The following is a 59,874-nucleotide window of genomic DNA, read 5'->3' on the forward strand; positions in this document are numbered from 1 at the left end:
GTGGTGGAATTCTAACTCTGAGAATGCACTGCTCAGGAACCGAACGTCGGCCCTCCATCATTTGAAAAGTAGTTGAGCAGCTGAAATGAAATTCTGAACAGATTCGTATCAAGTACTCACAGTGAATTCCGCCAATCTTCAAAATCAAAATTGCTATCACTTCAGCTTCAACTCCACGTTCAAAGCAGCTTTAACTATGAGTATTTAAAGTTCACGTTTCAATCAGGAATTATTCGAACTATTTTCCCCACAGAGAGAAACACAGAAATGAAGTTGCTTCTTTTCTGTCTTTTTACGTGTCTTTTCTTTCTACACAGAAAAGAAGTTACTTCGTTTATGTGTTTTTTAAATATCTTCTTTTTTATATTTGATGATCTAAATAAATATTTTTCACGTGAACATGGATAAATTAATGAGAAATAAAAAAAATCGTAATGAACGTAGAATTAATGAGATTCCGACATCTCTGCTTTTCTCATCGGAATTAAACACAGTCGACACTTTTTTATATTTTTAGTAGTGAGATCTGTTTAATTGCCACAGAATTGTATACTTTTTTCAAAAAAATCAACGATTTGAAAAAATTTGAAATATTTTTGTTCTTTTATGACGGCGACCGGCCTTGCAGCCTGGCTCATTGTAGCTCACTATCAGGTAGTAGCTACGTGGCCCATCTAACAGTAAGCTCACAAATCAATTCCTCGAGTGGCGTACATACACGGGATTTCTGACAAAATTATACTTTTCATGTCGTCCCCCCCCCCCTCCCGTTAAGCGTAAAAATCAATAAAAAACCTCAAGAAAATTCATACTAAATTTAAGAATATATTAATCATAAGTTGTTTCAGGAGCACTCACCAGCCAAATCTCCATCTGCAGCTTCTGAGCCAACTGTCGAGACAATCGTCAATGAGAACGGAGAAGAGACCATTGTATCAACAGAAGTTATCGATGATGGAGAGACACGAACTGTGAAGACCACCACGGTTACCAAGCATGCCGATGGATCCGAGTCCACACTGGTGCAAGAGAACACCACCTCAGAGACTATCACAACGTCAGTCTACGAGGATTAAACCATGGAACTCGATTGCTATTCTCTAATCATAATATAATTGTTTTGGGTCTATTCCATCCTGATACAGAACTATTTTTCTCCACGTCCCTCATTCTCTTCTCGTTCCAAAAAAACCTTTTCTCCAAAGAAACCTTGATTATCCCCTATTTCTTTTATTTCGGTACATTTAATTGTCATCCACTCTCCACAACTCAACGAATTGAGTACCCAGTTATACGAAACTCATATAATTTTGACTTCAAATTCTTCCGGTGATTCGTCACCTTGATCATTCTTGCTTTTCATAGTTTATTGTTTTCAACTCTTTCTCATCTCCCCGAAAATTGAAATTTCATCTGAGCACTTTTTCTTTCAAATCTATTTTTTTTTCTTCTAAATGTTCTTCTTCTGTGTTCACATATCTGTAACAAGTGAACTGTCGCAATCAAAATCTTTTTTTTTCTTCCCAAACATTTTCTCTTCAACGATTTTTTCTTCAACTGAATGAACCTGCTTTGCTGAACAACTTGGTTTAAAAATAATCTGAAAGAGCATCTTAGAAAGTTCTTTTGGGAATCTTCTAAAATCTTTTTCAGAGTGTGGGGGTTTTTCTATTTTGGAAAATTGAGAATTGTCAAAAAATGAGTTCTGTACTCAAAACAATCCTGGAAAACGAATTGCATACCTCAAAAAATGTTCCTTTTTGGTTAACATTTAGTAGTGCCCAACACTTCTTTAGCCAATTTCGATTCCTCTATACTTCGGTGATCAGATGCTGCTGAATTTGTTTATAGCATGTTTGAAAGTACCATTTTTAGCTAATTCTCATATGATCTTCTCAAAAACGTTTCTCTGTGAACCATTTCGCTAAAAATTGAACTTTTGGTCCTAAATCAGTTTTCTTGTTTTTTCAATGGGAATTGTTGATCCCCCAAAGTTTCAAAAAGAAGCACTTCAATTTTAGCTCTTTTCTTGGGATTTAGTAGTTTTTGAGACACCCGGATTAGATTTTGCACAAAATATGATGGCAAAAATTGTTCGCCAATTTTTATTGTCCTGTCCACAAATGTAGTTACCGTAATACTCTTCTATAGATACGTGCACTTTGAATTTAATTATCATGGTTCTTTCAGAAGATATTGAAAAATTATCAACTGATAAAATGTTTGTTTTGATATCACCAACATTTTATCAGTTGGCACATGTTTGATAATTTCCGAAGGAACCGAGATAATTAAGCTCAAAGTTCACGCTATTTTTTATATTTCAGAGTTTCCAAATTTTGTTTGCCATTTCCCACCTCTTAACTTTTGACAGACACATTTCTCACGTTCGCTTTCGGCCATCAGATATCATTAGGTGTAAAACTAAAGAAGTTCTAAGCAATCTGTCAATTTTAAGATTGACAACATTCTCTGTCTCTTCTCACCCCCTCAACTTTTCCTCTCATCTGAACCTCTCTATAGTTTTCACCACATTCACTTGACCACATGTCGTTCTTCTATCTCTGTTCATTTTTTTCGTCTCCCCCGCGTCAGTCACAACAGAAAATGTGATACTCTCATAAATCAGAATTATGAGTGTCTATTCCTCCGGATTCTGATACACTGGTGTGCGCCAAATAGTTCAGCAGAAAAAAAAACGTGCAAGACGAAGCCATTCGTCAGAATTTGACGGTGATGATGGGGTTGACTTGGAGGCGGAAGATGATGATGATGAGAAGTGCGGAGCAATGGGTCCTCTGGAGTGGAGACAACCATCAAAAATAGTTGTTTTCGAATCAAATTGCATTGGTCTTTGGATTTGGTTGACTCTGATCAGTGGGACTGGGTAATGTCTGTCGGCATTCTTATCGCAACACTTTGAGAAATACATAGACGATATTGGGAAAACTGTATTAGAAAAACACCCACATTGTTAAGTTTGAGCTAATTTTTCTGATTTTTTATGCAGGTTATCAAAAATGTGTCAACTGACAAAATATCTGTGAATTTGTGACCAGTAGGCGGGTTGTATTTATTTTCAACAGTAACTGAGAGAAACTAGCTTGAAGTAAAATAGAGGGTTCCGTCTATTACGGGATTTAGGCTAGCTTCCACAAAGACCTCCGTCGTGCAGAGAACGGTCCCTATTGCAATGAATAATCTATTTTGGACAAGTTCAAGTTGCAATCCACGTTTTTTGCGCAACTAGGCTATAACAAAATATACAATTCAAAGATTTTATAAGTTTTTTCATCTCAGTTTTCCTACAGAATCTTCGGAAATCTTTCATAATTAAGCTTTTCAGCTATGAAAAGAAATTTCCAAGTCCTTTTTAGCCCAGAATATTGTAATTGCTTTAATAAAAGCCCACCCATACGTACACTTCGAGCTCAATTATCTTGATTTCTATGAGAGATTTCGAAAGTCCGTCAACTGATGAAATGTTGTTGATATTATGATAAACAATTTAACAGTTGGAAGTATGATGATATATATTTTGAAGGAATTGAGATACGCTTTTATTTAAGCTCAAAGTTTCCTTTTGATGGACTGACGGCCGCGGCTTCGTCTGTTCCGAATGCTTATGTTTAAGCTCAATTATCTCGAAACATGAGAGCTATTAGAAATTTGTCAATTAATGAATTAGTCACCATAATATCACCAACATTCCCAGAGTTGACAAATGTATGATATCTTCAGCGGAAATTGAGATGAATGAGCTCGAACTTGGCAGTGTGGGGGTCGTTCTACCACTGGTTTCACTGAAGTCTCTTTAACTATGAAAAATAACCTATAAGTTCATTTTCAGATCAGAATAAAAAAGACATGTTTCAGAGTAAGTGTAAACTTTGAAAAATAAATTTTACAAACAATATCTGGACTTGGGACGATTTATATTACTCCGTACTTTCATGTAATTTGCTTTTCTGCATTAAAGACCGTTCATTACCCACCGAGAAAAAAATTTGGATATTTAAGTAGTGAATAGATAAACGGAACAAATTCTTGCTTTTTTTTTGAAGAAAAGACAAAAAAATTTTGTAAGGATACTTTAAAACATGTAATAAAAGAGCCCCCACAAAGTTAAGCTTGAGCTCGAGTATCTCAATTCCTATGAAAGATAACAAAAGTGCGTCAACCAACGAAACACTCCTGATATTATGATGAATATCATTGTATCAGTTGACAAAGTTTCGGTATCTTTCACAGGAGCCGAAATAAATTATCGCAAAGATTAAAGTCAGAGAGCCCTACTATTACAGGTTTCACGTTATATCAGTGATCAAACGAATATAAAGTTTCATGTTTTTTTTACAGACGAAAGTTTTCGAAATGATTCTATTGTACACGTTTCGCGCGCCTCATGAATTATAGTAAAGTTTAGACAACAAAGTCATAACCATCACCATCACCATCATTGCGGTCCGCATGAATTATTTGATGGTTTCATGCAACAGTTGGCACCAAGTACACACATACACACCAGTGCTTTATCATGTCGTTTTAGACGGCTCATCTCTAGTACCTATCAATTATACATTAAGTCAATTTCTGTCTCTCTTGTTTTGATGATGAAAAGAAAATGGGGGATGAGATCGGGGTAACAAAGAGTGAGTCGGATCCTGTCCGTCCGGGAGGCGATTGCGGAAGAACACAGTGAGATGGAGAAAGCTCCACAGAGCAACAGTGAGAGAAGTCTCCTCCGGCACCTATAATGAATGTACCGGTGTGGGAGAGCCCGTCGGCCGCCGGAATCTTCCACAAGAAAAAGAAGAAGCTTCTTCTTCTTCTTGTTTCATCCACTTCTCATCTCTTTCCTTCTGCTCGAGTTCTCTTGGTGTCTTCCAGTGATATGGCAGCCCAGGGATAGTAAAGAAAGGCGCCCAGCCCAACAGCCACGAAAAAGATTGAAAAGAGAACGATGAGCAATCAGAGGAAGTGTGTGTGTGTGTGTGTGTGTGTGTGTGTTGGACACCCTTCCTGTCTCCAGCGAGCCTTTCTTTTCCGCAACCTTCTTTTTTTCGTGCTTTTTTTTTCTCTCTTTATCAACGATCCTTCTCCCACTGGTTTTTGGGGTCTTTGGAGGCCCGGGAGCTTTCTTATCAATCCATCGGATCAATTGTCGGCAGGTTCGTGCACGCGAAAGTGCACATTCTTGAAAATTGTGTTTCTATAGATAGATTTTGAGATCCTTAGCAATTGAGGTCATAACTAATATTAAATGTTGTTATCTTACTTTTTCATCTTTAAATCTCATTTCCCTTTACAAACATCATAAGCGTGACAGGGAACCGGAAATTATAAATTAAAAATCTTTAATAGGCCCGTATTTGCTTCCTTCTTTCTATTTTTTCCTTAATTCAGATATCACTTGAGCTTTTAAAAATAATCTAGGCTAAGATCTATAATTTTCAACTTGTTCGAACAAAATTTCGTTACAAATTCTCAAGGTGCCACATGTTATTTCAACTCATGAACACCATTGAAAAAAAGTTCGAAAATCACAAAACCTCGAGGTGTTTTTGTTCCAAAAATCATAATTTGATGTTAGTTTTGCTATCTTTTATGAAAATCATTTCTCAAAATTAGTGAGTGTGATATTCATTGATAACGATTTCATAAATACAATACTGGTCAATTTTTGGCCTTTTTGACCATTTTCAATAGTTTGGAGCACAGCTATCAAGTTTCCGATCACTTTGAATATTTTGTAGGCTGTGAAATAGACCTAGATAGAAAACTTTGCATTCACAGAACTTTTTTAAAATTCCAACTTTTTCAGATATATGCCAATTTCTGAAGGACACCTGTTTTTTTTTTCATTTCAGTACAAAACCGGGCCAAAACTTGGTAGCTTTCAGAAATCGACATAATGCTGAAAAACTAGAAAATTTGAAAAATTATATTGATGCAAAAATGTTAATCTAGATCGGTTTCAAACTTTCCAACATTTTCAAAATGCCCGGAAACTTGACGGTCGAGTTCTAGACTACTGAAGATCATCAAAATAGCCAAAAGATAATTAAAAAATTCCTATTTCGTATATTTTATTGACCGGTATTGTTCTGATCGCTATTTTCAAATTTTTACAGTCTATTAAACATTTTTGAATCATTGAAATTATTATAATTGCTCCTGCATTCTGTTCTAATTGCTTTAAAACTTTTTCATTTTTTAAGGAGCTGTTTCATGACGTAAAAGTTTTCTCATGAGCTGAAATGATACTTACATTCTAAAACATCAATAACGGTTTTCTGTAAATCTTTTTTGCCACATTGATTTTCAAAAATACTAGAAACTTCGGTTCTTGCCGCGCTCCTTCCTTACCCAGTCATCCCTCACCGGAAATGTAATTCTGAAAAGAAGGGGATCCTCGAAAAAGAAAATGGAAGAACGACGAAGAAGAAGCAAAAGGAGACAGAGCATAATAAGCGATTATGACCTCGTCAGTTGTTTATGTGGTAGTGGGGGCTCAGTGCCCTCGGACCCACTTCCTTTCCAACTTTTTCCCGCGTTTTAATTCCATCTCCACTCTAACCACGCTGTCACCGTGGTCCTAGTACTCACAAGAACATTATTTTTCCAGCCGTCTTGGTTTTTTTTTGACAATCTTGCTGTTCCGTGTCACTGATGAGCTCAATCGACTTTTTATTGTTTTATTTACAAGGGTGTTATCCTCCGCGTCGTACTCTCATTAGTGATTACGTAAAAGACAGCTCAATTGACGTTTGAACATTTTCTGAACTAGTTGATAAATGATATGATTACCTGTTAGAGAGCTGTTTTCCGTTTCCCATTTCCTGAATACTTCAAGAGTTTTTCCTGAATTAACGTTTCCTGAATTTTTCTCTGAAACAAAAATTTCTATATTCCATGCAAAGAGCAAGAATCAACTCATCATACATCACTAGTCTAATAGATTCTGACATGCTACTAGTCAGTCATTTTTAGTTTCCTGTTGCTCTTTTTAGAGAACTCTGAAAATTGAAGCTTTGAAACCTATCATTCTCTAGTCTTCAACTTTTTTTATGAAAAAAACCTTTTTTTAATTACTTATCATTTTTTGGCTAGAAATACGTGACGCGTTCAATCAATAATCCAGAAAGTGCTTCTCTCCCCGCTGTTCCCTCTGTTTCGACATCAAAATGTTAATGTTATCATTTGCCTTTTTGTTTAACAATAAATCTCCTCTCTATCCCATTGTCTCGAACCTTTTGCTCTAAAATCTCCTCCACTCCATCCCCTTCTCTCTAGTGCAAAGTGTTCCTCATCAATTTGAATAGTGAAATTGATTTTCGGGTGTAAAAATAAGGGGAGGTTTGTAGTAAAAATCAATTGTGCAGTAAAAATTGAAGGACGACAAAAACTAATCATATCCTTCTTTATCTAAGATCACGATCAAGAACTAAAACCCATAAGAGCCAATGAGGTGCAATACACTAAAACTTTGACGGAAAAAAACACAAATCAATTTAGAATGGCGGTTAGGTGGTTTCGGTATACTTCAAACTCGTCAGTTTCACACTATCTCACTTGCTTACATCTACATAGACTCGTTTCTAGTTTTCCGGAAACTAGAAAGGCTAGAAACATTCATACAGTACTCCTAAATTTTCAAATCATCATTAAAGTTGAAAATTGCCAATTTTGAGTGTCTGAAAATTTAGTTAACATTTGTCCGTTTGATTCGAAAAGTTTTGGAATAATAAAACAAAAACAGAGGTCCATTTTTGTGGTTGATAACTTTTTTGTACTTTGCTGAAGAGATCCATCAATTGCTGAAGAGATACAAAATTTTCAAAATTACAACTGAAATCATGAAAAAAGGATGTCATGTTATTTCACGCAGCTTATTCCTTGCTAAGTGACTATACAGAAAAGCTGTTTAGAAAATTAAAGTTTGATATTTGTTTCAAAAGCCTTGAAAATTTTTGTCCAATCGGACAAGTAAAAAACACTTTTCCAAACACCCAAAAGTGTCATTTTTCCTTAGCATGGTAAGTAACATGACTCATTTCATGTTATAGCGACATCTTTAAAGATTTTTAGTTTTAATGTTTTCCTTTTACATTTTTAGGATTTAAGCCAACGGAATTCCTGGATATGACGTTTCAAAAATTTTTGGTAGTGGAATTTTTACTTGGTTCCACTGTCAGAATCTTTCGTTCACTGTTTCATACTTGAACGCCTATGGAAACCGGAAACTAAGAACTTTTTCATTCATAATTAGAAAACTTCTTTGAAAAAGCTCTTGACATGTATGTTCTCTTAAACAATCATTTCTTCATTTTCAACAATTTTTCCCACCTGATTAGTCTCGATTTCTATATTGAAACCCTTCACGTTGCATAGTTTTAACTCTTGTATTTTCCAAACCTCAAAATGCGAGAAGCTCCCAATCAATAGCGCTAATTTCCGTCGAACCTACTCTCAGTCTTTATTTCTATGCCGTCGAGGTGGGAGGAGGTGCCAAATGACGATTGATCGAACTTTTTGATGACGCAACTGGCAGAAATAGACCTTTGACATGTTAGATTTAGACGGGATACATTTGTCTGATAGGAAGTTGAGTCTCTGGAAAAGAATTCACTTATTAGTGTATTGTTACTATTGATTAGAGCCTTCCTGGTCATTGTTTTTAGCCTATCTGAGCTAGTTGTCCGGTGTCTGTTTGCATTTTTGTAATTTTTCTGGTTTGCTGGATAAGAAATGTATTGATGCAACGTTTGCAAACCTACTATTTTTTATTCCACAAGAAAAAAACAAAAATGTTGTAGACAGATAACTTCTCATCATTGAAGGGCACTCGATTTTCTTCTCACATACTCTCACACATACACAATTTCCACGGATTTTTTTCTCACAACTCATCGGGGCGGCATTGGAGCACAAGCCAATGCCGCCGGAGTCCTGCCCGGCCTGTCACTTATGATTTGACAATTTCGCATCTTTCGACGCGTCCTCTTCCGCTATAATTATCGGCTTGGGCACAGGGGGCTCTCGGACGCATGCCCCCAGGGCGCCAGGCGAGGGATGAAGAAGATGGAAAGGGACTGACTTGCTTTCGTCACAATGTCATGTCTTGCGTTGATTATGACGCCGCCACCGCCGCCACCACCGCCGCCACCGCCATGAGTGTACTTGATTCGTATTTAGTTAATTAAATTTCGAATTTTTTGAAATCAACATTTATTAGGTTCAGCTAGCTTCTGTTTTCTTGAAATGTGACAAATTCGATATTTGGTTCTCTACCTTTGTAATATTCTAAAGATTCGGTTGTGAGCCTCATCTTCTCTTAACAGTCAAAAAATGTTGCACGATCTGCCACTTTTGTATGAACCGTGAATTTGCAAGTATTTTTTAAGTATGCAATTTTTAGTTCATTTTTATCCTTATTCATGTTTCACATTCTTGGAAGAATTACGGACAAATTTTTTAGATACTTTCCCAATTTTGTACAAACTTTGATTTCTGATCTACAGATACATTCGATTTTAAACTTATGTTGCCTCTTGAAAGTTCTAATCTGAAAATTTCTGACCAATTCCACGACTATTTCACTTTTTGTTTCTTGAACATCCCTTCTTTCAAAATTTTCATGAATTCAAATTTTTTCGATAAATGCTCTATTGAACAAAATCAATCTCTAGAGCTTCTACATTTTTTCCCGGTCTCCAAAAACTTCTTTCTCAAAATTCTTATGCTCTGATTTTTTTTTCAAAGTCTTAACGCTTTTTATAATCACAAATACGTTATTTTGTTTTCACGTAAACTACCGTATTTCCTCTAATATCTAGAAGACACAGAAACCGTCTACTTTGAACACGATTATTTCTGTTTTCGTAAGAGATTCCAGAAATCAGTCAGCTGATAAAATATTTGTGATATTATGATAAGAAGTTCATCACTTGACAACTTTTTGATATCTTGCACAGGGACCATGATAACTGAGCTCAAATTATGGGAAGCATATATTAGAGGAAATCCGGTTTATTTTCTTTTTTTTGTTGATTTTTTATACTTCCTAATTACGATTTTTGACCGTTCGCAGCTAATTTTTCTGTGATATGATCTTTTTTGATCGATGCAATGAGTGTCCGACACAACCCGACATCGATAGAATGCGAAACACCGCGTACGCGCTTCATTCCTTCCTATCTCTTCTCTTTTTTGATGATGCGACTCGATTTAGGATTTATGAGCATGATCTGACGGACGGCGGAGCACCCCCGACATGAAACAAGTGCCGCGTTGGTTTAGAGCACAAAGCGGTGGTAGGATCAAAAACAGAGATAGGTGGAAGAGTGGGGTATGGAAGAGAAAAGTAAGAGGAGAAGACGGCGGACAACAAAATACCCCCTAATCACTTGTTCTTATGCTGCAAACTTGACATTCTTTCACAATGAAACTGATTCGAATCTTTGAAAAAAAACGAACCTGCCAACTTTAATCCTCTAACCTCTCTGCCCTAAGCTTAAATGCATTTTTCGTCCGATTGTCTGTTTTCAACTATTGTAGCCATATCCCATTCTCCAATTTTCTCAGAATTCATAATCCGGCTATCTTGAAATTCTTCCTCCGAGCATCATAAATGAATTTTTTCGTTTCTGGCGAAAAATGTCATTTTCAGGAAATATTAATTCTTCTTTTGTTATTTCAGAATTATCCATCTTCGTTTTCAATTATTTTTCTAGTCTTTCTCGCTTACTACTCCTCCCGGACCACACCATTTCCGCTCCTCCAGTCATCCATTTGAATTTTCGCGGAACAAACCCTCATTACTCTTTCTTCTCATTTTTCGACGACAATTTTGGTTAGTCTTGACCCAATCTTCGGGAAAACGAGAAGGACCCTCACATGTCTGTCTTGTCTGAAAATGAAAATTCGAATGGACTCTTGAACGTTTTTCAAGTAGCTAATCAACGACGTCTTCCTTGTCGTTTTTCCGTGTGCAGCTAGCTCTTTGTTTCCTTTTTCCATCTATCTTCTTCTTTTTTTTTCTTTTTTTTTGTTGGGGAATCTGGAGACTGAAGAATTTATCCAGCGATTTGTGGATTGAGGTTTTGGAGAATTCAAGAACGCTGTAATCTCGTCAGTTCAGTTATCATTTTGAATTGTTGTAAAAAATCATCAGCAAAGAAATCATCGTCGGATTTTTTATATATTTTTTATTTTCTCTCCCATTTCAGCCGAACCTTCTAAAATAATCAAAAATATCAAATTTTGTGTATTTCAATAAGGTCTTTTCGTCTTCTTGTTCGGCGCCGGTAAACCTTGTAACCCAAAATTCATTTGAAGGCGCATCGTAGGTATTGAACTAAAAACAATTACGGTTTTCTCAACTGAATGTATGTGCTTTTGATACAGTACTTCGGAATGATTTTATTTTTAATAGCAAAAATTAAATTTATTTTTTTAAATTTTTGTCATTTTTCGAAAAAAAATTGCCTGACACAGTTTTATCTAACTACCAAGAATTTCAGGCTCAGGGACGTTTCAGAACTACGACGTTTCAGAACCCGACGTTTCAAAACTTTCCTACTTTCTTGTATAAAGTGGTTTTTGTACATAAAATGAGTATTGCTCATTTCAATTTGTTGTTTTTCTGTTTTTTTTTAATTCGTTCTCATCTACCATACTCCGAATAATGATAGATTCACACTTGGCAACTCTCAAAAAATCGCAAAAAGTTAATATTTTTAAAAACGGTGTCATTGCTGAACGTATGCAAAAATGAAACTCATATTTTCCGGCTAACTATTTATTTCGTACTTTTAGGCATCGTTTTTTGAAATTTTCAATTTTTTGAAATTTTTTGAAAAATTCCGAGTGTGAATCTGTCATTATTTGGAGTACGGTAGACGAGAACGAATAAAAAAAAACAGAAAAACAACAAATTGAAATGAGCAATACCCATTTTATGTACAAAAACCACTATGCAAAAATGCAGAAAAGTTCTGGAACGTCGGGTTCCGAAACGTCGGGTTCTGAAACGTCCCGGAGCCGAATTTCAAACAGTCTCTTGGTGAGATCTAAAAAAATAGCATACTTGTGAAACCAGGGCCTGGTCCGCAAATTTCAAAATTTTCCAATGTTTTTTTTCGAAGCATAATTTATGATTACACTTCGTTTTTGCTTACTTTTTATTTGAAATTTTGCAATTTTGTTTATATTCGCGATAGACACCGAAAGGAACTTGAAAAGACAGAGAAAAATTTACTAAAAGTCCGGGGTTGGCCCGGCTGGTACAAGAAAAATGAGAAAAAAAACTCGACTTGGCCTGTTGCGAATATTAAAAAAAAAATAAGCAACCCCAAGTTTTTTAAATAAGCAACCCCAAGTTTTTTTACCGTCATTTTATTCATGATACTTGTCACAAGCTGCCCTAAGCTTGGAAAACTGTCAAAAGCTTTGAAGTTCCACATTGGCTATACCATTCAACGACCAAATTTTTACCATTTTTACAATTCAGCGGATTAATTTTGACACAATAGGAGTCATTTTATGAAGTTGCTTCAGTTTTCCAAAAGTTCTTCGTCTTCAAAAGTTATGAATTCTCTTAGATTATGGATTTTTTTAAATCCTCGTCAATGTCAGTAAACTTTTATCAGAACCGTTATCATTTGCTAAAATTATTTCATGTTGATAAAACTCCTCAAAATTTGGTTACAGTACGTTTTTTTTTCACAAAACTCATCACCATGTTCCTCCACTGATCCCCCTGTCGACTCATTTGTTCTTGTTCCTCCGTTGTGCCCATTTTTCAACATTCCCCCCATCACCAAAAAGTTAATCCGAGCGAGTTGCCGAAAAACATGCAACTCTACTTCGTTTTCTATTCGGACGCTTTTCTTCCGAAGACGCATAACATCAAAAATGTTGGCAGAAGGCAACGGAAGAGTGGAAGAAGATGTTGTAGATAGAGTAAGATGGGAGTAAGTTTTTGTGGGCCGGACGAAACTCCGAGGAGCTCTCTCTCCTCCCCCCTCAGTCAGTCACAATAAAAAAGAAGATGTCGGAATAGTAGCGGTGACTCCTCCCCCATCAGTTTTACGGAACAAAGTCTTCTGCTCTACTCGGCAATTCCATCAAAGAGTGGAGATGCGCATAAGTCAATCAGCTACAAGTGCACACACACACACACACACACACGCACACGCTTCCTTAAAATCACAACTAATTGTGCAAGACAAGAAGATGAGGGAGTTTACGCACGCAACCGCTTCTGTTTCTCCTTTCGAGATTCTTTTTTTATTCTAGACGCTTCTTCACGGACTCCAATTTTCTTTTTCTTTCACATCGATTAAAAAATGGATTTGAGAGAAGAAAATTGCTGAAAATTGCCGAGAAATTATTGTGAGTGGCTTGAGGAGCTATATGGTCATGCGCACTATTAAAATGAATCTACCGCTAGCTGCGCTTCTGAAAAATATAGGTGCCTTTTCACGAGTTTTTAATTGGTTAAATAGAAAAAATAGTCCAAAAGAATACGGTAGTTCGTTCTTGCGCCTTTAAAAGAAATTCAACTAATTATCCTATTTCAAAATGCATCAATTTTAGAAAATAATAATACTGTAGATGATTTAATGGAAACCCCTATACATGAACTTCGAGCTGAACAACTCGGTTCTCTCAAAAAATATATAAAGATCTCAACTGATAAAATGTCAACGAATTTATGATTAACATTTTATGCTATCTTTTGAGAGAACCGGGATAATTGAGCTCAAACTGCGATGAACTTCTATTTTATGGCACGTTAATTTTTCCAACTTGTCTTTATAAAACTCTTGATTCTAGTTAACACTAGCGTCTAGACAAACAACAATTACCATATGGGCCATGAAATACTCAATTTTTACTTCATGTCAATTAGGAATCGGGATACCGATGAGAAGATTGCTCCGACTTTCCTCCGTTGGCTTTACTGACTTCAGCATTCTAGGAATTCCATTTAGACATACCTGTGTTTCAGCTGAGAAGGTTTAGGTGGTTCGAAAGTTCAACACCTTATTTTATGATCACTCAAAATTCTATTCTCGTACAATTTTTATCCCAGCTACTTCTTTGTATTTCGTTTTTTCCTCTCTTATTCTCCTCCAAAATCATATTTGTCGACGTGCCTTCCATACTTGAGAAAGCCTTCTTCCAAGCAACTGGCTCGTCATATTTTTTTTCTCCTCCGCTCTCAACACATCTTCAATCTTCATATATTCCGTTTTTCAAAACGTCTCTAGGGAGCGTCGCTCATCGGTCTCCCAACCAACCAATTTCCAGTTTTGTTCGGGAGCTCACGCCCCCCCCCCCGAAACTTCTTCTATTTCTTTCTTCGTCTCCTTAACTTTCTGCCCTAAACTCTTCTTCCTCTTTTTTCCATTCCCATATTCAATTTGCGGGACCGCCGCACTTTTGGTCAGTCCACTTTATCCTAAAGAGTCTCTTTTTACTACCTGTTGCATTCTATGCATACTTTCATTTGTTTTATATTTGATCTACCAAGTTATTTGTGATCCACCTAAGAAGTGGCCCACCTAAGAAGAGCGCCCTTCTCTGGCACTCTTCTTATTAGTTGTTTCATTGGTCATAATTCTTCATTTGACTGACAACCATTCTCAGTCTGTCCTAGTCTCTCCCCAACCTTCTCTACATATCCCCCATCTATTCTTGTACACTTTTAGTACCTGAATAAATCTGTATTCTATAACTACTATTCGTGTTCCTTGAACCGGCCAGAATGCCGGATCCTAAGGACTCAACACTACCTACATTTTTTCCAGATCTTATTCTTACATTTAGTATGACATCTTGCTTTTGCCGCATGAGTTATTCATTTATTCTTTCATTTCCTTTCTTTCATCTTTTGCCCTATTGTTCAGTTTCCCTTCATCCCCTCATTTTTCATCATCACTCAATTATTTTTCATTTCTTGTGCTCATTTTTGCTCTTTCTTCCGCTTTTCTCCTTCCTTTGCAATCCACGTCATTCATTTATTTCAGCGAACCTCTCCTCTTCATCTATTTTTCCAACAACTACCCATTTATTACGATAGCAAAAGATTGTCCAGATTCTCGGACAATTATATCGTGGTATACTGGCTCATGGTAGCTGATATACTCGATATGCAGTTGAAGGTTTGAATCGGGTGAAATTTTGGATCTTAACTCTGTGTTTTTTGAAATTGTACTACAGTACCGTTCGATAAGATTCCTAAAAATGTATTTTTCAGTTCAGGAGTCTGGAGCTCAACTGCCAAGTTTCTGATCATATTGAAAATCTTGGAGAATATAAAACAGATCCAGACTTTGCATTTACAGGATTTTCTGAAAATCCGTCGTTTTTCAGTAAATTGCCAATTTTTGAAAGACACATTTTTGGCCAGTTTTTTTCACTGAAAACGAGAAAATAAGGTATCTTTCAGAAATCGGCAAATAGCTAAAAAACTAGGCATTTTCCAAAAATTTTGTGAACGCAAAATTTTCAATCTAGGTCTGTTTTACCCTCCTCCAATTTTTCAAAGTGATCGGAGACTCGATAGTCGAGCTCCAGACTCCTGGAAATTGTCGAAATGGCCGAAAATCAACATAAAACTATTTTTCTGTATATCTTATTTACCGATACTGTTTAAAGTGATAATGATATTAATTCTAAACAAAAGAAGAACAAAATTTGAATAGCCGAAAAAGATTTTTCGTCGGATAACTAAGAAATGAAAAAAAAGTGTTTTTATTCCCCAGGCAATTCATATCGAATCTTTTTCACGAAATCTAGTGTTTTCATGCTTTACTCGATTTGATACTAAAGTATTTTTGAATTTTTTTTGCTGTTCTCCTAATATTCTTCTTATTAACAAACCGTTTTTCTTGTTTAATGTCTACCGTAAACACTCTAACAGAATTACTCACCTAACTTTCAACTTAAAGCCATTTTATCTTGGTTTCTGTGAAAGATATCAACAAGTGGTCAACTGATAAAAGGTTTTGGAAACTATGATAGACATTTTGTTAGTGAGATATATGGACTCAAAGTGGACGGTTTTCTTTTTAAGTGTTCACGATGCGTCCATTACCTACTCAACCTTTCTTTGTTTCAAATTTTCCTAACTGGTTTTTTTTTGCGTGCTCCAATTCCTCTCCCCAAAAATTCTTCCTAAACTCATTTCTTAGTTTTTTGCAGAGGTGAGGATATAATGCCTGTGCGGAAAAAGCATGGTCCGTACGATATCATCGCTGACGATGTGTACGACTGCCGAATTCCACTTCACAACGAACTCGCTTATCAGCATGGTATTCATTTCGAAGCAAAGGTATTTTTTTTTTTTGGAACCTTAAAAAAAAACTTTTCTGTTCTTCGACTTTCTTCAACTCTTTTTCCCAACAAACCATCAGTGTTTTCGTCTAAACGGGCGGGTTTGCCTGGAGGGCCAGATTAGATTGTCGACGAGAGTCGCCTAAACTTGTTTGCCCGAGTTAAATCAGCATAAGAAAAAAAAACTTTTGGAAACTTGGAAATTTTGAATTTGACTGTCAGGTCGAAATATCGAAATTCTGATGAACTGGAGAACTCAAATCATAAAAGTACAATTTTCTCTTCAAAACTAAAAAGTCGAAAAACCGAAAAGTTGAGGAAATGCTCTCTGATGTTCTAAAAAGAAAGAAAATGTATTTTGCAGTATGTCGGAAGCATGGAAATTCCTAGACCCGGGACGAGAATCGAAATTGTGGCGGCAATGCGGAGAGTTCGGGTAAGAACATTTTGGGGATAAAAAATTGAAAAACTCTTGATATGGCAATTTCATAAAGTAGAAGCGCTAAATCCATAAGCAGCGAACCGTGTTTCTCTAACAGGAGCCCATCCAAACCGTCAACTTTGAGCTGAATTATCTCGATTTTTGTGAAAGTTATCGAAACTTGCCAACTGATAAATTATGAATCAAAACATCACCTAAATTTAATCAGTTAACATTTTTTGATATCTTTCGCATGAATCAAGATAACTGAGCTCAAAGTTGAGTTAGGTGGGCCTCTATTAAAAAAAATACGTTCAAAAAAATTCAGTTTTCCTCAGAACTGTTACCCTTTAGATTTTGAACAGAAAAACAATAAAAAGTTATGTTATCACTATTCAGTACGAATTCAAAGCTCGCGGCATCAAAAAACGGCCCGTCGACATCACCGTTTCGGTCGACGGCGTCAAGGTGGTTCTTCAACGGAAGAAACAAAAAGAGAAGGGTCTTTCATGGGACGAATCCAAGTTGCTCGTCATGTTTCATCCAATTTACCGGTATTTCTTTGCCCTCTTTTTCATGTTTGACAATTTCGAAAAAATTTCAGAATATTCTACGTGTCACATGACTCTCAAGATCTCCAAATTTTCTCATACATTGCTCGAGACGGCGCCAGTAACACATTTAAGTGCAACGTCTTCAAGTGTTCCAAGAAGGTTTGTTTTTGAGTTTGCTGGTTTAGTAGAGCATCTGAAAAAGACATACATATGAACTCAAATATGCAGGGTACATCTCAAGAAACACAAAAAATGTACTAGGTGTCTGAAAAAAGGACATCGGTTTAGTATTCATAGAGAAGCGTTTTTTGAGGGCCATGAATGTAGTTATGAAAAATGACTCTACATCAAAAATGATGAACCGGAAGGAGAAAACGGAAAATCGCGATTCAAAAAGTTTTAGCAAATGAATTAGGGACATAAAAAAGTCAAGATACCGTATTTCCTCTAATAGAAGCCCATGGGCTTCTATTTTTCAAACTCTCTCTCAGGGTGGGCTTCTATTAAAAGTGGGCTTCAATTAGAGGGTGGGCTTCTATTTTTCAATGATAAACTTTCAAAAAAAAATTTGTTAAAAAAAAACAGAAATTTGGCAATTCGGAACTTAAGAATTCTGAACTTCGAGGTTTTTTTTCAATTCGAGGTATTCATGCTGCAATTCTAAACTCCAAAATTCGGAATTTATGAAATTCTGAGATTCCAGAATCTTAAAATTCAAAATTACGGAATTCTGTAGATCAGAAATTTAGAAATTTTCAAGTTCTAAAACACCAGTCCCAAAAAATTCTGAAATTTTTAAACACCGTATTTTTTCTAATAGACGCCCATGGGCTTCTATTAGAGGTGGGCTTCAAATAAAGGTGGGATTTTATTAGAGGAAATACGGTAGTTTGTTCAAAATTGTCAACAGCCATGATTTTTAAATATATCGTGTTCGCTCTAATAGAAGCCCACGTGAACCGTCGACTTTGATTATCTCGATTCTCGGGAAAGCTATCAAAAATTTGTCAACTGATGAAATAAAGGTGATATTATGATGAATAACTTGTTAGTTGGAAAACTTTTGCTATCTTAGAAATGGACAAAATTGAGCTCAAAATTAACGATTTGAATGGACATTGTGATTTATTCATTTTCAAATCAATTTTTCAGAGAAATTCAAAAAATTTTTGAAGAAAAGTTTGAAACAAAGCTCGAAGTTTTCGTTGAAATTGAAATAATACTAAAAAATCACAAAAAAATTATTCAATTGAAAAATACGAGATTATTAAATTGGAATTCAAGCTAACTATTTAGATTACAAGGAAACTTGTTTTGGTGGAAAATGGTGGTTTGGAATGAAAGTACTTATCGTCTGTTTGGTCTCAAAAATTCTGGGATTAACATTAAAATATGGAACTTTATTTTTTTCTGTGAAATTATTTGCCAGAAAGATAGAATGTGTGAAACAAGTACACATTTTTAACCAGTTTCAATGGTCCCTCTGTAATTTTTGAATAGTTTTCAATATGAAATGATGTTTCTGTATTTAACAAGTTCCATGAACTTAGAATCAGAAATTTTAAACTGTTGAGTTTCCAGAGCTAAAGACACGAATAAGTATTGCTATGTTCATAAAATAATTGCTATTTTCATAAAATTGAACAAACTGTTTCAAAACCGTGATCAAAACCTGCCGGACCCAACTATTTTATAACTGATCAAATTAGATCTGACGGAGTTCACAACTAAACTTTGAAACATTATTTATACTTTGATAGAAAAATAACCAGATAATAAATATGTTATTTCAATTTTCGGAGGATGTCAGTTTCAGCACTTCAGCACAATTTGTTCATTTTTCGTATCAAAATGAGCTCTCAAAATAAAAACCAAGAAAGCTGAAGCTAAAACTGAAGTTATGAACAAAATTTTTTCCGTATATTCGCATCACGTCGTATTCGATCAGATATGTCCAGATTCTGGATTCGGAGAACAATTATTTTATTCCCAATCCCGTTCAAAAAGTCATACCTGACATCTCAGGTATTCACTCAAATTTTCCCATTATTAGAATCACCACTCATCCATCATTTTATCTATATCTCTCCGGTGCTTCTCCGGATCTTATCTCGTTTGGTCTAGCCTAACTTTTTCACAGACTACACAATGATCTTCATGTTTTCCTGCAGACACAACTATTCTTTACACATCAACGAAGGTTCATGTTCTATTTCATGTTGTCGGTTGATTGTCGACTGCTCTTCAAATAGCAGTTTGATTTTTCAAAACGTTTTAAACTATTTTGAAATATCTTTTGATCAATTCTGTTATGTTTTGGTGACGTATAGTCCCTAGGATATAGGATATATTTCTTCTCTGATTCAAACATTTCGAGCGTAGAGAGAGTCCGGCCATTAATCAATAGGTGAAGATAAATTTCCTCGGACAAATTCTGATCTTTGTGCGCTAAATGTGAGTTGGATCTATGCCAAGTTCCTTGGAGACCTTCTTCGGCATTGGATGACTCATTTATCATCCTCCATTTGTTCTAGAAAATTGAACTATTCAATTCTGAAAAACACTCTTGAAGATTCTGAAAAACAACTCTTGAAGATTTTATATATTTTTTCAAACCACATTTATATTGATTACGGAGTTCGAATTGTGGAACTTGATATAAACGATAAAAAAGCTGACGTTGAACATTTACTGATAATGAAAACAAGATATTTATATATAGAGTCTGGGTGTCATAGTGATTGGGTGGTCTTTTAGAATATTCCTACTATTTGAAAACTGCAAGCTGAATACCAAATAGCAACCTGTGGCCAGAGATCCCAAGCCTAGGTCATAATTCTCTACTAATAACAACAAATCGATCATTATCTGTCGCTGGAGAAAGAGAACCTTTGGAGCGCTCGTCTTCTCACTCCCGATTATTTTTCGTCTTCCGATCGTAGGCACCCCCGGGGCCACGAAAAGCGAAGCGCACACCGATTGCTCTTTTTCTCGCATTGGCACATTGGCACATTGAGCGTGCGACACACTCGCAAAACGTGCCAATGTGCCATCATTCCGCCAGGATCCTCCTTTGCCTTCTGCTTCATCTTCGTCTTTTCCACTCTTCCTTTCTGCTTTCCCTGTCTCATTCGCAGCTCTTTTGCAGATCAACCCATTTTTCTCTCTCTCTCTCTCTCTCTCGGGGAGTTTTTTTTTCTGTTTAGCAGTCTCTCTGAGATAGAAACACACTGACAACCAGAGTCGTCAATAATAATTAGAAACAGTTGGTTGCAAAATGCGGGAAGAATGACTCCGCCTATTCTCACACCCAATCCAAAACGTGTTTTCCGAAGAGTTTTGGTGTACTTTGTAGTACAAAAAATTTTGGAAAATTTTCAAAGATTAGGTCCTGATACGGTATAATCCGTACCAACTGAAAATTGAAGCTTGAAGTTACCGTAAAACCTGCGATAGACGCACTCCCTGACTTTCAACTTCTAACCAAATTATCTCGATTCCTGTCAAAAATCTGAAAAAATTGTCAACTGATAAATTCTTTATCATAAACAATTGTCATAAACAATTTATCTGTTGGCATCTTTTTCATATCTCTGACAGATAAATTGCCTCAACGTTAAATATTCGAAAACCCTCCTATTACAGGTTCTACCGTATATACTTTTCTCTTGTTGTTGGTTCCATCGTTGAAATTTTTGAATTTTCAAATTTTTAAAATAGAACTGTTTTTCGAACAATTCTGATGCAGAGCATAAGAGTTATTTTTAACTTGGTATAGCTCTGACGTCTCTACCAAAACTTTTTATTATATTTTTTCTTGCAATTTTTATTTCCCATCCCTACCTATCTACCTAGCAATTTTGCTGCTATGAAAACGATGCATTCGGCAGACGTAACACACACACACACAACCAAAAGCCCCGCCTTTTCTTCGTCATCAACCCATCTTTCCCTCCGAAGCTCCCGGAGACGACGCTATTCTCTTTCTACTCCTTCTTATTTCCTTGATCTTATATTTTTGTATCGTTCTCTGCCGCCTCTATGTTCTTCTCTCCCTGGCGGGAAGCTCTCCTGGAGGGCTCCCTGCCGTTGTATTTTCTTCTCCCGCTGTCTTTTTCTCACCACTACTGCAAGCCGGAGAGATAAAGACTTTTTATCGTTTTCAGAGCCTATCCTTCTCTTACCCGTCTCGAAAAAACGTCAGCTGCCAAAACGCGGGCTGGGTAGGAGAGGAAGAAGAAAGAAAAGCAGAAAGAAGGGCCTTTCTTTTTCTTGAGCACTCTGCACACCTGCTGATTACCATTTTTGTCACCTCCTTTACTGTATTCGTAGACAACAATCACCTACTTCTGACTATGATATTACTGAACATCGACTTCGACATTATACTATAGTCGTTATCTGATCAACACATTTTATCATCATGATACGGTTCGACCCTGATGAGAGCTCTGAAATGAGTGAGGAGAAAAGGTTTTACTATCTGAGATTGATGGCGAAACCCGGTGGAAAACCGATCAAGACCAAATTCGTCACTTGGTCCCGTGACGAAGATGTCGCTTCGGCATCCAATATTAGCGATCAACAGCTAGAGGTAAGATTTTAAAAAAAGTGTAGTTTTTTATTGGAAAATTTGTGCTGCTATCACAAAATCGTTTTCGAATGACCCTTATCTTCTAATTTTGAGTCAATCTCGATTCCTGTCAAAGGTATCTAGAAGATGTCAACTAATAAATTGTTAATCATAATATCCCAAAAATTTCAGTAGTTGAGACATTTTCTATATCTTAGATAGAAATCAAGAGAAATTAGATCCTTCTCGACAGCGTGAAGGTTTTTCTTTTCACTGCATTCCCGTTTTTTCAACTTCAAAAAAATTTTTTTGCTGAGAGCTAGGGAAACCGCATTTAAATTATTTTTCGAGGTTGCTGTTAATAGTTGCCTTTCGTTTTTTTTTAACATCGTGATTATAACAGCTTGAACATTGAGAAAAAATTGATAGGATTTTTAGCAACTTTTGTTTACCCCATTTTGTTCAGTTCAACGTACCATTAAACCTGTAATAGAAAGGTTCATTAACTTTTAACTTTGAGCCAATTTATCCCGGCTCCTGCAAAAGATAATGAAAAACTGTCAACTGATAAATTGTTTATCATAATACCGTAAACATTTTATTGGTTTACACATTTTCGATATGTATCATAGGAACCGAGGTAATTGATCTTGGAGGGCACATACTTTGGGTAGGCTTCTATTAGAGCAACAACGTTGTCCGAAAGTTTTTGTCTAAAATTTTGAAAATTGTGTTTTCCCCGTTTTTTTCCACAACGATCTTGATCATATTCTAAAATTTCATATTATACTTAGTGTGTGGTTCAAATTCGATCCAATACCAATCACTACAAACCTGTACCTCAATCTATGATCCGAACACTCAAAATTTTGCAAATGATCTCTCTAGTTCTAAGCTGTCAAGTTTTGACTTCCGGTTGAAAGAGAAAACGCCCGCGTTTTGTTCTATTTCCATCGCCCATTTTTAAATGTCACATTACACTATATCTAGGTTTTTTGCGTCTTGGATTTTGGAATTTTGCTATGAGCAAAATCGCGAATGCCACAGATAATGCGATCCAGATGTGATGACTCTGACCTTCATTGCCAATAAAATTTTGGGGGGGGGGGCTGAATTGAATTCTAATGGAAGCCAATGAAACTGGGTTCTTTCGAAAATTGAAAAGTACATAAATTTACTTTTCAAAGCAAATTTAAAATCTTATCAGTGAATTGATATCAATGATTGTGCTTTGGCTATTTTAGAATATATTTTAATGTCTGTGCATCTCATACAATATGTTGAATCAATCGATTTTCGAAAGAAAAAACATCTGGGGTTCTTTCCAGACTCCCAGCTGTTAAGTCTCGAAATTTTGAGAGAGAACAAAAAAATAAAATTACAATGGAAGATTTTTTCTCTCCCTCGGGGAATTGAAAGGTGCTTAAAATTGAAATCACATTTTTTGAATCACACACTCTAGTGATTTCAATAGGATGCCAACTGATCGAATGATCACAAATTGATGCACAATGAAATAAAATTAAATTGGGTGGACAGAGAGGATAAAAATACTTTGTTCCTGGCCGACTCAATTATTTGTTTTTTCAGAGTCAAGCGATGCGTGTTGTACGAACGATTGGACAAGCATTCGAGGTGAGCTTTTTGAACGATGATGATCGTTGTCATCGTCATAATAAACGACGCTCATTATCCATGTAGTTGTCAGCTGTGGAAAAAGAGCACTAGAGAAGTGTCTCTCACTCTCTTTCTCTTTTTTTTTTCATTTTTCACTTCTGTCAACTAATCAATTTTCTTTGATTTATAGGTTTGCCACAAAGTCGCACAAGATCAGATGCAAGAAAAACACGAGGACGAAGCAGCGAAAAGCAAGAGTAAGGGAGTTATTACTATTATATCAACTAAGAAAAAAAATCTTGCCTCTATGCGAGTTGAGAGCTTGAGACCCTATATTTTGAAATAACCTGCTAACTTTTGACCTTTACAAGAAAACCTCAACACCTTATAAACCAAGATTTTGATGAAATTTATAAGTTTGGTTAAGAATAGCATATCGAGACACATCTGAAAATTTTAGAATCCGCTCGCCAGTTTGAGCCCATGTATTTCATTTTCTGTGAGAGATAACAAAACGTGGTCAACTAAAAAAATGTTGCTGATATTATGATAAACATTTTATTAGTTGATCACGGTTTGATATATTTCAAATGAAGTAATATATACAAGCTTAAAGTGGGCGGTTCGGGTGGCGTTCTACTAGAATGTTTACGGTAAATGAGTTTTGGTACCAAAAATTCGCATTTTCCGTGCAAAAAGGGGATTTTGGAAAACTATTTACTCAACTTCTAGGACGTTACAGAATATGAAATTTGTTTTGTTTCGCTAAACATCAAATTAAATTCCATATTTCAAACATTTTCTTGGAAAAAAATTTTTTTTGGAATTTTTCACGACTTTCCAGAATTATTCGAAAGAATAACTTTTGAGGAAATGTGGTTCCCTTTTTAAAACCATTTGTTGGTTATTTTTTCTTAACTTTTGTTTTTCTCCGATTTCCTAAAAATATGAATTCTGAAAATTGAAACACGATAAGGATCCTCAATTTTAGTATCGATGCAATCCGAAGACGAAGCTGGTCCAAACGCTTTGGATGTCATTGAAGAACGAGGCGGCATGGAAGAAAATAGCAGGAGCTCGTCGCCGATGGAACCGCCACCAGTCGGAGGACCACTTTATGGGAAGCGATTATCTCTGGTAAGTAGTGGTGAGATTGAAACGACTGTCTGTCTCTGCACGAAGAGCAAAAAAAAACGTGTTATCCGACACCTTTCATCCTTCTGACATGCGGATTACATGGCATTGGGAAATTCGAGAAGTAAGGGTTGCCTGAAATTGATCCGTGGGCCTCCTAGTGATTTGCCTTTCTTCTTCTATATCTCTCTTTCTAAATATCATGTTTTTGTTGTGGAAAAGTAGAAAATAAGCTACAAACAAACTACTGAAAGTATCATACACTGAACAATACATTGACGGTTAACAAGATATACAAAAACGTATTTTTCATTCGGTTTCTGGCTATTTTGACTATTTGCAGGAGTCTGGAGCTCGACTGTCATGTTTCCGATCACTTTGAAACAATTGAAAACTGCAAAATAGACCTAGATTGAAAACATTGCATTAAGAGAATTGTTTGAAAATTAATAGTTTTTCATCTAATTGCAGATTTTTGAAAGGCACGCGTTTCCGGACTGGAAAGTAGGTGTCTTTCAAAAATCGGCAAATAGCTGAAAAACGAGGAAGTTTTCAATCTCGGCCTCTTTTAAAGTCTCCAAAGTTATCAAAGTGATCGCAAACTTGAAAGTCGAGTTCCAGGTTCTTGGAAATGGTAAAATGGTCAAAAATCAGCAGGAAAACGTTATTGTATATCTTATTGACCGGTACTGTACATTGCACTTTTTTTAATTGCACATTTTGCACTTTTACCTGCTGATTTAGCTTCTTTTACGCTTTTCTCTTTCCAGTTCCAACCTCGAAAACCATCCACGACGAGTTCATCAGGAGGAACTGCTATTGATACAACTGCAATACCAGAAAACGTGCTAGAAATTCCCAATACATCACATCCGATTCTCCAACCAAAAGCTCCGGAACTGGTACCCCAGCTACAGCCCCAACACGCGCTACCGTACCAACAAAAGCCGTCGCAATCGCTTCTAAATATTCAACCACCCCAATTCAACACGCTTCCTTCTCAAATGCCAAGCACGCAAACGCTTCCCGGCATGGCTGAAAATCCAGGACACTCTCATAACCCGGTATGTTCTCTATCGCTTTATCTTAACTTTTTTTGCACTTTTGTTATTGCTTTCTTACAGAGAATGATGACGGTGCCGCCTAATATGCCGTACCCATCAGCTACGCTACCGCATTCTCGAACGTGGGGTCCGCAAATTCCCTCTTACCCTCAATCTATGCAATCGTTAGAGCAAAATGTTCCTATGTATTATCCAGTGAGTTTTGAACTGAATAGAAAATTATAAATTATTCCGTTTTTAATAGTTTTACAATTGTCGTATTTTCAGCAAATGCCGGGTATGCTTCCTTCCTCTTCCTCGCTTCCATTTGGACTTTCATCACCTGTCATGGTCTCACCGTATGCAACACTTCAATTAAACATGCAAAGTCAACAACTTGATCAACCCGATCATTCGGGCTCACAACTCACTATGGACCAGGTACTTTACTAGTCAATAAGATATATAGAATCGTATTTTTTCGTTAGTTTTAGGCAATTTTGATCATTTTAAGCTCCGCTGTCAAGTGTCCGATCATTTTGAAAAATGTGAGGGTTACAGAACAGACTACTATTGAGAACTTTGTATTCACAGAATTTTTGGAAAATTCCCATTTTTGCGTTCTGCTGATTTCTGAAAAACACTGAAATTTTGCCCATTTTTGTAGTGAAAAAGTTAAAAAAGTGCCTATCAGAAATCGGCAACTAGCTGAAAAGCTTTAAAAAAAATTTTCAAAAATTTTGTGAATTCAAATTTTTGAGCTAGTTCTGTTTTATATCCTCCAAAATTCTTTAAGTTATCGGAAACTGGACAGCTGAGCTCTAGAGTCCTGAAAATGGTTGAAATGACTAACAATCTACTGAAAGCACGTTTTTGATTAATTTATTAGTGGAAACTAACCTTAAAATTTTAAAAACCTAATTTTCCATTTTTAGTACAATCAACAACTAATGAGATCTCAACTTGATCAAGCACAACAATCCGTACAAGTAGCCGGATGTCAAGTACAGCTTCTTCGAGATCAGCTCACATCTGAAACAACGGCAAGGCTAGAAGCGCAGTCGCGAACTCATCAACTTTTGTCCGCGAATCGAGATTTGCTAGAACAAGTGCAAAATTTGGTGTCTCGATTACAAATGTTGGAGACAAAGATTACTAGCGAGATTCATCATAGCTCGAGTCAGGTGAGTCGGATTTTTATTCAGTTGTTACTCTTATTGAACGGTACAGGCGTCAAAAAATTGGAAAATGAAATCACTTCGAAATACGTTTCGTGCTCTCAAAAAATCAATAGTTTTTCAGCCTCCCCAACCCCCACCACCGCCTCCACAAGCTTCTTACCAGCCATCAACCTCTTCCTCGATGGGAGCTCGAATGCCTCTTTCTATAGATCACAATGACCCTCGGATACCGGGAAGCTCCTCCATCCGACCCAACTATCCGTACCAAGTACAACCATTGGCTGATCTCCGCGCCGGATCTCTTCCACCAGTCAAAGAATCGAAAGAACGACGGAAAGAAGAGGGAACACGTACGGAACCGGAGAGTAATGCAGAAGATACGACTGATTACTCATCGAGTGATCAGTATGAGAAAACCTCGAACGTCATGAGACCGTCTCATTTCAATATCTTGATGTCAAATCCATTGGTGGATATTAACGTACCTTCTGGAGCAGCTGTGAGCAGGTTAGATCAGTTGGAGTTGGGAATGGACACACAGGGAACTAGTTCTACACCACCGAAAAAGGAGAAGAAACCGTCTACTGGAATTTTGCGAGGCGAGAACTTTTCAAGGATGTCATTCAATCCAAAGTGAGTAGCGATATTTTTTTCTCATATTAACAAACCATAATTCCAGACTTGGCCGAGATAAAGAAAGAGAACAGCAGTTGATGTTCGAGGACCCGTTGGAAGACGAGACTCCACGATCAATACCGCCCAGTCCTCCAACCAAATCGAAAAATATCACAATCGACTCATTATTCAAACCTCAGGATGATCCACCAACTTTAGCAGATCGAGAACCGCAGCAGCTACCGCCACAGCCAACACAGCCAACACAGTTTGCAAGGAAGAATACGGTAGGAGTCCAGGAACAACAATTTTTACAGTACTTGTCAATAAAACTATTATTCAGTTGGATTTCGGTCATTTCGATAATTAAAAAAAAAAATTCGGAGCTCGACTGTCCAGTTTCCGATAACCTTGAAAATTTGGCATTTGAATAATTTTTTGAAATTCCTGATTTTTCAGTTTTTTGCTTATTTCTGAAAGACACTCTCTTCTGTTTTTGGTACTGAAATCCAAAAAAAAAGCAGGTGCTCTTCAAAAATCGGCACTTATCTGAGTAGCTAAAATTTTTCAAAAAATTCCGCGAATATAAAGTTTTCAAAGTGATCGGACACTTGACAGCCAAGCTCCACGCTCTTGAAAACAGTCAAAATTGCCGAAAATTAACAGAAAAATATTCTTTTGGATATATCTTGTGGACCGATACTCAATATAAAATGAATAACAAATTTTCAGACTGTAAATCTGTTGCTGCCATCGACAACGGCTACAATGCCAGCTAGCTCGTCCCTGGTAACCGCAATGTACCCACCAATGCGACAACCAGCCGTTCCAGTTAATAAGGTATGAGAAATCATCGTTCCCACATGATAAGACTAACCTCGTACTACAATTACACTAAAAAAATTACACAACAAACGTAAATAAAATTACAGATCCAACCCAGGGTAGATGTTTTCCGTAAAAAGACACTGAAAACCTTGTCAATGGATATTGCCGAAGAGCCAGGACCGAGTGATAGTGATGCTAATAGGAACAATATACCAAGCTCCACAAATAGTTCGATGAAACGAAAAGGGTTCTTGCAGCCACCACCAAATGTGGATGTGGAAATTAAAGAGATTGAGGATTATATAAAGTGATTTTAGTGTTGTCTGATCTCTTTTAATTTATTGAATTTTCAGTCGAAATGTGGATCGATCGAAACTACCTGAAACTTCCCTTCTAACACGACTCACTCGTCAAGCACAAGGAGACAATTCACTTGGCAACTTGCCAAATGGATATCCTCAATGAACACAAATCTTTTTAGGGAACTATATCATCAAATTTTGTTTTATACAATCAAACCCGAGTAGAATTTTTCAATTTGTGACGTTTTTATGGACAAGATTTCCTCCTCCTCATTTTTATGTTCTCTCGATCTCGTTCACCGGACCATTGCTTTCGTCATAAAACCGCTTTCCGCCGCCCCTTCGCAACAAAAAACTACATAACATTGCTTCGCTTAAAATAATACTACAGCTGAAAATGATCGAGATCAGTTCTTCTAATTTTTTTTCAAAATTTCTCAACACTACTATGCTTTCCAATCGTGACATAAATCGAAACATTCCTATTTTTTGTTTTGAACACCAGTATTCTAATTCTTGAAATTTTTTTCAAATGTTTTTTTTCTCGAAGAAAACTTCTTATCTCCACTTTTTTGTATTAATTTGAAAAAAGATTTTTGTTCCGGCTGATAATTCCTTTCTCGAACGCTTTTGTTTCATGTCGTTCAGTTGTAAGTGATGAAAATAGACGATATGATTTATAATAAATTGTGCAATATATTAATCTACAAAACTGGCTCGTATAAAAAGTTCACGGAAGAAGAATAAAACTTCAAAAAGTTTAACAAAACTAAAACAAAACATCAAGCCACCTAGGGGACTCGAACCCCTGACCTTAAGATTAAAAGTCTCACGCTCTACCAACTGAGCTAAGGAGGCCCATGAGTGTCAATACGGTTGACAAGTACACATAGCGGGGAGAGACACGACCGGTAGTGTTTGTTTACACCGACCACGAGAGACAGCAGGCCTGAGGCCACCGGACGCTGCGTCTCTTCCACATTGTTTTTTAAGTCTGGTCGGAAAAGAAAAGTTGCATTTTTGAATTATTATTCTGATTTTGAACTGAACAAAAAATTTCTTGAAGTCTGACTGAAAGCAATTTTTTTGCTTTCAAAAGTTTTGGCTGAAGTTCCAAGCTGAAATTAAAATTATTTCAGGCTAGAAACAGAATTTCAAAATTTCCGCAGTTTTTGAAATTTCCTGGAAGGTTCTTGGAACGTTTTTGAATTTCTGAAGTTAATAAAACATAGTTTTTATTTGTTTCTTAAATTATAATTCGCTTAAAATTGTTTGTAGTTTCCCAGCAAATAAGCCAAAATTTAGAAAATTTTTCCGCAAAATTTGAGTATTTGTAAAGTTGAAAGCTGATTTTTTTTTTGTAATTTTTGTAATTTTTTGAAATAGGAAGAGCAGAAGTTTTCAATTCTTCTTAAGCCATGAAAATATGTAAATATTTATGAGAACATTTCAGCTATTATGACAGAAATCTACAAATGAAAGAGACATATCTGATAAAGTGAGTATGCATGAAGTAAATACAGGTTAAAATTGAAAGCAATGATAAATTATGGGCAGTGATAAATCAAAGGCAATATACAATGTACACGAAAATCACAATAGCCGAAATAGCAGCCATGAAAACAGCGTGAGCGGCACGGAACACGTTGTTCCAATCCTTCTGGTACGAAGTTTGAGCTACTTGTTCATCATACTTCTCTAAATTGATATCCTCAATTCCAGTGATATGAAGCACACCAAGGAATCCGTTGATGAAGTTGGCGAATCTCAAATGAAATGTTGAAGGATTTCATGTGATTTGAAAGCTTACTGTGTAACTCTTCCCCATGGTGGAAGTGTACGTTTCACCTGCATACAACAGAATAGAACAATAGAGGTGGTGATGGAAATCAGATTGAAGACAAGTGCAACTTCCAAGTACCGTACTGGCTTTGGAGTAGCAGATGTACTTCCCAAGAATGGAGCCATGCGGATGGAGAAAATGAGAAGTGTCACAAATTGCAATCCCATCACGAACATTTTGATGTAAATCTGAATGATTTCTTGTTAATAAAAAATAACGTATACTGGGAGCAAACTTGAATCTTGACACTTCCAAAAAGTGGGGGAAGGAGGAAGAGAACGGTGGTGATGAAAAGAGGGATGGCAAGCTCAACCTTCAATGAGCTATGAGCTCTCTTCAAGTTCAAGCAGAATCCGAGCTGAGCAATTTCCGATGGGTCGTCGAAAGATTCAGGGACAGTTCCGGAGACTCCCCAACCATAATCACGGAAGTTCTTTGGATCGGTGAAGATTGGAAGGCCAGATGACGTGAATTGGATGACTTCCTTAAAGGTTCTTTGTATATTTTTATTCGAAAATCAAAGCTCACTCTATCTTGTTGTGGCTCAAATGAGAAACAACACTTGTACACATCATTTGGGTAGTTTTCAAAATCAGTGTCATCACAGAACGTTCTCAACGAGAATGCAACTTTGGCGGTGACATTTCCCTGGTTCGTCGTCTCAACTTTGCGAATTTCGAATGCGTCTCCGTTCTTCAAATGATTTTCCGGACTGTAAACAGATAAGTTTTCGGTTTCATGAATATGTACACATGAATGCGTGTTTGACCTAGTTATCATAACCTACACAATGAGATTTGGTTTTTTGGCAGTTAGAAGAGAAAGGAAATCAAAGGTACCGTATTTTTTAATAGAAGCGCAAGCTCAATTATCTTAATTCCTGCGATAGAAATCAAAACTTTGCCGATTGATGAAATATTGCTGATATTATGATAAATAATGTATCAGTTGAAAAATTATTATATCTTTCACAGAAATCGTGATAATTGAGCTTAAAGTTAGGAGAAAATTGAGCGCAAAGGTTTAGCTAAGTTTCTATTAAAGGAAATACGGTATCTTACTTTTGCGATCCGAGAAGTGGCACCCAGACGTGGTGGAAGCTGTGAACAACGAGCTTGTTTTTCTTCCAGGTATCTTGGCTCCAGACCAGGCGGTCATCATGCCAGTTGAGCTCCAAATATCCGTGGATGGAGATGTCTTTCAAGTGCTCGTTCTGGAAATTGCAATTTTTCTCTTGAAAAAGAGTATTTAAACAAACCAATTCAAAGTGTTGAAGTGTGAATTGAGCAAAGTTGATGGTTACTGGTTGTTGGCTCACGTAGTTTGGTGGGATTGAAGCAATTGGGTGTGGGATATTGAGTCTGAATGAAATAAAGTTGCATTGTGTTTCTAATTTTGTAAAAAAAAACTGTATCAATATTTTGGTTTGTGAAACTTTTTGACTTCTTACACTGTTATTTCAAAGCAGAAGTGTTTGAAATGGCCTTTCAGGATTTTTCGGAATGTCTAAAATTCCCCAGCATTCAAATTTCGGAGTTCCGAAACTTTAGATCTTCTTGATTTTCAAGATTTTGAAATACGGAAAACCCCAATATTCAAAATTTTGAAAATTCGGAATATCCCAATTTTCAAAAATTTTGGAATTTCAGAATTTCGGAATAATTCACATTTCAAAACTTTGGAATTTCGTAAAATTCCGATTGCCGGATCTTTGGAATTTCGGAATATCCCAATTTTTGAAGTTTTGGAATTTCGAAGTACCTATTTCAATTTTCAAACTATCGAAATTTTGGATTAATTTGAATTTCAATTATATTAGAAATCACAATCACAGAAGCTCAAAAGCTGGTGCTTTGGATTCAAAGTTTTTGAAATTTTCGAAGTTCCGGAACTTCAAAATATCTCAATTTTCCAAATTTCAGAAGTTTGGAATGATTAATTTTCAAAATTTTGAAAATTTGGAATTTTCCGATTTTCAAAAATTCAAGAATAATCCGTCTTCAAAAATTTCAGATTTAGAAAATTGGTGTTTCGGATTTTCGGAATTTTTGGAACTTGCGAAATCCTATTTCGCACATCCCTGATTTGAATTCCGTTCCGAACATCCCTGATTTGATAGTGCAACTTTTAGCAAAGTTTAAGAATTTCAATAAGAGAAAAATTATACAAAATTCTAATTCACTCTGAATGAAACCAGTCAAATCTTGTATTTCATTGCCTTTCCAAATTCTGATAATCCAAATTTTAAAAATTTAAAATTTTTATTTTTCTATTTTTCCTACCTTGCCAATTTCTTCGCACTTTCTCCGGCAAGGAAATAATACAAACACTGTTCCAGCGTGTTCTCCTCGTGTTGCATCAAATCCTTGTTGGTTTCTAAACAACTTCAATTTCCATACGTCCACTTTCCATATCCCCCAAAAACTTACGATTCAACATTTGAAGCATATACTGGCATGGATCCAGTTGAACAGACCCCGTGGCTCGTGCCTAGAAATTTGTGTTTGTTTATCACTCTACCAGAAATCACTACGCGAAAATAAACTTCCGGATATCATGTTTGTCTATTAGGGATGAACAGGAAAAAAAAGATTATAGATACCTGGAACAGTGCATTCGGAGAGTTGACAATGTGGGGCCCGGCTTGGTTGGCTACTGCTTGGTTTTGCTCTTGGGCCCGAGCAAAAGCCAAAAGAGGTAAAATGAAAAGCCAGAATCTGGTCATCTGAAAATTATTAATTTATAAGTTGGAAATCGACGCAGAGAGAGCAAAATTAGAGTTTCGGTAAACGACTTTTTTCACGTTTTCAGAAACCGGAATGTCAGAGAGTTGCCTTTTTTTCATTTTTAGAGAATTTTCAAGATATTGACAACTGAGAAAACTTTGAAAGTCTGAATAACCTGCACTTCAGATCACTATCCGAAAAAAAATCCGCACAGTTCCAAAAGTGAGGAAATCAAGGCCAGTAGGATTATAACCTTTAGCGTTATATTAGCCTAGACAGGGATTACGGAGAAAACAAAAGACAACAAATATTACGTGCTGAGAGAATGGATAGTAAACGATCCTACTTCGTTTTTTTCATTCCGTCTTCCACCACTACCACATAAAATGGATTTGTATTGAGGGATTGGGGAAAGAAAAAGTGAACGCAAAAAGATTGGAGGAGGGCGTTACGATTGTGTTCTTTTCATTCTAGCAGGTGTTCTCAAGGATAACAAACGAACTGAATGCGGTAAGAATGAATATGGCTTCAAGGGGGTTAGAACGCAACAAAAATGTAATCACCTATGAATGATAAGATAAGAGAGAAAGAACAAAGTGAAGATTTTCTCTTGAGCGATTGGAGGTGGAGTCGAGTGTTTGAAGTATGAGATTTTTTGTCTCTCCTTTCGTCTTATTCACCTTGTCATATGTGTTGAGAGTGACGACGGGTGGACCTAGAAAATACACAGAGGGGCCGGTTTTCTGTCGGACAGCTTCTTCTTCTTTTTCTTCTACTTCTGAATCTCCTTCCTTACTCTAATTCCTCTTATTCTCAATGTGTGACTGATTTGGTTAGTGGTGAACAACTGGTTATTGACGTTTTCCGTTAACCTTTTCGATGTTTTATCTTTTATTCTCCTGTCTTGGGTGTAAAACAGATGTGAACAAGTGCGCACCATTTTACACAATGGTTACACCTGGAATCGTTCCCTTTTTGGGGACGACAAGAGATTAGAGGTCATAAGACTACGAGATAAGTTGTACAGTATTATTTTAGATTAATAATCAATCAAAAAGTTCAGTATTTTTCAGATAATTAGGAAATATCTGATTTTCAGTATTGCTTTTAATAGAAGTCGCTAACTTTAAGCTCAATTATCTTTGATTTCGGTCAAAAAAATGAATAACTTGTCAATTGACAAATTATTTATCATAATATAAGAAATACTTTATCAGTTGACACCTTTTTGATATCTTTCACAGGAATCAAAATGATTGAATGTAAAATTGACGGTTTTGTGGAACTCCATTAGAGAAAATATACTGTAAAGCCTATAATGGAAAGGCACCCTAACTTTTAGTGTTGAGCTATTTCATCTTGATTCCTGTAGACGATATGAAAAAATTGTCAACAGATAAATTGTTTATCACAATATAATAAGCAATTTATCAGTTGAACACTTTTTGATATCCCTTACGAGAATCTAGATACCTGAGCTAAAAAACTTATGGTCACAATGCTTCCAAGTGTTTGGGGTTCATAGCTTAAATTAAACGAATTTTCCTGTTTTTTTAATTTACAGAAATACAATTTTTTTGTAAACACTTGATGCTGAAGTGAATGAATCCTTTCATGTTTGTTTAGTCTTCAATCTTTCTCCCCCACCGTTTTTGTATCTATATTCCGAAAAAGAAGAACTTTGATTCACTGAGAAGCAGGAGAAGGAAACTACTTTACATATGCAACTTTATGCTGATCAGCTGGAGGTGAATTAGAAACGACGACGATTGGAAAAAAGACAAGCGTAACATTCAACCAAGGAAAAAATAGAGAGAAAAAGAAAAACTTGTTGATAATACGATTGCGCAATTCCAATTTAGATGACATTGAGAGATAAACGAAAGCCCATGACTTTCTCTTCAGCTTTCCCTGGTGCCATCGGGTTTTCACTTTTTTTGTTGGCGATGTTTGGGTTAGACAGGTTGGAGAGGTGAAAAATCGTTTTTCGAAGACAGAACGCAACAAGTGAAAATCATTCGAATAGAGAATTTGATTTTAATGGGGAAATTGTTGGGATTTATCGAACTAAAAAAATATCGGATAAAAATTTTCAATTTTTTGAGATTGAACATTTTGTTAGAACCGTTCAGGACCAATTACAGTAAACTAGTTTTCAATTATGACTGACTTTTGTAATAACGAGGGATATATTTTTGTGGTGATCTATGATGTTACAAAAAAGATTCAGAATGGGTTTCTGAACTGTTGGAAAAAGGCGTTAAAAGAATTGGAAGCCGAAGTCACAAATTCATTGTCGCGTGGTTTTTTTTGAGTAATGAATCTGATTTTTTCATGATTCGAAGAAATTGTGTTTTATTGGTATACTGTAATTTCACTAAATTTTGGGAATTCCTACAATCAGAAAAAAAATTATTTTCAAAAAATCAATACATTTTTAAAACCCATTAACTTGAACTTCTGACAAAGTTCAAAGTTATTTTCTTTCGAAATTTCCAAGCTTTTGGTGGTCAACTCAATGCTAGATTTTCGATTAAATTTCTTTCGTTCGAAATTTCTCAATTTTCGTATGGAATGTATTTTTGTGAGTTTTTATTAATTTCTAATGATCTTCTAGCCACTTTTCGACTCAAAATATGTCGAAAAACAGTGAATCAAATAGTCCAACATCGAAAGAAAACAATGAATTATAAGTGATTTTGCATTGTTCTTGGTCAAAAAAGGGTGGATGAATCATGAGAAACTAATATTATGTTTTTCGTTGAAGAACGGAGAAAGAGGCGCGCGAGAGTTAAAGGCGCATAGACTTTCGGCGACTTGTGGTCTCGCAACGACCACGACCGCCGGGCGTGAAAACGGAGTTTTCAAACCATTCTACGTAATTTTAACGAGGTCGTAGCCTGTTTTTCGTGTTTTTTCGTGTTTTTTGAGCGTTTTTTAATTTTTTTTTGTTTAATTGTGTCGAAAACGGTAATAGTGAGATAATTAGGTTTTTTATCTGTCAATTTTCACTAATATATTGTTTAGGCAAAATCCTGAAGAAAAATGGCTGATGATATCAATAAAGCAGCGTTGAAGGAGTTTGGAGAAGAAATTCTTGGCAAGGTAGCAGATCTAATCAATGTAGGAGTGGAAAAGAAGAAGAAAGAGAAAGAAGTGGAAGAGGAGAAGCCGCCAAAAGTTTCGTCAAAAGGGATCCAGAAGAACATCGATTTTAATTTCAAAATAAAGAATGTTTTGAATAAAGCGATGGCAGCCGATGATCTGGAGAATGGAGTGAAAGAGGTTCTGGAGTTAATCAAGTCTCGAAACGGAGAGTTGTTGTTGCTGGACTCGGATCCGAATTTGCTACAAACGAAAGAGAAGCTGGACGCGTTGAAGGCGATTTCTGGAGGAGATTCGGAAGGATCTTCGACTCAAGCCGATATGACGTCGATTTTACACCTGTCTAACCTTACTGGAATCGCTGGAAATAAAAGTGGAGGTTATCACGGAGACGTAAAAAGAAGATGGCAAGATCCATTGCCAAGCAGACAACAGTGGTTTCGATCAGAGAGTGTTTTCCGAGGCCAGGGAAATACTCGGCAAAATGGAGGCCAAGGTTATGGAGGCAGAGATGGCAAGAGAAGCATTCGCTGCTACAAATGCCAAGGATATGGGCACTAAGTCAATGATTGTGAACAACGAAGGTAAGTGTTTTCCGGAGAGACATTCCGATTCCATTGAATTTTGGGAAAGCATTTTAATGTGGAATGGGTGTTGAGTGTAATTGAGGATGGTTATAAAATCCAGCTGAATTCAGAGACAATTTTACCAGAACCACAAGGCCTCAGGCCGTCGGTAAAACGACATGAAGAGTTCTTGATTGCAGAAATTAAGCGGTTGGAGGAAGAAGGTGTCGTCGTCAGAGTTGAAGAAGAGCCGAGATGTGTGTCCCCGCTCCACGTTGTGGAACAAGGTAAGAAAAAGCGGATGATTTTGGACTTGAGCGAGCTTAATGAGAGCCTGGTTCCTCCTCGATTTAAACTAGAGAATTTGAAGACAGCCTGGCTTTTTCTAGAAAATGCGAAATTTGCGGACACTTTTGATTTCAAAGCAGGCTATCACCATATAAAAATTCATCGCGATTAAAGAGATCTTCTCGGTTTTTCGCTGTTGAACCCTCCCGCCGCCCCATTTTTTTTGTTTAAGGGTTTACCTTTTGGTTTGTCAATTGCCCCTTGGCTTTTTACAAAAATTTTTAAAGTCTTAGTTCAAAAATGGCGTGCGGAGGGTATAAAAATCTTTTTATATCTTGATGATGGATTAGTTGTGGGTGAGACGGAGAGAGAAGTCGCGAGAGCAGTGAGAAAGGTGAGAGAAGATCTGCATAATGCTGGTGTGTGTGGCAGAAGAAAAGTCGTTCTGGGTGCCAGACGCTAAGTTTACGTGGCTTGGTTATGAATGCGACCTGGTCGCAAAAGAGGTTCGTGGAACCGAGAAGAGAATGGCCACGTGGTGGTCTGCTCTTGATGAGTTGAGGAGGAGCCTGGCTCCAACGGTTCTGGACCGTATGAAGTTTTTGGGATGCCTGGCATCATTTGAACTTGTTGCAGGTGACATTGGTGTGGCGAAGGCAAAATGGATGATGCAGGTGGTCGGCGAAAACCAGAAGAAGAAGAGCGAGTCGAAGTTGGCAAGGAAGAAGAAGTCTCCAGGTGAGGAAAAAGAGATTGAGTTCTGGAGAGCGAGAGGCGCAGAACTGTTGAGAAGAAATTTATTAGAAGTTGAGTCAAAGCCCGACTTTTTCCTGTATACCGATGCCTCTGCGCGTGGTATTGGAGCCTTGTTAAAGAATGAGAGGCAGGATATTTTGTGGAAAATGAAAGAAATCGGCGACGGAAACTTTGAAAAACAGTCGAGCGCTTGGAAAGAGTTGACCACGATCAAAGTGGCTTCGGCGAGGATAAGTTCAAACCTGAAAGGGAGAGTTCAGGTGTTAGTCGATAGTCAGGCAGCTGTGAGCGTGTTGAGAAGAGGCTCCATGAAGCCAGAGCTGCATTCTTTAGCTGAGAGAGTGTGGCATAACTTGGAGAACGTCGATGATAGCTCGTTTTTGTGGATTCCGAGAGAGAAAAATGTAGAAGCGGACGAAGCGAGTAGAAACTTTGATTTTGATGACTGGGGAATAGCTGAGCGAGTGTTTATTCAAGCGCAGAGAATGTGGGGCGAGATAAAAGTGGACTGGTTCGCAGATGCGAATAATAAGAAGACGGAATTGTATTTTTCTAGATATCCCGAGTTTGGAACGAGCGGAGTCAACGTCTTCGAGCACGTCGAGAGAGCAGAGCGAATGGGACTTCCTTGGTTAGTACCTCCACCAGTTTTGATACCTCAGTTAATAAAAATTATGAGGAGAAGGAGATTGAGAGGCGTGCTAGTTGCCCCGTTGTGGAAAAGTCATATTTCTTATCAGGCGCTTGTAGATTATTCAGGGAGGTTCATAAGGGAAGTAAAAGACTATATTATCTACCAGAAAAACGATTGTATTTTCATTCCCGGGGAGGGATCTAGGCATTGTGAGGCTACTAACTCAAGATTTTGTAGGTCCGATTTTATTCTAGCATTTTTAGATTTCACTCAATAGGTCCCAGGCTTTGCACTTGTTTCTACCTTATTAATTGAACGTAAAACCTATGTATAATAAACTTGTAATATCAAAACCCTCTTTCAAAGTGATGAAACAGAAAAACATATTCTCTTGGAGCGTAGAGGAAAGAGAATATTATGTTTTTCGTTGAAGAACGGAGAAAGAGGCGCGCGAGAGTTAAAGGCGCATAGACTTTCGGCGGCTTGTGGTCTCGCAACGATCACGACCGCCGGGCGTGAAAACGGAGCTTTCAAACCATTCTACGTAATTTTAACGAGGGTCCCAGCCCGTCCGCCCGGGGAAGAGGAATAAAGAAGGGCAAAAGAGTTTATAAACTAATTTTCAGAAGGCCCCAAAAAGGATTACATGATCGAGAGACAAGCAGGGAAAGAATTCCAGACGCACCTGGACAAGCTCAAAGCTCAAGGAATTGGAAGCAGCGCGCTGTCGAAGATATCGGTTGCATATCAGCTGCAAACCAAGGAATTGCGGCCATCGGAGCAACTTTCGTTTCGGACGTAATCAAGTAAAAGAGGAGGGAAGAGGTTCAGTGCAAGAAGACTGTAGTTGAGGTGACCATTCAAGACGTCGAGAAGATCACTAAACTAGCGATGGACGAGATTACTCCGGCCAGAGATCGAGATGCACTGTTGGCAATCTTTTCCTTTCACGTCATGCTGAGAGCTTCGGAAGCCGCCGAGATCAAGTGGGAAGGAGTGACGCAAAAAGATGGGATGATTGAGGTACACGTGGAGAAGGCCAAGAATGACCAGTTGAGACTAGGACGATCATCGTTCTTCAACTATGATCCAGGAAGTGACGCGGATATTCTCATGTGTAGATGGAGGATTCACTCAAGAGGAAAGTGCCCGTACGTTTTCTCGAATCTTGATGGCTCAAAGAAATTGACGAAATCGTCGATCTCTGCACTAGCCACTAAGATGCGGCAATTGGAAAATCTGGAGCCACCCATCACGCTTTCCGGAGAGGAGGAGCGAATCACATGAGGGCGACAGGATATTCAATGGAGGAGATTCAAGCAAGAGGGAGATGGAGATCGCTGGCAGGTCTACAACGATACATCAAGGATGTGCCGAGAGCCCAAGGACGCCTGTATCCCAAAGAAAACGGAATTGGAGTCGAGGAGGACGACGAAGACTTCGAGTAATAATTATTCTTTTAGTTTATTGTTGATTAACTAGTGTTTGTGTTTATACTAATTCATCGATATCGTTTCATACCTTTATCATGTTCCATTTATATCGATTCCTCAAACCTCTTGTTTTTACTAGCAGTTTTTAGTGTTTGTTTAGACTAATCTTTCCATATTCCCGTTTTCGACACTCGGTGGTCATTTGTTGAACACAAAGCATAGCGCTGTCATGTAATTTCACCATCATACGACCTTATTAATTGAACGTAAAACCTATGTATAATGAACTTGTAATATCAAAACCCTCCTTCAAAGTGATGAAACAGAAAAACATATTCTCTTGGAGCGTAGAGGAAAGAGAGTAAAAATTTACAAAAATACATTCCATACAAAAATTGAAAAATTTCGATCGAAAAAATTTTCATCGAAAATCTAGCATGGAGTTGACCACCAAAAACTTGGAAATGTCCGAAAAAAACTAACTTTGAAAAAATTGATATTTTCTGCTTTTCAAAGTTTGAAAATCGGCAAAAACTCAAAACTCTGGCCAAAAACATGTTTTGAGCCCTGAATGTCTAGGAATTTGATCAAAAAAAGCAAAAGATAATTTCAAAAGAGGGAATCGAACCCCGGACATTCAGCTTATAACACGCGCCCACAACCACCAGGCCACCTCACTGCTGGGAACAACAGTGCGTAAGTGTGTTCATGTCAACGGTGTTTCCGGAAGTTCCCGGGAGGCGAAATGACGGAGAAAAATGAGGTTTACAATGGTTAAGAAATTGAAAACTTTCAGACAAACATTTTCAGCATTTTTGGAAAAAGTACATATACAGATTTTTACAGGGACTTTTTGAGCGGGTCAACTAACCCCTGTCAAAAAATAAGAAAATTCTGAAAGCCTTTCTATAACGACCTCCCTTGTGAGAAAAAACTTCCAAAGCTTTTGTCGTTAAAGTTTTCGCGCCTTAAAGGTTTTTAGATTTTTTTAACATAACCATTTTTACCCTTTTATTTTCATTTGTCGAGTTTTCTAGTTGTTCCCTCTATGAACATAGCCGAAAATTTAATGAAAACGATGGAAATTAAGCTAAAGTCTATGAATACTGTAGGAAAAGTATTGAGCAAACTAGGCTAGAAATAATCACTTTCGAAAAATGTAGAAACTTTGAAGGTGCATGAAATTTAACAACACAAGACAACGATTTTGCTTATGCTCCAACGATGCACCTTGAAATAAATTTTGGGTCGCAATGCTAAATCACCGAGGATCAGAGTCATAGTAGACACTGTTTCAATTAGGGCAAAAAAAAGGGATTTTCAAACAATTCTGAGAATGAAATTTTTAAATTTAGGTCTGTTTTACACTATCCAAAATTTTTTGAATGATCGGAAACTTGACAACGGAGCTTTAGACTTTTAAAGGTGTTCAGAATGGTAAACTGAATACAGTTTTTGTATATCTTATTGAACGGTACTGTACAGCTTAAACCCACTTTGCGAAATTCAACAAAAATGTTGTTTTTGTTTTGTTTCATATCCCCAAAAACGGTCAAACAAATGCTTCCATTTTTGTCATTTGGGGACCAGCACAGTTTTTCTGGTCTTTGATCTGTCCAGAGATACGTCGATCACTCCATCAAAACTGGTTCCACCCCAAATTACTCTCTTTGATACAATCTCCCAATTAGCACTGTTACCATCTACAAACTAACAGTGTATGCGCTGCGCTCCATAAATAATGTTCAACATGCGACAATTGGTTTTTGTCTCCCAGGAAGACGCACACCAGCACATACACACACACACACACACACACACACACACACACACACACACACACACACACACACACACATACACACACACACACACACACACACACACACACACAAATATGCATTCATTCCCACAGCCAAAAACTCGTAAACATCAAATGAACAATTAGAGATAAGATCGCGGGGTCAGCACTTGATAACAAACGCCTTCCACGGCTCATTCGCTTTGCCTCCTGCTGCTGTCATTCAGCAGAAGATGCATATGTCGCAATGTGCTCGCCTTTTTTGGCTCTCACTTTTATTATATTCTACGGAAGCATTCAATGATTTGATCGATTTGAGCCTGCAGCCATGGGAGTTCTGGTCAAGCAACAAGACTATCAATGGGACAGGTGAGTTTCATATTACATTTTTGTGGGAGGGTAAAAAAGTGATAACGAGACAAAATTGACAGGGTTTTCGGTTGCAAACGGTGGGCATAGAGTTTTAACTGTAGGTAAAAACGGAAGTCAGTCATACTTCAGACTTGAAAACGGGCTTTACCATAGTCTGTAACTTTGTTCATAGCGAAGATACAGATTTCAAATAATATAATTTTGCAGGGCTTGTTGAGTTTTATCATATCTGGTTTAGTTAGTCAAAAAGCATTAACCCTAAAAGAAACAATGCTGCTTTCAAGTTTGCTATACTTATGCCTATGATTGATGAATTTGAAGGTTTCTAGACCCAAAAAACTACTATAATTTAAATAACGTGTAAAGGTAACAATATTTAGACTGGTGTTTCAATTCTTTGAAATAAAAATGAAAAAAAAGGCTCTAAATTTACAGGAAATGTTCCGGGAGACATCTACTCCGATCTATTCGCATCCGGATACATAGAGAGTCCGTTGTTCGGAGAGAATCACCTCAATCTGAGATGGGTATCCGAAGAAGACTGGACATACCGAACAACAGTGTACCTTGGAAAAGAAACGCAGCAGGTACGACACGAAAGCATCAAAACACATTTCTCCTCCGTACCTTTTTTCTTTGATTCCCAATAAACATATCCCATTACTTATTCGTATTACAGCCAGGTTATTTCCTTGACCTTGCAAGCGTTGACACAATCGCCACCGTTTATTGGAATGGCGAAAAGGTTTTGCATACGCGAAATCAATTTGTGCCTTACCACGTCAACGTAACCGATCTCATCATCGAGAGTGGAGAGAACGAATTGATGATCAAATTCAAAAGTCCCGTTAGGTATTCTAAACGAAGAGCAGATGAATATGTTGTGAGTTGTATCGAAGGGATCTAAAAAGTAAAAATTCCGTTTTTCAGTCAGTTTTTGGTCATAAACTCCCGCCAGACTGTAACCCAGATATTTATCATGGCGAGTGTCATCAAAATTTTATCAGGTAAATTTATGGCTGTAAATTTTTTCAGCTACTCGGCATTTTAATTTCTTTATAAACAAAACAAAACATTGTTCAGAAAAGCGCAATACAGTTATGCATGGGACTGGGGACCGTCGTTTCCAACTGTCGGAATCGCTGGAGACATCTATTTGAACGTTTATCGAGGACAGCTGTTCCACGATTTTACTTTTAAAACTAGATTTAATAACGGTCAGTTTGATTTTGATATGCAATTTTTGAAATTTTGTGTGGTGGTTCAGGTAAATGGCACTTGCAAATGGAATTTGATGTTTTCCACTATGGATCCCGAACTGTGGACTTTGAGGTCCGGATCCCAGAGCTTGGAGTTCGCGAAACCGATTATTATCGTGTGTTATCTTCGAAAAGCATGCAAGGACGATCTAAATTGAGACTCAAGTTCTCGATTCCAATGGAAAAAGAGCCGAAACGCTGGTGGCCCAACGGGATGGGAAAGCAGAAGTTGTACGATATTTACGTCGCAATGGGATATCAAAGTAATTTAAAATTCCCATCCCATATTATTCGATTTTTTTCAGAAAAGCAAAAGAAAATTGGTTTCAAGACTGTGGAGTTGGTGCAAGACTACATTGATCCAAAGAAGCCTGAATACGGAAGAAATTTCTATTTCAAAATCAACGATGTCCCGATTTTCCTCAAAGGAACCAATTGGATTCCAGTTTCCATGTTTCGAAACACCACGGAGAACAAAGCAAGGACCGAATTCCTGCTGGACTCTGCAGCTGAAGTTGGAATGAATGTGATCAGGCTATGGGGAGGAGGATACTATGAGTCGAATGAGTTTTACGACTATACAGCTCAGAAAGGGATTCTCGTTTGGCAAGATTTGATGTTTGCATGTGCTCTTTACCCTACCACTGAAGAATTCATCAAGTTAACCGACGCCGAAGTCTACAATCAAATTGATCGTATTGCGGACCATACGTCTCTCTTAGTCGTAGCCGGCAACAATGAAAACGAGGCAGCGATCAGAGGACACTGGTGGAAAACTTCCAATTACACAGAGAATCAACAAGTCAAGGACTATGTGCTTCTCTATAAAAGATTTGCCAAGATAGCGAAGGAATTGATGCCGAACGTTCCTTTTGTTATGTCCAGTCCATCGAATGGAGTTGAAACTGAAAAGTTGGTTTTGAAATGAAATCACATAACGAATCATGAAGTTTCAGAGAAGGAGGTGTTGCCAAGAACCCGTATGACAACCGATACGGTGACATTCATTACTACAACGAGTTTGTCAATTTGTGGAGAGATGAAACGTATTTGACACCGAGATGCGCGTCTGAATATGGTGTTCAGAGTTATCCATTGAGGTGAGAGTTTTTATAATGTGTTTCTCTACTATAAAACCTGTAATAGGAGGGTCCATATCGTTCAATCAATTCACCTCGGTTCCTGTCAATGATATGAAAAAGTTGTCAACTGATAAAGTATTAACATAGTTGCCAAATCACGGGCCGGCCCACCTTCTGTGCAGACGCTGATTTTTTGAATTTTTTTCCAAATTTTTGAAATTTTTTCAAAAATTTGAGCAAAAACTACCTATTTTTTTGATTAAGTTCCACTCTGTTAATTTTGTTCAAAAATGTAAATTTTTTCTTATTTAATTTTGAAAAATGACTCAATTTTTCATTGAAAATTTTTCCACTGTAAGTGGCGGGCCGGGCCGAGAAAATTTCTCTTCTGGCTCGGCCCGGCCCGTTGCAGCTATGAGTATTTATTATAATATCACGAACATTTTATCAGTTGACAACTTTTTCATATCTTTGAGAGTTACAGAGATGAATCAGCTCAAACGGGACATCCTGGAGACGTTTCTATCACAGTTCTTTTCGTAATTTTATCAAAAAAATTTTTAGAGAAACCATGCTCAACTGGATCAACGAGTCTGATTGGGAGTACACAAGCAAAACGATGTTCCATCGGCAACACCATCCAGGAGGAATCGCCACGAACCTTCTTATGATATTCCAACACTTGCCGGTAAGATACTTTCCTCCTTCTGGAGAACCAATCTCAAATTTCACAGATTCCATCTGAATGCAAATCTATCAAACGAGAAAACATCCATCAATGCAAATATGTCACATCCAGCTCATACATGAGCCGATTGGCCTACTTCTCTCAAATTCATCAAGTCATTGCACTTAAAGTTCAAACGCTACATTATAGAAGGTTCAGAAACATCACAACTGAAGATGGTTTAGGGAACACAATGTGTGCGATGTATTGGCAGTTGAATGATGTATGGGCAGCACCAACATGGTCTACTATTGACTTCGACCAGAATTGGAAGCTGGCTCATTATGAAGCCAGACGTTTCTTTGCTAATTCTGCTATTTATGCTGTAAGTTCCGCTATTTATGCTGACACTAGCGGCAAGTTTAAAGGGAAACTCAATTATTTCAGTACGCTGACGAAGCAGATTTTAATTTGAAAGTATTCCTTCTCAATGATCATATGACACCGCTTCAAAATGTGACAGTCAACATACAACAACTCAGCTGGGGCAACGGACTCGACCCAATTTTGACAGAAGAATTCCACGTGGACAGTGTGCCAGCTGGGACATCTCAAGTTTTGAATACTGAGTGAGGAATTGTTGAAAATTCTAGAAAAAATTTGCAGTTATTGGGGTGCAAAACAATTCAGGGATATAAAATACCTGAAAATTTAGAATTTTGTATCCCTAAATCGTAGTACCCTTCAAATAATGTGCCAAATGATTATCCTAAAATAATTTCTTATTTTCAGAATGAAGTTCTCCAAAATCACGGAACTCTCCGAGTATCTGTATGTGTCCACTCTATATAATTCGACAGGAGGTAAAATTCATGAGGACGTTTTGGTGCCGGATTTCTTGTTCGAGGTAAGAGAAAATATAGATACAATACTGGTCAATAAGCTGTACAAAAGCATAATTTTCGGTAGGTTTTTGGTCATTTTAACTATTTTCAAGAGTCTGGGCCTCAGCTGGTAAGATTTTGATCACTATCAAAATACTGGAGATTATTAAACAGACCTCGATTAAAAACTTTGCATTCACATAACGTTTCTGAGAATTCTAGTTTTTCAGCTATCTGCCGATTTTTAAAAGACACCCTTTGACCCGTTTTTGTACAGAAAAAAAAACAGGTATTCTTCAGAAAAAAATTTGTAGAAAGAAATTTGTCAGCCGATGCTCTAGACTTCTGAAAATGGTCAAAATCAACTGAAAAACGTTATCCTATCTCGAACAAGAATTTTCCTTCAGGTTGACTTCAACACATTTGGAGACGTTCGAATCGGAGATGTCAAGAGAATCGACGAGCTGACCTACGAGGTGAATGTCACCACTGACAAGGTCTCTCCATTCACATGGATCTCATGCAAAAAACCATTCATTGGATGGTTCACCGACAACGGATTCCACATGATTCAAACTCTCCGAACGGTGCGGCTCGTCACAAAAGTTGAAGTTGATCTCCAGAAGTCTGACTTCGAAGTGTGTAATCTGAAGAATTGTTACGTGTGACCATCGATATCTCGATTTTCTTATTTAAATGCTCCGTTTTTATTACGCATGATATCAGTCAATTAATAATAATCATCATCATAATCAGTATCTTCTGAGAACTTCCTCTTCTTTCCATCGTTGTCGATAGCAACAGCAGTAGCATTCACAATACTTTCAGGTTGGATCACCGGATTCTTCGTAGTTGTTGAATCATCAGGGTATGGCGAGGTGCCTGGTGGAATATAACGAATGCCAGATGGCTTGTTGTCACGGTTGAGAAATCCTTGGTGTGGTTTCTTGTCTAAGACTGGAGGAACGGATAATTCAGGTAAAGGAGGAGGAGTAGTTGTAATGGGTGTTGACTCTGTTCGTGAGGGAGTATAGGGAGTATATGGTTGATCATTTGCTGGCGGTGGAGTAGTCTTCTGATTGCCGACCATTGGAATCGGTTCTCCGGTGATGGCATTCTTTCTCAGGAAAATCTTCGGATCATACGTAGGATCTGTATCCTCCCAGGTCGTTGTGGTCTCTTTGGCTGGCCGTGGTGTAGTCTTCTGATTTCCGACAATTGGAATGGGATTTTCTGTGATGGTGTTCTTTCTCATTAACATCTTCGGATCATATGTAGGATCTGTATCCTCCCAAGTAGTTGTGGTCTCTTTGGCTGGCGGTGGAGTAGTCTTCTGATTGCCGACCACTGAAATTGGATCTCGGTTGACGACATTCTTCATAGCGAAAATTGTGGGATCAAACGGAGTATCTATATCTTTCCGAACTACTGTGGTTTCTTTGGCTGGTGGTGGAGTAGTCTTCTGATTTCCGACCATTGGAATTGGATCCTCGTTGCGCTAAAAATTATCAAATTTAGCGCTAAAAATTGTCGATTTCACTAAAAATTACCGCGTTTTTCATCTTTAAATCTGGGAGATCATATGGAAGATAAGTACCCTTCCAGCTCACTGTATTTTCTCTGGCTGGTGATGGAGTAGTCCTATGGCTTCCGACAATTGAAATTGGATCTTCGGTGATGGCGTTTTTTCTTAAGAAAATTCTGGGATCATACGTCGGATCTGTATCCTCCCAGGTCGTTGTGTTCTCTTTGGCTGGTGGTGAAGTAGTTTTCTGACTGTCGACCATTTGAATCGGATCTGCGGTAATGGCGTTCTTCCTCAGGAAAATCTTTGAATCATACGTTGGATCTGTATCCTCCCAGGTCGTTGTGGTCTCTTTGGCTGGTCGTGGAGTAGTCTTCTGACTGCCGACAACTGGATTTTGATCTCGGTTGATGGCATTCTTCATCGCGAAAATTGTGGGATCAAGCGGATCATCTGTATTCTTCCAGGTTGCTGTGGCATCTCTGGCTGGCAGCGGAGTAGTCTTCTGATTGCCGACCTTAAAAATCGAATCTCCGGTGATAGTGTTCTTTCTCAAGAGAATCCTGGGATCATACGTCGGATCTGTAGCCTCCCAGTTTGTTGTGGTCTTTTTGGCTAGCGGTGAAGTAGTTTTCTGGCTTCCGACCATTGGAATTGGATCCTCGTTGAGCTGAAAACCGTCAAACCTAACGCTGAAAATTGTCGATTTCACTAAAAATTACCGCGTTCTTTCTCATGAAAATTCTCGGATCATACGTAGGATCTGTATCCTCCCAGGTCGTTGTGGTCTCTTTGGCTGGCGTCTTCTGATTGCCGACCATTGGAGTTGGATCTCCGGTGATGGCATTTTTTCTCAGGAAAATTCTTGGATCATACGTAGGATCTGTATCCTCCCAAGTAGTTGTGGTCTCTTTGGCTGGTGGTGGAGTATTTTTCTGACTACCGACCATGGAGATTGGATCACTTCTGATAGCGTTCATTCCTATAACATCGGTGGGATCATACGGAGGATAACATGTACAGGTCTTGTCGCTGCCTGGCGGTGGTGTAGTCTTCCGAGGTATCTCCATGTCTATCACATCTGTGTGATCATACGGAGAATAGCATATACAGAAAGCTGTGGTCTCCTCAGCTGGGTAGGGAGTAGTCCTTGGGCTCGTATCAGTTGAATCTTCTGTCACGGCGTTTTTCGTCAAAATTTCTTGGAGTCCATTGGGATTGGAGCGGCGAGTATGCTGATTTTCCGTTGTTGTATCATCATCAGTGTTTATGTCTTCCAAAGTGACTGCAACGGGGGTCACAATAGTCGCCTCAGTTGTGGGAGATCGTGATCCCAAATTATTCGACACGGTTTCATATAAATCCATGAAAGTTAGGTTTTAGTGGCCTCATAATAAACTGTTTACCTTTCATAGTTTTTCCAGAAGGTGGTGATGTGTCGGTCGACATATCAGTGGTGGGGTTTTCAGATTTTTCTGAAATTCTCGTTATTGATTTGAACATAGTCACATCCTAATGTATCTTCACATTTCAATTTTATTATTTTTCTCTTACTCAAAAATACTTTCATGAGAAAGGATCCTACAAATAAGCTCAAAAAGCCATTTTTAAGTAACGGAAGCTAAGTTCATACGATTTCGAATATCTCGAGGCCATGAAATGTGGTTTTTCCAATTTTAGCCAAAAAATTTAAAATTGATAACTAATTATCGTAAAACCTGTTATACAAGGTACCCAAAGCGTCTAGTTTGAACTAATTTTGCTTGATTCCTAGACAAGATTTCGAGAATGTGTCGACTGATAAAAGGTTTGTGATATTAAGATAAACAATTCATCAGTTGACAGCTATTTCCTATCTTTGACAGTAACCGAGATAGGGGCCATTCTATGGAAGGGAATGCAAACTCTCGTTTCAATCATATTAATTTCACCCAACGTTTTTTGATATTGGAAAACTAACCTCCTCCTCCGTCTCTTATCTTGGTAGAATCATCAAAAACCACAATCAGCTTTTCCATCATGTCTCGGAATTCTTTATCATCTTCTCTATCGAAGAACGCAAAATTCTGAAGCTGCTTATTGTACTCGAGCATGTCCCTGGTGGAAAGAGTTCCATTTTGCTGAGCATCCAACAAATGATGACCAAAATCGAGCAACTTCTGTCTCTTGTTGTCGTTCAGCATTGGATCAAAGTACTTTGTATACCAAGCACGAGACGCCAAGATCTTGTGGAAAAGTTGTTGTTTCAGAACTTTCTGCGTCGGAATGCGAATCATTTCTTGGACAGCACCGTACATTTCATCAAAGTCTGGATCGTTCAGAAGACGTACGTACTCATCGCGGCTGTAGATGACATCGAGGATTTCGTGAATCAGATCATCTTCGAGAAGAGGCACAGAGGAATAACGAAGCTGACCAGTTTTGTTGAAAGGACCGCTGGGAAACACCTCCATCACCAGATCCAGCTGTTCGTCATCAGTCGCATGCTCCACAACGTGTCCAGGTGAAAAATCATCTTTTTCATCAGACCTTCCATCTTCGTTTCCATGCAGTAATCCATCAAGTGTTCTAACAAAAGCTAAACAAAGAAAGCTTTAAACGGGATACTGTACTCGGTCATACCTTTTTCTCTGTTCTCAGCATTTGTATCCATGAAAAATTCATCTTCTAGCATCTCCACCTGTCGAATATCCGTTCCATGATCCGAAAGGATCCCCTGAAAATTTAAAAATCCTTTAAAAACATCGAAAGCCAATAAGCTTACGTGGAAGGAGAAAAGCAAGAGAAGGAGCGGGAACACAACCATCAATCGTAATAAGAATGGTTTTTCCACTGGCTCGCTCTTTTTTTTTATATTCCTCTTGCATAATCGAATTATGCATCGCGCCGATTTTATTGTCTTGAGGGGGTGGAGGATGGGAATGTGAACTGTTTGTTGGAAGGTTTTGTGATGTCACGAAATTATGAGGGTTACTGTAACTTTTGTGGAATTTTGTTAGCTTGAGTAAATCAAAAAAAATCACCTGAACAGAGGGCAAACAACAGGGAAACATTGTTAGTCTTTTATTTTCAATTATGAGAGTAGTGTTGTCTGTCCGAAAGCTCTCCCGATGTCTCTCAAAACCCTATCCTCTTGAACGTCCTGGATAGTCCCGTCATTGGCAGCATAGCGGTCCAATTCCGAAATGAACTGCAGCGGAGTACATTTCTTCAAGTTTTTATCAAGATTCTTCAGATTATCGGCAGCTTCCTTGCGGTTCACTGTAAAATAAGCGTGTTACTCTAATAAAAAACTGAACAACTTACTGGTCCCAGTGCGTCTTCTAACAGAAATTTTAGTAATTTTAGTAGCGAATTGACGACAGCCAAACACATTGCAGAGAGCTGATGCAACTGGCCCTGAGACGTACATACAAGCCAATGAGCAATTAAGCTCCTCGACATCCTTGGCAACAGCTTCTTCAATGATGCTTTTGACGGATCGGTTGCGATGCTGAAGCACTGAGCTAGTGAAAATAAACTCGAAGTGTGACTTACCACCCCGTTTCCGTGCTTTCCAGCGGTGTGAAACTCCAATGAGCTCAAGAATGGTGGCTTGTGCTTGCTGAGAGATGGACACTCAGAATCCTTGTCTCTGTGCTGTTCATAGTTTTCATCTCGACAGCTTTTTTAAATTGGCATTGATTGGTTTTCAATACGTGAAGGAGAAGAGCAGCGGCACATCCGGAGCCAGTCTCGGAGTCGGTGTATTATCGCTGTCTGAAAAAATGAAAGTTAGAGAGTATTTTTTGCAGTCTGAATACGGTAGCGATATCGAAGCGGCAAGCCTAAATAGCATATATTAGGTGCAGACTTTTTTTCTCTGCGTCTCAACCTTCATTTTTTCAGACAGCGATAATAGGCAAGAAATTGTTGTCGATCTCTCTTCAAGAACTCCTAGACAATGCTACAAGCATCAATTCCATTGTCAAGTTAATTGGCGAAAATGTTGACCATGTGCATTACCTATCTGTGACCTCTTCTTGAAGATGGAAGCTTCTTCAGTATTCCGACCAATTGAATTGTTGCTGGAGTCCGACGTCACACTAACTGAGGCCAGAGACTTTCGTCCATCTGAAAAAAGGTTTTTTCAAACACGCCACTTTGATCAATTCTTCCAATTTTTCTTGTATTTTGATAATCCTCAAAAATCTCACCATTCCTAGTTGCTCAGTCAGTACTTCGGTGCTAAGCTAAGTCATTCAATTCATATAGCTTTTTATCTAAAATATAGTGCTCGATGAATGTCGAATGACCGTGAAATCTGTAATAGAATGCCCCACACACTGCCAAGTTTGAGCTTGATTATCTCGATTTCTATAGAAGATATGAAAAATGTGTCAAGTGATAAAATGTTTTTGATAATATGATAAACAATTAATCAGTTTACAACTTTTTTAAAACTTTGACAGGTACCGTGAAATATCGGCTCAAAGTAAAAAGTTAGGGGGCCCTTCTATTAAAGATACTACCGAAAAAAAAGCAAACTCACCATCGAACCTCCACTTATGATAGCAGGCTCCAAGCATGTCAAAACAAGTTTGTTTATTATATTCAGTAGATTCTCCCCATAAATACTCGATCGCAGTGTGGCTCATGTCCGGCCAATTTGGCTCGACAAACTGAAATTTTACCAATGAAAAGATATTATCGCAATCATCGTACCTCAATCATCTCGTCGTAAGAATGTGGCCAGTAGGAAGGAGTTTCCTGATCAAGTGTATCAGTGTCGAATGCTTTATCTAACACAAGTCCATATTGAAACTTGTCATATCTGAAAACATGCAAAATGAATTAGGTTATGTCAAAGAAGGCTTACAAAATCTTGCATGGTGTTGTCTCGACTCGTCCATCATTTAGAACATTCCATGTTACCAAATTATGAAATATCCACGATTGGGGGCTTGGTGCTTCATAAACTGTATCCTCAAAGGTTGCACACATGAAACGGTTTATCGGAAAACTGGCTACCGTTTTTCCTTTTTGATAGTTAACATGGCGGACACCTCTGAATCAGTCAAAGATTTGACACATATTTTAGATGAAAAAATTACGTGCAAATCCTTCTGTAGCAAAATCGATTTCTATGTGGTTCAAATACAAAATAGAAGGTCTGATGGGTTGATTTGGTAAAATTAAGAAATTCGATGCGCATCGCCACATATTTTCCATCCTGAATCCCATCACATTGCAGCATAAAATCGATTGCAGGAATATTGCGAACCTCGGAGTATTCCAAAGATATCGTCCTGAATTTTAAAATTCAAAATCTTCTGATTTTGAAATTGCTCACTCTACCGTGTGTAACCACCATGTTCTACTGTAACTGGTGGTTTTAAATGACCTGTTTTAGTGAATAAATTAGTGACAACTGTTGCTTTCATTTGGAAATTCCAATAGAAAATATCAATAAATGAGGAGAAGACTAATAGAGAAAAAGTATTAGGGGAAAGGAGGAACAGAGAAAAAGAACAGAATAGTGGTACAAACGTCGAATGTGTTTGTTTGTGAGGAAGATGGGAACATGATGGGAAGTGTGACCTAGAAATAGGAGCATGGACAAGAAGAATGGAATGCATTTGGATTGATTAGCGTCGTGGGAAGGTAATCCGACCAGATGATGCCGCACTTGAAACGATTCCCATACTTTTTGAAAAAAAAAAACGCTGAACCTTCTGAACGCCAACTAGGACTTTGCCTCTTATCATACCTCGTTCTCTCAGACATCACAGACACAGTTGTGACTAAAGTTCCACTATTTATATTATCGAATTTTTAAAGGTTTGAGTTCATTTTGACCAAATGTTTCTACAATTGTTCAAAGTTTGGATAGGAGTTTTTTCCGTTTCCTTTCTTTTTCTTCCAATTTTGTTGGTGCTGGATTGGAGGAAAAGAGGAACCGCTGAGGGATTCAGTTCCGTCGTCTTGATCATTCCTATGATCATGTGAGTTTTTTAGTGATATCTAGAACATAAGGTTATTATGAAGATATTCTAAATACCTTAAAACCTGTACTAGAATTGCTCCGAACTTTAAATTTTGAGTTGAATCATCTCGATTCCTGTAAAAGAGAAAAGTTTTGTCAACTGATAAAATGTTTTTCATAAAATTATCAACATTTTATCAGTTGAAAAGTTTTTTTTATATCATTTGAAGGAACCGAGATAATTGAGATCCAATTTTACGGGGTTATCTATTAGAGGTATAACGGTAGTCGCTTTAAAATTTTTTAACTTCTATAATATTTTATTGAACTTCCAGTCAAGCTTTCTGGCTCCGCCTCGGTTGGATGACCAACGACACCACTCAGATCCTAATCAACTCCATGAACGTATCGGTTCTCAGTTGTTACATTGCCGCTTACGCTTACTATCAACCTAAAAGAGTAAGCGTCATTATGATTTCTTCTAGACAACATATTATGTGATTTATGTTGTATGAAAACTGATAAGGCGAATTCACTTGACATCATTTTTTATTAATTTTAAAAGTTTCTGATTGGTCAAATAATTTCCGCTCTCTGTGCGTTATGAGTCAGTATATTGGTCGATGCACCATGTTATAATTAATGACGAATCAGATGCTGGAATTTCAGATGCTGGAACTTCAGATGCTGGAACTCTTTACCCGCCAAAGTGTTTCCGGTGAAGCCCTCGTCAGCGGCTTTCAAAAATCGACTATTATCCTGTGATCTAAAACATTTTCTTGTCTTGAATTCAACTAATTACTAACTCGGTTTTTTCCTTCATCTCCCAATTATTACAAATGTATGTCCCTGTTATATCTCCTAGTTTCATAGACATTTCACGTGTTAGTGGTTTTCTCCCCTTCGTTTAAATAAATAAATTAAAAATTAAATTAAATCCCAAATAAGTATAACATGAGAAACTGATAACGATTCTGAAAAACAACAACAACAACCGGCAACCAGATTTGGAAATTAAAAAAAAAACATTATCAAGCATTCAGGTTTCCAGATTGCTCATCAAAAGTGAAATTGTTTTCAAAGACTAGTACTAAGACTACCGCATTTGCTCTAATTGAAGCCCACCATACTTTGAAGATAAGAGTAGTGCTATGCTGACGGCCGGTCGTATAAATATGTAGTTGATCAGGCAGTAGATCTCTTTCTATTTTTGTTGATGTGGTCGGATGGACGGCAGATCTTTCTCTCTAAAATAGCGTGACGATACCTCGACTGAAAATACTTATACTCTCATGTGTTTTCTACTAACTCTCTCATTTAACTCATCGCTCAGATATTCTTTAAAATGAAACCTTACCGTGTTCAAAACCAGACAATTGTCGTTGTAATTTGTCGACTCGGAAACCTCAGTATTTCTCGGCGTATCGATTTTCCTGGTTTACGCCTGCTCATCTGTATCCTCTCCACCGGCTATCTCGTATGTTCCGACCCTCTCCTAATCCCGTCTTGGTCATTCATTGTATTCTTCCTCGTGGCAACGGGTCACCTTTTTTTTGCCTTGCTACTAACGATAAAGAGGAGAAGACACCCACACTATCTTTTTTTGCATCTCTAGCTCATAACACATGTGGTTGGCGAGGTCCATCACACACGAAAGGTCAATCCAAGCGTCTCTGTTCGCAACGCAGTCTGCTCACCACTCCAATATGCCTCCAATACGCCATAAGACAACCAGTACTGACTACGGTGTCCACTCATTTTGGAGTTCGCCAATATATTTAAGGTAAGTAACCAAATCGTTTGTTTCTTAAAAGAAATAACATAAATCAAGAAATAGGATTAAATTCAAGCAAAATTATAGGCGTGTATTGCGATATCGAAAAAAGCGCCAGCAAAAAACAAAGGCGCATTTCTTGTTTTTCTGTTATTTATTTATTTTCTTTTATTCAAGTTGAGAACACTTTACTGTAACGCAATGGTAACAAGGTGAGCGTGAAGTCATGGTTCCTTGAATTTACAACAAGAAAAATGGGAGTTTCTGTTAATTGGATTGGCCAAACAACAAAGATGCTGCAGCAGTAAGGCATCGATGGAAAAACGTGAGTATTTCATTTTACAGGAATGAACAAGAAAACTGCGAAAACCAAAATTTAATGAAAAATTGAATCATCGATTTCCGGAGTCGCTGAACTCTTCTTTCTCTTGTATGCGTTGGTTTCTATAGGTTTTGGACGGCTTCAGCCGACGCATTCGCCTGAAAAATAATTGTTGAGCTTATCAGAGACCTTACGTGACTAAAATTAGCCAAAGCGGGCTTTTGTAGCCAAAAATTCTTGGTCATCAGTTCCTTGAGTGGCTGAAATTCCTCTCTAGTGTAACGGTTGCTCCTCCCTATAGGTTATGTAGCTGCTTCAACTGACGCAGCCGTCTAAAAAATAATGTTGAGCTCGTCAGCGTCCTTAAATGACTGAAATTAGACGTTTAAAACTACTGTAGCAGGAAGTTCTCGATCATTCGTCTCTGAAGTCGCTGAAATTCTCCCTCTCCTGTGAGCTTTGCTCCCTATGGGTTATGTAGCTGCTTTAACTGGCGCATTTCCCTTCAAAATAGACTTCGAACACTTTGGATTCCTTAAATAGCTAGCAAAAGGACGCCTAGGACTACTGTAGCCAGAAATTCTCGATCATCCGTCTCTGGAGTTCCTGAGATTCTCCATCTAATGTGACGGTTGCTGCCAACATGTTCTGTAGCTGCTTTGATCGGAGCATCCGTCTAAAAAATTTTTTGAGATTCTCAGCGTCCTCAAATGACTTAATATAGACGCCAAGGACTACTGTTGACGAACATTATTTATCATCAGTGCATTCGGGTCGCTGAAATGTTATCAACTCAGCATTTTGATCATTATTGTTCGAGTTGAGAACATCTAAACTTCCTAACCGACGAATACAAAGTCGAATGAAAACTTTTTAGTTGGATTTAAATAATTCAGTTTTTTCAGAGACACTTGAAAGCCGCTGGAAACGCGAAGCTGTGGTGTTTCGATTGGACAACAACAAAAAATGACATTTTCTGTTCAATGTAATGACCGAACTACAACGATTTTGCAGCAATAGGGCACCAACAGAAACATGTGAGTATTTCATTTACAAAAATGACAAAAAACTTTGAAAAAAACAAAATTGTATAAAAAATTGAATCATCCGCCTCTGGAATGTCTGAAATTCTCCTTCTCTTTAAAACGTTGCTCTCTATAGTTTCTGCTGCTGCTTCAACTGACTCACTTGCCAAAAAATAGATTTTGAGCTCTTCAGAGTCCTCAAATAACTAAAACAGAAGCCAAGGAAGATCGAATTTCTTGACCATCCGTTACTGGAGTCGCTAAAATTCTCTTACTTTCGTAACCGTTTCTTTAAGCTTTTTTATATACTTTATCTGACGCATTCCCATGAAAAACGGAAGTTGAACTCGTCATTTTTCACAAACGCCCTAAAATAGACTCTAAGAGGTTCTTCAGCCATAAATCCCCAAACCTCCGTCTCTGGTGTCTCTACAGTTCTCCTTCATTTGTAACCGTTTTTCTTTAGCTTATGAAGCTGCATAAACTGACGCACTAGCCTAAAATGTAAATTTTGAGCTCGTCAGAGCCATCAAATCACTGAAAATAGACAGCAAGAATTACTGTAGCCGAACAATTTCGATCTTATGGGCTCTGTAGTCGCTTCAGCTGACGCACTAGCCTAAAATGTAAATTTTGAGCTCGTCAGAGCCATCAAATCACTAAAAATAGACAGCAAGAATTACTGTAGCCAAACAATTTCGATCTTATGGGCTCTGTAGTCGCTTCAGCTGACGCACTAGCCTAAAATGTAAATTTTGAGCTCGTCAGAGCCATCAAATCACTAAAAATAGAGAGAAAGAATTACTGTAGCCAAACAATTTCGATCTTATGGGCTCTGTAGTCGCTTCAGCTGACGCACTAGCCTAAAATGTAAATTTTGAGCTCGTCAGAGCCATCAAATCACTAAAAATAGAGAGAAAGAATTACTGTAGCCGAACAATTTCGATCTTATGGGCTCTGTAGTCGCTTCAGCTGACGCACTAGCCTAAAATGTAAATTTTGAGCTCGTCAGAGCCATCAAATCACTAAAAATAGACAGCAAGAATTACTGTAGCCAAACAATTTCGATCTTATGGGCTCTGTAGTCGCTTCAGCTGACGCACTAGCCTAAAATGTGAATTTTGAGCTCGTCAGAGCCATCAAATCACTAAAAATAGAGAGAAAGAATTACTGTAGCCGAACAATTTCGATCTTATGGGCTCTGTAGTCGCTTCAGCTGACGCACTAGCCTAAAATGTGAATTTTGAGCTCGTCAGAGCCATCAAATCACTAAAAATAGAGAGAAAGAATTACTGTAGCCGAACAATTTCGATCTTATCGGCTCTGTAGTCGCTTCAGCTGACGCACTAGCCTAAAATGTAAATTTTGAGCTCGTCAGAGCCATCAAATCACTAAAAATAGACAGCAAGAATTACTGTAGCCAAACAATTTCGATCTTATGGGCTCTGTAGTCGCTTCAGCTGACGCACTAGCCTAAAATGTGAATTTTGAGCTCGTCAGAGCCATCAAATCACTAAAAATAGAGAGAAAGAATTACTGTAGCCAAACAATTTCGATCTTATGGGCTCTGTAGTCGCTTCAGCTGACGCACTAGCCTAAAATGTGAATTTTGAGCTCGTCAGAGCCATCAAATCACTGAAAATAGACAGCAAGAATTACTGTAGCCGAACAATTTCGATCTTATGGGCTCTGTAGTCGCTTCAGCTGACGCACTAGCCTAAAATGTAAATTTTGAGCTCGTCAGAGCCATCAAATCACTAAAAATAGACAGCAAGAATTACTGTAGCCAAACAATTTCGATCTTATGGGCTCTGTAGTCGCTTCAGCTGACGCACTAGCCTAAAATGTAAATTTTGAGCTCGTCAGAGCCATCAAATCACTAAAAATAGAGAGAAAGAATTACTGTAGCCAAACAATTTCGATCTTATGGGCTCTGTAGTCGCTTCAGCTGACGCACTAGCCTAAAATGTAAATTTTGAGCTCGTCAGAGCCATCAAATCACTAAAAATAGAGAGAAAGAATTACTGTAGCCAAACAATTTCGATCTTATGGGCTCTGTAGTCGCTTCAGCTGACGCACTAGCCTAAAATGTAAATTTTGAGCTCGTCAGAGCCATCAAATCACTAAAAATAGAGAGAAAGAATTACTGTAGCCAAACAATTTCGATCTTATGGGCTCTGTAGTCGCTTCAGCTGACGCACTAGCCTAAAATGTAAATTTTGAGCTCGTCAGAGCCATCAAATCACTAAAAATAGAGAGAAAGAATTACTGTAGCCAAACAATTTCGATCTTATGGGCTCTGTAGTCGCTTCAGCTGACGCACTAGCCTAAAATGTAAATTTTGAGCTCGTCAGAGCCATCAAATCACTAAAAATAGACAGCAAGAATTACTGTAGCCGAACAATTTCGATCTTATCGGCTCTGCAGTCGCTTCAGCTGACGCACTAGCCTAAAATGTGAATTTTGAGCTCGTCAGAGCCATCAAATCACTGAAAATAGACAGCAAGAATTACTGTAGCCGAACAATTTCGATCTTATCGGCTCTGCAGTCGCTTCAGCTGACGCACTAGCCTAAAATGTAAATTTTGAGCTCGTCAGAGCCATCAAATCACTAAAAATAGACAGCAAGAATTACTGTAGCCGAACAATTTCGATCTTATCGGCTCTGCAGTCGCTTCAGCTGACGCACTAGCCTAAAATGTAAATTTTGAGCTCGTCAGAGCCATCAAATCACTAAAAATAGAGAGAAAGAATTACTGTAGCCAAACAATTTCGATCTTATGGGCTCTGTAGTCGCTTCAGCTGACGCACTAGCCTAAAATGTAAATTTTGAGCTCGTCAGAGCCATCAAATCACTAAAAATAGAGAGAAAGAATTACTGTAGCCAAACAATTTCGATCTTATGGGCTCTGTAGTCGCTTCAGCTGACGCACTAGCCTAAAATGTAAATTTTGAGCTCGTCAGAGCCATCAAATCACTAAAAATAGAGAGAAAGAATTACTGTAGCCAAACAATTTCGATCTTATGGGCTCTGTAGTCGCTTCAGCTGACGCACTAGCCTAAAATGTAAATTTTGAGCTCGTCAGAGCCATCAAATCACTAAAAATAGACAGCAAGAATTACTGTAGCCGAACAATTTCGATCTTATCGGCTCTGCAGTCGCTTCAGCTGACGCACTAGCCTAAAATGTAAATTTTGAGCTCGTCAGAGCCATCAAATCACTAAAAATAGG

The 59,874-nt window shown here is 37.7% G+C and overlaps 10 protein-coding genes and 1 non-coding gene across 11 annotated transcripts in view; 6 read left to right on the forward strand and 5 right to left on the reverse strand.

The window, feature by feature from the left end:
• The window catches only part of CBG07317, a gene marked incomplete at both ends in the record, with an annotated part of 5,209 nt that extends 4,133 nt beyond the window's left edge, over positions 1 to 1,076 (forward strand). The window contains one exon of the mRNA XM_002645624.1: positions 849 to 1,076. Coding sequence (XP_002645670.1) covers positions 849 to 1,076 — 228 coding nt within the window. The remainder of the gene's footprint in view (positions 1 to 848) is intronic.
• Positions 1,077 to 16,228: 15,152 nt separating this feature from the next.
• Positions 16,229 to 28,778, forward strand: Cbr-dyc-1 (the record flags this gene model as incomplete). Its single annotated transcript, XM_045240639.1, has 15 exons — positions 16,229 to 16,345; positions 16,712 to 16,783; positions 17,168 to 17,481; positions 21,796 to 21,916; positions 23,486 to 23,530; positions 23,703 to 23,769; positions 24,504 to 24,676; positions 25,417 to 25,905; positions 25,978 to 26,130; positions 26,625 to 26,873; positions 26,992 to 27,503; positions 27,550 to 27,772; positions 28,218 to 28,325; positions 28,418 to 28,620; positions 28,667 to 28,778. The coding sequence occupies 15 exons, from the start codon at positions 16,229 to 16,231 to the stop codon at positions 28,776 to 28,778; spliced, it is 2,958 nt and encodes a 985-aa protein (XP_045093561.1).
• Positions 28,779 to 29,400: 622 nt separating this feature from the next.
• Positions 29,401 to 29,473, reverse strand: CBG28984. The gene has a single exon. It is a non-coding gene (tRNA).
• Positions 29,474 to 30,179: 706 nt separating this feature from the next.
• Cbr-lgc-21 lies at positions 30,180 to 33,183 on the reverse strand (the record flags this gene model as incomplete). The annotated part of the gene is made up of 9 exons (XM_045240640.1): positions 30,180 to 30,381; positions 30,426 to 30,646; positions 30,694 to 30,942; positions 31,029 to 31,170; positions 31,520 to 31,671; positions 31,717 to 31,819; positions 32,741 to 32,834; positions 32,888 to 32,948; positions 33,061 to 33,183. The coding sequence occupies 9 exons, from the start codon at positions 33,181 to 33,183 to the stop codon at positions 30,180 to 30,182; spliced, it is 1,347 nt and encodes a 448-aa protein (XP_045093562.1).
• Positions 33,184 to 36,229: 3,046 nt separating this feature from the next.
• On the forward strand, positions 36,230 to 36,850 carry CBG07309 (the record flags this gene model as incomplete). Its single annotated transcript, XM_002645620.1, has 1 exon — positions 36,230 to 36,850. One exon carries the CDS (start codon positions 36,230 to 36,232, stop codon positions 36,848 to 36,850), a length of 621 nt encoding a protein of 206 aa, XP_002645666.1.
• Positions 36,851 to 37,556: 706 nt separating this feature from the next.
• CBG07308 lies at positions 37,557 to 39,981 on the forward strand (the record flags this gene model as incomplete). Its single annotated transcript, XM_002645619.2, has 4 exons — positions 37,557 to 38,611; positions 39,160 to 39,286; positions 39,365 to 39,629; positions 39,755 to 39,981. The coding sequence occupies 4 exons, from the start codon at positions 37,557 to 37,559 to the stop codon at positions 39,979 to 39,981; spliced, it is 1,674 nt and encodes a 557-aa protein (XP_002645665.2).
• Positions 39,982 to 42,000: 2,019 nt separating this feature from the next.
• Positions 42,001 to 46,699, forward strand: CBG07306 (the record flags this gene model as incomplete). The annotated part of the gene is made up of 12 exons (XM_045240641.1): positions 42,001 to 42,136; positions 42,575 to 42,726; positions 42,819 to 43,022; positions 43,070 to 43,146; positions 43,223 to 43,356; positions 43,407 to 44,310; positions 44,355 to 44,498; positions 45,045 to 45,168; positions 45,215 to 45,532; positions 45,595 to 45,776; positions 45,940 to 46,054; positions 46,439 to 46,699. 12 exons carry the CDS (start codon positions 42,001 to 42,003, stop codon positions 46,697 to 46,699), a joined length of 2,751 nt encoding a protein of 916 aa, XP_045093563.1.
• A 62-nt stretch (positions 46,700 to 46,761) lies between these two features.
• Positions 46,762 to 48,923, reverse strand: CBG07305 (the record flags this gene model as incomplete). Its single annotated transcript, XM_002645616.1, has 3 exons — positions 46,762 to 47,529; positions 47,582 to 48,226; positions 48,279 to 48,923. 3 exons carry the CDS (start codon positions 48,921 to 48,923, stop codon positions 46,762 to 46,764), a joined length of 2,058 nt encoding a protein of 685 aa, XP_002645662.1.
• A 588-nt stretch (positions 48,924 to 49,511) lies between these two features.
• Positions 49,512 to 50,362, reverse strand: CBG07304 (the record flags this gene model as incomplete). Its single annotated transcript, XM_002645615.1, has 3 exons — positions 49,512 to 50,134; positions 50,179 to 50,272; positions 50,321 to 50,362. 3 exons carry the CDS (start codon positions 50,360 to 50,362, stop codon positions 49,512 to 49,514), a joined length of 759 nt encoding a protein of 252 aa, XP_002645661.1.
• Positions 50,363 to 50,629: 267 nt separating this feature from the next.
• On the reverse strand, positions 50,630 to 52,979 carry CBG07303 (the record flags this gene model as incomplete). The annotated part of the gene is made up of 9 exons (XM_045240642.1): positions 50,630 to 50,817; positions 50,863 to 51,049; positions 51,094 to 51,220; positions 51,573 to 51,669; positions 52,088 to 52,217; positions 52,261 to 52,369; positions 52,415 to 52,603; positions 52,650 to 52,844; positions 52,894 to 52,979. 9 exons carry the CDS (start codon positions 52,977 to 52,979, stop codon positions 50,630 to 50,632), a joined length of 1,308 nt encoding a protein of 435 aa, XP_045093564.1.
• A 418-nt stretch (positions 52,980 to 53,397) lies between these two features.
• Positions 53,398 to 56,606, forward strand: CBG07302 (the record flags this gene model as incomplete). Its single annotated transcript, XM_002645613.1, has 3 exons — positions 53,398 to 53,540; positions 53,857 to 53,980; positions 56,523 to 56,606. The coding sequence occupies 3 exons, from the start codon at positions 53,398 to 53,400 to the stop codon at positions 56,604 to 56,606; spliced, it is 351 nt and encodes a 116-aa protein (XP_002645659.1).
• Between the last annotated feature and the right edge of the window lie 3,268 nt (positions 56,607 to 59,874).

This window comes from Caenorhabditis briggsae, assembly GCF_000004555.2.
Source record: "Caenorhabditis briggsae complete genome, chrX, whole genome shotgun sequence".
NCBI classification, from domain to species: domain Eukaryota; kingdom Metazoa; phylum Nematoda; class Chromadorea; order Rhabditida; family Rhabditidae; genus Caenorhabditis; species Caenorhabditis briggsae.